The sequence below is a fragment of the Mustelus asterias genome, chromosome 11 (assembly GCF_964213995.1).
Source record: "Mustelus asterias chromosome 11, sMusAst1.hap1.1, whole genome shotgun sequence".
Taxonomy (NCBI): Eukaryota; Metazoa; Chordata; class Chondrichthyes; order Carcharhiniformes; family Triakidae; genus Mustelus; species Mustelus asterias.
Window position 1 is genome coordinate 5,074,910 of NC_135811.1, and position 60,948 is coordinate 5,135,857.

General features: G+C 46.3%; 2 protein-coding genes across 4 annotated transcripts in view; both read left to right on the forward strand.

The window, feature by feature from the left end:
- Positions 1-11,010, forward strand: part of cox15 (cytochrome c oxidase assembly factor COX15) — a 39,554-nt gene extending 28,544 nt beyond the window's left edge. For all 3 annotated transcript variants that reach the window (XM_078223044.1, XM_078223042.1, XM_078223043.1), the window contains exons 7-9: positions 1,943-2,097; positions 6,792-6,905; positions 10,722-11,010. In XM_078223044.1, the coding sequence (XP_078079170.1) occupies positions 1,943-2,097; positions 6,792-6,905; positions 10,722-10,853 (401 nt within the window). In that variant the 3' untranslated portion in view covers positions 10,854-11,010. The remainder of the gene's footprint in view (positions 1-1,942; positions 2,098-6,791; positions 6,906-10,721) is intronic.
- Positions 11,011-28,745: 17,735 nt separating this feature from the next.
- st3gal7 (ST3 beta-galactoside alpha-2,3-sialyltransferase 7) lies at positions 28,746-60,725 on the forward strand. The gene is made up of 7 exons (XM_078224341.1): positions 28,746-29,199; positions 35,927-35,985; positions 40,316-40,439; positions 42,473-42,816; positions 52,396-52,582; positions 54,365-54,523; positions 59,828-60,725. Exons 1-7 carry the CDS (start codon positions 29,146-29,148, stop codon positions 60,068-60,070), a joined length of 1,170 nt encoding a protein of 389 aa, XP_078080467.1. The 5' UTR covers positions 28,746-29,145; the 3' UTR covers positions 60,071-60,725.
- The last annotated feature ends 223 nt before the right edge of the window (positions 60,726-60,948 follow it).

A 60,948-nucleotide genomic window follows, 5' to 3' on the forward strand; every position in this document is an offset into this window, starting at 1 on the left:
TCTCGTAGCAACCATTTCAGCCCTTGGAAATAGCCTCTGAGAGTCTACCCTATCCAGACCTCTCAACATCTTGTAAACCTCTATCAGGTCACCTCTCATCCTGCGTCTCTCCAGGGAGAAAAGACCAAGCTCCCTCAACCTATCCTCATAAGGCATGCCCCCCAATCCAGGCAACATCCTTGTAAATCTCCTCTGCACCCTTTCAATGGCTTCAACATCTTTCCTGTAATGAGGTGACCAGAACTGCGCGCAGTACTCCAAGTGGGGTCTAACCAGGGTCCTATAAAGCTGCAGCATTATCTCCCGACTCCTAAACTCAATCCCTCGATTAATGAAGGCCAGTACGCCGTACGCCTTCTTGACCGCATCCTCCACCTGCGAGGCCGATTTAAGAGTCCTATGGACCCGGACCCCAAGGTCCTTCTGATCCTCTACACTGCTAAGAATGGTACCCTTCATATTATACTGCTGCTTCATCCCATTGGATCTGCCAAAATGGATCACCACACACTTATCCGGGTTGAAGTCCATCTGCCACTTCTCCGCCCAGTCTTGCATTCTATCTATGTCTCGCTGCAACTTCTGACATCCCTCCAAACTATCCACAACACCACCTACCTTGGTGTCGTCAGCAAACTTACCAACCCATCCCTCCACTTCCTCATCCAGGTCATTTATGAAAATGACAAACAGCAAGGGTCCCAGAACAGATCCCTGGGGCACTCCACTGGTCACTGACCTCCATGCAGAGAAAGACCCCTCCACAGCCACTCTCTGCCTTCTGCAGGCAAGCCAGTTCTGGATCCACAAGGCAACAGCCCCTTGGATCCCATGCCCTCTCACTTTCTCAAGAAGTCTTGCATGGGGGACCTTATCGAACGCCTTGCTGAAGTCCATATAGACCACATCCACCGCTCTTCCTTCGTCAATGTGTTTGGTCACATTTTCAAAGAACTCAACCAGGCTCGTAAGGCACGACCTGCCCTTGACAAAGCCGTGCTGACTACTTTTGATCATACTAAACTTCTCTAGATGATCATAAATCCTGTCTCTCAGGATCCTCTCCATCAACTTACCAAGCACTGAGGTTAGACTCACCGGTCGGTAATTTCCCGGGCTGTCCCTGTTCCCTTTCTTGAATATAGGGACCACATCTGCAATCCTCCAATCCTCCGGAACCTCTCCCGTCTCCATCGACGATGCAAAGATCATCGCCAAAGGCTCCGCAATCTCCTCCCTCGCCTCCCACAGTAACCTGGGGTACATCCCATCCGATCCCGGCGACTTACCAACCTTGATGCCATTCAATAGTTTAGGGAAGAAAATCTGCCGCCTCATTTTCATTTATTCATTCATGGGACATGGGCGTCGCTGGCTGGCCAGCATTTATTGCCCATCCCTAGTTACCCTTGGAGGGCAGTTGAGAGTCAACTGCATTGCTGTGGCTCTGGAGTAGTCACGTAGGCCAGACCAGGTAAGGACGGCAGATTTCCTTCCCTAAAGGACATTAGCGAACCAGATGGGTTTTTCCGACAATGGTTTCATGGTCATCAGTAGATTCTTAATTCCAGATTTTTTTTATTGAATTCAAATTCACCATCTGCCGTGGCGGGATTTGAGTTTCTGGATTAATAGTCTAGCGGTAATACCCCGAAGCCATCACCCTCCCATATCCAGTCTGTGATTCCAGACCCACAGCAATCAAAATGGCCTCGCAAGCCATTCTGTTATCAAGGAGGTGTCAGCACCATCACCTTCCCAAATGGCCATGATGGACGGGTGCTAAATGCTGGTCTTCTAACATTGTCAACGCCTTTAGTTCTGAAAATAATGCTGAGGGTGTGAAACACTGAATAAAGTGGGAGCCTTGTGTGAAGCCTTACAGAAAGACTTGATTGATGGTTGGCTGATTAACTGTTTTTTCTCCTCAATCTCTCTGCAGGTGCCTTTGTTGCTGGACTGGATGCTGGGCTTGTCTATAATTCTTTCCCCAAGATGGGAGAGCGCTGGGTGCCTGACGACCTTTTAGCATTTTCTCCAGCTCTCCGAAATTTCTTTGAGAACCCAACCACGGTTCAGTTTGACCACAGAATCCTGGTAATTATTTTAAAGCTTGGCATCAAATTCTTCCATTGCTGATTCACTCGCACTCAGTGGAAATTTGGAATCAATTACATAACAAATTTGGTTCCAGTAGGACAATATGACTCAATGCCTTCTCAAGTTATCCAATCTCCAGCTCTGCAGATGGTTTCTTGGATCTGTTCCTGACCAGCTGACTGTATAAGGCACTACAATTGGCTTTGGTGGCAGGGTGGAGAGAGACTAGCCCACCATGGATCTTGCTCCAGATCTCTGTCCATTGAGCACTTGTGGACAGAATTGGCTCAAATAATACTCTCCAGGGCTTTAACCAAGGGGAGATTTCTTTAAATAAAAATTACATTTCTGATTTGCGTGCTCTCATCAGTATAAAGATTAACCCTTTGTTTCTGATGTTGCTCTGTAATGTGACTTTGTGTCACGGACAGGAGAGGCGTCAATTTAAACTGCCCTGATTTCCCTGCTCATTACTCACCCATAAACAAAAGTTCTTTTTTATTCTGATTTCCCTCTTTATAAACGATGACATATTTTCCCCAATCCTTAACTTTGGGGTGTTCCAATCCTCTATAAATAATTTGCACAGCAAGCTCAAGGTCAGATTTTAAAAAGAAGGATCCGTTAACTTTGACACCACACACATGCACGAGAGGGATTTCACAACGTCCACCCCTTTCGCACTCGCAGCAATGAATGGGGGAAATAAAGGAAAAAGGAAGAGGGTTCAGGGCATAACCACAATAAAAGAATTTTACGTATGTCCACGATCAGAAATCTAATGAAAAGTTTCTTCCAATGGGAGGTTGACTGATTTTCGGGTGATCAGTTTTTCCACAGCAAGACATCAACGATGGGAGAAGGCACGTAGTTTGAGTTAGTCTGAAAGTATAAGTTCCAAGGTTCCTGCAATTGTTGGTGAGACCCGGAGTTCTTTCTGCTGCCATCGGCTCGATGGTAGGCAGCACAGGCTGTTGCCTGGAGTTCTGTTCCCGTGGAGATCAAAACAGTAACTGCCTGAGTTCAGTTTCACCAGAAACAATTGCAGTTAGGAGAGGTCATTTGACATACCACTCCTCAATGTTGGACCGTGGAGGTATATTCCGTTGGCTGGAATCTTGAGGTGTTTACTTGGAGTTAGGATTCATTTTGTTCTTGGAGCCACTGGTTTCAGGTTGTTAAATGAGGCCCCCTGGTTGAAACCATTGTGTAAGAACCGTTAATGCTGTGATGTAACTGGGGGCTGGATGCTGGAGGGGTGGTATTTCTGACACTCGCCCCTCCATTTTCCAGATCATATCCACCCCTCATTCAACATGGTTGCTGAGTACAGCCCCGCCTGCTAAGATGGCCACAGGAAGTCACATGACAGACTGATAAGGAATCAGTGTAAGGATCAGCTGTGCAGCCTAGAGTGCTGAGTCCTGCCACAACAGAGGGCCTGAGGGTGAAAGCTAGAAAGATGTTGGACTTGTGTTCATTACCAGCTTTGTGCAAATTCACCGTGTGCCTTGTGGACAACAAACCTAGTTTGGAATTTGACTAAACTCGATGAGAACCACCTCAGTAACTAGAACCTTTTCTGTTTTCATGACTATGAACTTGGCTACCTGCCCTCATGTGGATTAATTAATAAATTGTTTATTGATTGACTTGGACTTCTGGGCAGCGATGTTATGTCTCGGAGCCCCATCTATATCGTTACCCAACCCCTTGCAACATCACAGTGCTTAGGTGATTAACACCATTATTGGAGAGTAGGATGTGTGAACAGTTGTCTTTGTTCACGATGGACAGAGTACCCTTCGTCGTCCAGTACTTCCCCGGAGCGGAGAAGCTACGGCATCTCCTCCGGAGCCTTCAACATGTCATTGATGAAGACGAACATCTCGCCAAGGCCATCCCCACACCCCCACTTCTTGCCTTCAAACAACCACGCAACCTCAAACAGACCATTGTCCGCAGCAAACTACCCAGCCTTCAGGAGAACAGTGACCATGACACCACACAACCCTGCCACAGCAACCTCTGCAAGACGTGCCGGATCATCGACACGGATGCCATCATCTCACATAAGAACACCATCTACCAGGTACACGGTACATAATCTTGCAACTCGGCCAACGTTGTCTACCTGATACGCTGCAGGAAAGGATGTCCCGAGGCATGGTACATTGGGGGGACCATGCAGACGCTACGACAACGGATGAATGAACACCGCTCGACAATCACCAGGCAAGACTGTTCTCTTCCTGTGGGGGAGCACTTCAGCAGTCACGGGCATTCAGCCTTGGATCTTCAGGTAAGCGTTCTCGAAGGCGGCCTTCACGACACTCGACAGCGCAGAGTCGCTGAGCAGAAACTGATAGCCAAGTTCCGCACACATGAGGACGGCCTAAACCGGGATGTTGGATTTATGTCACATTATCAGTAACCCCCACAGCTTTCCCCCTGATCTTGCAGAATCTTACTAGCTGTTCTGTCTGGAGACAATACACATCTCTTTAACCTGTGTTTAATGTTCCCTCCACCCACATTATCTGTACCTTTAAGACCTGGCTGGCTGTAGAGATTTGCATTCTAATTAGTATTCTGTAACTTGATTTCTGTGTCTCTGTGCACTGTTGGAGAACAGATTTTCACTCCATCTGACGAAGGGGCAGCGCTCCGAAAGCTTATGGTATTTGCTACCAAATAAACCTGTTGGACTTTAACCTGGTATTGTGAGACTTTGTACTGAAATTGGCTGGAACAGACAGACTTGTCTGCTGGGCCATTGTGTTCACCGGGCTGGAATGTAATTGCAATGCAAGAACTGTAACATTCCAAATGTTTGAGGTGTTTCTTAACTATGAAACTGCTGGAAGGCATCTTTGATGTGGAGATGCCGGCATTGGACTGGGGTAAGCACAGTAAGAAGTCTCACAACACCAGGTTAAAGTACAACAGGATAAAGTACCAACAAGTTAAAGCTGATCCAACAGGTTAAAGGATCCAACAGGTTAAAGCTGATCCAACAGGTTAAAGGATCCAACAGGTTAAAGCTGATCCAACAGGTTAAAGGATCCAACAGGTTAAAGCTGATCCAACAGGTTAAATTCCAACAGGATAAAATACGAACAGCTTAAAGCTCAACCAAATAAACCTTGGACTTTAACCTGGAAGGCATCTTGCCAGCACTGCAATTGTCCATTTTGAAAAGCAGAAAAATTGGCTTTATAAAGTAGCATCACATCTTGACCATGACACTTGCAATATGTGCAGACTGGATGGAAATGTTGGGCATCTCCGCTTCATCTAAAAGGTGCATAATTATCAAACACTCCCAAGGAGAATGTTCAAAATCATTAAAGCTGTAACTATTTAAAAAAACAAAATGCCCTAAACAAGTATTTTGCCACTGGCACACATCATGAAAGTGAAATGTGTGATGATATTATGTCTTTAGGAAATGTATTTTAATCATGTTTCTCTGCAGGATATTTTAGCAGTCCCTGGGATGTGTCAGTGCCGTGTTGTCTGCAGCCAGTGTCATTCATTGTTACTGAAGCAGTATAATTTACATCATGTTGGTTTTAATCTGAACTAATGAAGTGTTCTTTATTTTAGTGTTCCCCTGGGATGGCAGAGTAGAGCTTGTCTGAGGGTGATTGACAGGTCAGGTCATGTGATATGTTTTCACAGAGAAATCCCGTTTTAATTTTGTTTTTCAGAAGCTGCTTGGAACTGAGAGGGACAGCAGTGTTTTTTCCCCCCTCTCTGGAGTTGGAGATTTTGCTGTCTAAGTGTTGTTGTTTTAGATGCAGGTTTTGAGTTAAGGGAGAGCAGTCTCTCTCTCTCTTCCCCTCTCTGGAGACTGGGAGCTACCAGAGACTAAGCTTACCTTTCTGAAGTTTTGCTGTTTTGAGGATATATCCTTCTAAGAAACTGCTGTTGGGATTTCAGTCCAGAAATGTTAAAAAGCTGGAAATCCAGCATCACGTGGGCATACTTGTGCTTGTGCTAACTAATTCTGAAGAAGGGTTATTGTCCATGGGATATTTCTTTAAATTGGAACAACAGAGATAGCTAGCTGTTTAAGACTTATACTGTATCATGTTTAAGTCTTACAATTGGTTAAAGTTATGCTAATTCTTCTTGTTATATTTTAACTGTTCTTAAGTAAAATTTGTTTGATAAAAGCTTCCCAGTGGGTCACTTGAATCATACCTGGAGTGAAACATCTTATCCTCACACTAATGCCAAAATCAAATGTAAAACTTTGGGCCTGGGCTAACTTCACAAAATACCTTGGAGTTTCTGGCCTGCGTCTTAATAAATGGTACATATTCATACTTTTTGGTACGAAAGCCTTTTGGAACTTTTACGTTTGCGAAGTGCTGCAGGTTTTTGGGTAAAGCACAAACTATATCACAAGCTGCATCCCATTCTCTCAAGCTCACCCTAATGAGTGCTGAGGAAGCCAGTGATCTTCGGGAACGTTGTATAGAAGTGTGCTTTGTTTTATGTTGGAATATTATAACTGATTTCTACATACTCCTGCACTGTTTAAATTTCAGGTTTTTAACCTGGTCTGAAATAATTTGCTGTGGGATTTTTGGTTCGTTGAGTCACTGGTTTTACTGACGGACAATTCTTCCACTTTTGACTGTCCCTTTCCTAACACTGTATTTACCCATGTGTCTTGCCAGGGTATTGCCTCAGTAACGGCAGTGACCGTCCTCTACGCGCTTTCCCGCAGGATGCCTATGCCCCGGAGAACTAAGATGGCAATATCATCCCTGCTCGCCATGGTTTACATGCAGGTAATGAGGAAAGTGACCTGTTTCAGGGTTAACTTTTTAAAAATAAATTCTTCATCGCTGGCAAGGCTGGCTTTAGTGCCCATCCCTAATTGACTTGCTTGTCACAACTGGGCTTACTCACTGGGCTACTTCAGGGGCCAATTATTGGAGTCACTCATTGGCCAGACTGAGTATAGACGGCAGGTTTACTTTCCTAAAGGGGAGTAGTGAGCTAGTTAATCATTGAACAACGATCTGCTGTCTTCATAGTGAAGACCAGCTTTTTAATCAACCGCATTTTTTAAAAAAATAACTTAAAATTTCCAGTCTCCACAGTGGGATCTGAACTCACAAGGCAGAACTTTCCCGCGCTCCCCCCAAGACTGGAAAATCCCACCCGGGGTCAACAGACCTTCACTTGGTCCGTGTCCACCTGCTACGATTCCCCTGGTGGGCAGGATGGGAAAATTCCACCCACAATTTCTGAATTATTATTACCATTAACAAACTCATTGTTGGAGTGTGGAGAGCAATAGTTGTGGTAGGTCTCCACATTCTAGTATGTGATACTTAAAACAATTCCCTCTGCAGTTTCTAGAACGAACAAAAAACAAAGAAAATTACAGCACAGGAACAGGCCCTTCGGCCCTCCAAGCCTGCACCGACCATGCTGCCCGACTGAAATAAAACCCCCTACCCTTCCCTCCATTCCCATCCTATTCATGTATTTGTCAAGTCGCCCCTTAAAAGTCACTACTGTATCTCCTTCCACTACCTCCCCCGGCAGTGAGTTCCAGGCACCCACCACTCTGTAAAAAAAAACTTGCCTCGTACATCTCCTTTAAACTTTACCCCTCGCACCTTAAACCTATGCCCCCTAGTAATTGACTCTTCCACCTTGGGAAAAAGCTTCTGACTGTCCACTCTGTCCATGCCCCTCATAATCTTGTAGACTTCTATCAGGTCGCCCCTCAACCTCCGTTGTTCCAATGAGAACAAACCAAGTTTCTCCAATCTCTCCTCATAGCTAATGCCCTCCATACCAGGCAGCATCCTGGTAAATCTTTTCTGTACCCTCTCCAAAGCCTCCACATCTTTCTGGTAGTGTGGCGACCAGAATTGAACACTATATTCCAAGTGCGGCCTAACTAAGGTTCTATAAAGCTGCAACATGACTTGCCAATTTTTAAACTCAATGCCCCAGCCAATGAAGGCAAGCATGCCGTATGCCTTCTTGACTACCTTCTCCACCTGCGTTACCACTTTCAGTAACCTGTGAACCTGTACACCCAGATCAATACTCTTAAGGGTTCTGCCATTCACTGTATATTTCCTATCTGTATTAGACCTTCCAAAATGTATTATCTCACATTTAGAACATAGAAAAACTACAGCACAAACAGGCCCTTCGGCCCACAAGTTGCACCGGTCATGTCCCTACCTACCTAGGCCTATATATAGGCTTACCTATAACCCTCTATCCTATTAAGTCCCATGTACTCATCCAGAAGTCTCTTAAAAGACCCTATCGAGTTTGCCTCCACCACCATTGACGGCAGCCGATTCCACTCACCCACCACCCTCTGAGTGAAAAACTTACCCCTGACATCTCCTCTGTACCTACTCCCCAGCACCTTAAACCTGTGTCCTCTCGTAGCAGCCATTTCAGCCCTGGGAAAAAGCCTCCGAGAATCCACCCGATCTATACCTCTCAACATCTTGTATACCTCTTATCAGGTCACCTCTCATCCTTCGTCTCTCCAAGGAGAAAAGACCGAGCTCCCTCAACCTATCCTCATAAGGCATGCCAACCAATCCAGGCAACATCCTTGTAAATCTTCTCTGCACCCTTTCAATAATTTCTACATCCTTCCTGTAATGAGGCGACCAGAACTGAGCACAGTACTCCAAGTGGTCTGACGAGGGTCTTATAAAACTGCATCATTATTTCCCGACTCCTAAACTCAATCCCTCGATTGATGAAGGCCAGCACACCATACGCCTTCTTAACCACCTCCTCTACCTGCGAGGCCGATTTAAGAGTCCTATGGACCCGGACCCCAAGATCCTTCTGATCCTCTACACTGCTAAGAGTCTTACCCTTGATGTTATACTCCTTCATCCCATTTGACCTGCCAAAATGTACCACTACACATTTATCCGGGTTGAAGTCCATCTGCCACTTCTCCGCCCAGTCTTGCATCCTATCTATGTCACGCTGCAGCTTCTGACATCCCTCCAAACTATCCACAACACCACCAACCTTCATGTCATCGGCAAACTTACCAACCCATCCCTCCACTTCCTCATCCAGGTCATTTATGAAAATGACAAACAGCAAGGGTCCCAGAACAGATCCCTGGGGCATTCCACTGGTGACCGACCTCCATTCAGAAAAAGACCCATCTACAACCACTCTCTGCCTTCTGCAGGCAAGCCAGTGGATCCCATGCCCTCTCACTTTCTCGAGAAGTCTTGCATGGGGGACCTTATCGAACGCCTTGCTGAAGTCCATGTAAACCACATCTACCGCTTTTCCTTCGTCAATGATTTTAGTCACATTTTCAAAGAACTCCACCAGGCTTGTAAGGCACGATTTGCCTTTGACAAAGCCGTGCTGACTACTTTTGAGCATACTAAACTTCTCTAAATGTTCATAAATCCTGTCCCTCAGGATCTTCTCCATCAACTTACCAACCACTGAGGTTAGACTCACCGGTCGGTAATTTCCTGGGCTATCCCTATTCCCTTTCTTGAATATAGGAACCACATTCGCAATCCTCCGGAACCTCTCCCGTCTCCATCGACGATGCAAAGATCATCGCCAGAGGCTCTGCAATCTCTTCCCTCGCCTCCCACAGTAACCTGGGGTACATCCCATCCGGTCCCGGCGACTTATCTATCTTGATGCTATTCAAAATTTCCAACACATCCTCTTTCTTAATGTCGACAAACTCAATCTTCTCAGTCCTGTAGTACAACCACCCAGGTCTTTTTCCACCGTGAATACCGAGGTAAAGTATTCATTAAGCACCTCTGCTATTTCTTCCGGTTCCGTGCAGACTTTCTCACCGTCACATTTTATAGGTCCTATTCCTTCACATCTCATCCTTTTACTCTTCACATATTTATAGAACGCCTTAGGGTTCTCCTTAATCTTACCTGCCAAGGCCTTATCGTGACCCCTTCTGGCTCTCCTAATTTCCTTCTTAAGTCCCTTCCTACAAGCCGTATACTCATCTAGATCCCCATCATCGCCTAGCTCCCTGAACCTATTGTACGCTTTCCTTTTCCTTTTGACTAGGTTCAGCACAGCTTTCGTGCACCATGGTTCACGTAACCTACCAAAACCTCCCTGTCTCCCGGATTAAACTCCTTCTGCTATCTCTCTGCCCAAGTCTCCAACCGACCTATATCCTGCTGCATCCTCTGATGGTCCTCATTGCTATCTGCAAATCCACCAACCTTTGTGTCGTCCGCAAACTCACTAATCAAGCCAGTTATATTTTATATGACTATAGATAGTGGCCCGTCTGTTATGGAACCAGGCTATTGGGAGCACAGGTTTCACCCCTGCACTTTGCTCATGACTCTTTTCCACTTGGTCGCAGCTCCTGTAGATTCGAAGAGGCATTGGCAAGAATTTCCACTCCCCTGTTATTCAGTGAACCAGTCGCGACTCTGAGCGGGTGCGAGCTATCATACCCTTTAAGCAGAAGTAATTTGATACAGAAAAAATGGGGATGAAAATCGCGACGACATGTAATTATGTGTGGTTCTGCATCGTGAAATCACATTGCACTGACTGAGGAGTATGTCTTTCTGTTCCTGTTATAGGCTGCTTTGGGAATCAGCACCCTACTGCTCTACGTCCCCACTCCTCTGGCAGTCACACATCAGTCAGGATCCCTCGTGCTGCTCAGCCTGGCACTCTGGTTGATCCACGAACTCCGCAGACTCCCAAAGTGAAGGAAGAGACCAGCTGAACTATTACTTCCAGCATGCAAGATCCCGGGTCAGGATCAGACAGGAATGTCTACTGCAATATTCATGCACTTTCATTTCTACAAAGTTTGTTTGTACTGCCTATAGCAATGATAGATTGAACTAAATGCCTTCATTTGAATATTGGAAATTGAGATCTCTCAATATACACAACTTTGGTCCGATTGCAAGGCTGATCTGGTTTCTCCCTAGTGAATGTCAATGTATGGTTCGACCAAGTGGCCCTGCCTTTTATGTGGGGGTGAGGAGAGAGAGAGCTATAAAGTATTTATATTCTTTACTAGCTCAAACCATTGACTGACACCTATGTGTGAACCATATGGTAAGACCAGAAATGCTGTGGGTCTGTTGCTGATATCAGTAACATTAATTTTGATCCAGGTAATGTTACAGTCACTGCCAGTTGGTCATCACTGGGTTATGTTCAGTTGTACTATACCATACACTACAATCACTACGTTCTTCAATATTGGTTTTCAATCCAACCCTTTAAACTGCCCCTGGTGACCTGCCCCAACCACCCTGATGTTCCACAGCTAGAAAACCTCTCCAGACACAACCCAACTTCAGTATGGGTTTGGTGTTTTGGTGGTGGGTTGTTTTCTATTTGGGTGTTTTGCAAATGGAAGAAAGTTATCACACATCATGTTTTACAGAAATACCATAATTCCAGGATTAATAAACCAGATAGTGACCAGAGATCATCAAGAACACCTTTGCTTCTTTTTGACATTTCATGTTATTGTGAATAATTAACATTTCAAAAGCAAATTTATTTTTAAATTAAATCTTTCTTTCCAGCATGTTCTCAGAGGATCACATTCTTTGCTATAAACTTTTTTTTTCTCCTGACTAGCAACAACAACCTCTCGCTATTTACAAAATCAAAATACAGCAATGCTGGAAAACTGAAGTAAAGACTGAAAATGCTGGAAAAGCTCTGCAGGTCAGGCACCATCTGTGGAAAGAAAAAGAGTTAATGGGTGGAATTTTCCAGCCTCGCTCGCCCTGAAACCGGAAAATCCCGTCCAAGGTCAACGGACCTTTGCATGGTCCGCCCCTCGCCCGCTCCGATTCCCGTGGCAGGTGGGACGGTAAAATTCACCCCAATGTTTCGTGTCAAGGATCTTTTGTCAGAGCTCGTGGTGGTCACTCTGTCCTCACCCTTTTGAAGACCTTTAGTTCCCACTTTTCCCTTTTCGGTTTTAGTGTGGAAACGTTCAAATATCTCTTTTTCAGTAATGTGAGCCCTTATACCTGGTAACATTCCAGCTCCGCAACTTTCTCATTTTGCTTTGAAATCCTTCCTGAAATGGGGGTGCCTCAAAAGCTCCCAACTGCACCCCCAAAATGGTCTTACTCAAGTTCAGCATTGACTCTCTGCTTTTGCTTTTTTGCTTCCAGGTATGAAGTGAAGAATTCTGTTCAGCCTATTTATCCACTGCCATATTTAATACCTTGTGCCTGTGACATCGAGATCCCTTAGCTCATCCACTCAATTGTTAAAAAATCTGACAAAAGATAGTTCCTATCACATTCAGTGCCATCAATTCATTACTGCACTGTATGTCTTGCTCTCCAAGTAGTTACATCCATTATCAGTGGAGTTCCTCTCTTGCCCACATTGAACAAGTGACCAGATTTACGCCACATGCCATATTTCAAGGAACTCCAATTAAGAAGCTGCCACTTTTAAGAATTCAGCATTTCTATTCATTTTGCTGAGATAACAAAAGGGATCAAGATCCTCTCTGCTCACAAAGGGCAAAGACCGCTCTGCTGTGCTCTGCTGTGCCCTGCTCCGCCCCGCCTTGCTGCAAGATTACATAAGCAACAGGAGTAGGCCTTACAGCTCCTCAAATCTGCTCTGTTGTTCATGAGCCGATCTCCCTTAATTCCTTCTGTATCCAAAAAAATCTTATCAGTCTTGGTCTTGAATATACTCAATGACAGCATTCACAGCTCGCCAATATAGATAATTCCAAATTGTCACAATCATCCGTCTAAAGAAATTTCTCCTCATCTGTCTTAAGTTTTTTAAAGTTTATTTATTAGTGTCACAAGTAGGCTTACATTAACACTGCAATGAAGTTACTGTGAAAATCCACCAGTCACCACACTCTGGTGCCTGTTCGGGTACACTGAGGGAGAATTTACCATGGCCAATGAACCTAAGCAGCACGACTTTTGGACTGTGGAAGGAAACCGGAGCACCCGGAGGAAACCCGTGCAGACATGAGGAGAACGTGCAGACTCTGCACAGACAATGACCCAAGCTGGGAATCGAACCCAGGTTCCTGGCACCGAGGCAGCAGTACTAACCACTGTGCCACCAAGCTGTCCATCTTAAATAGGTGACCCCCATAAACCCTAGTTCTTAACTCCAGGCAAAACATCCTCTCAACATCTACCCCATTAAACCCTTTAAGAATTTTATACGGATCAATGAGATCGCTTCTCATTCTTCTAAATGCCAGGGAGCACAGGCCCATTCTACTTGATCTCTCCTTGTGAAACAGCCCACATCCCATGAATCTATCTAGTGAACCTTCACAGAATTCTTACAGTGAAGCAGGAAGCCATTTGGCCCAATGTGTCTGCTGTAAAAATGAGTATTATAGCTTAGTGCCATTCCTCTGCCTTTTACCCTTACCTCTACATATTGTTTCTATTCAAGCAATCATCCACAGACCTCTTGAATGCATCGATTGAAACTGCCTCCACCACACTTGCAGGCAGTGCATTCCAGACCCGAACCACCAGGAGTGTGAAGAAGCTTTTTTCTCACATCTTTGCTTCTTTTGCAAATTGCTTTAAATCTGCGCTCTCGCTCTTGATCCTTTTACAAGGGGGAACAGTCTCGGCCTTTTGGCTAAGATCAAGTGTAGTTATGCGGATGCTGCACTTGGTTGAGGTCATTAGGTTACATTGAAGCTTCATATGTTTCATATGAAGCAATTTTTAAAAGCGGTATCTCGGCCTTTTGGCTAAGATGCAAATGAGCTCAAGTCTTGGAGGAGGAATTGCTTTCCCTCCTCCAATCAGCTTGGTTCATGTAGATCAGGCCCAGGACAGGGTAAATGGTCGCTCGCCCTGTCTTGCCAGCCTGGATCGGAAATGTCTCAACTTGTTGAGACTCTGAATTAGACTTGATTTGATTGAATTGGAAAAGTATTTTTAAAAAACAGTTTCTCCCTATCTTCTGTGTCCAGCCCCCTCATGATTTTGAACATCTCTATCAAATTTCCTATCAACCACATACTCTCCAAGGAAAACAGTCCCAACCTCTCCAGTCTGTCCTCATAATTGAAGCTTCTCATCTTTGGAACCATTCTTGTAAGCCTCTTCTGCACTTCCTGCAATATGTTCACATCCTTCCTATAATGTGGTGCCCAGAATTGTACACTAGGCAATGGCCTCGTGGTACTATCACTAGACTATTTATCCAGAAACTCAGCTAATGTTCTGGGGACCCGGGTTCGGGACCCGGGTTCGAAACCCCCCCACGGCAGATGGTGGAATCGGAATTCAATAAAAAATATCTGGAATTAAGAATTTACTGATGACCATTGTCGATCGTCGGAAAAACCCATCTAGTTCACTAATGTCCTTTAGGGAAAGAAATCTGCCGTCCTTACTTGGTCTGGCCTACATGTTACTCCGGAGCCACAGAAAGTAGTTGACTCTCAACTGCCCTTTGAAATGGCCTAGTAAGCCACTCAGTTGTAACAATCGCTACAAAGAAATGAAACCGGACGGACCATCTGGCATTGACCTAGACACCGGAAAAGACAATGGCAAAACAAACAGCCCTGTCGACCCTGCAAATTCCTCCTTACTAACATCTGGGGGCTAGTGCCAAAATTGGGAGAGCTGTCTCACAGACTAGTCAAGCAACAGCCTGACATAGTCATTCTCACAGAATCATACCTTACAGATAACACCCCAGACACCACCATTACCATCCCTGGATATGTCCTGTCCCACCAGCAGGACAGACCCAGCAGAGGTGGTGGCACAGTGGGCCAGTCAGGAGCGAGTTGCCCTGGGAGTCCTTAACATCGACTCCGGACCCCATAAGGCTCATGGCTTCAGGCTAAACATGGGCAAGGAAACCTCTTACTAATTACCACGTACCGTCCTCCTTCGGCTGATGAATCAGGACTCCTCCATGTTGAACAACACTTGGAGGAAGCACTGAGGGTGGCAAGGGTGCAAAATGTACTCTGGATGGGGGATTTCAATGTCCACCACCAAGAGTGGCTCGACAGAGCACTACTGATCGAGCTGGTCGGGTCCTAAAGGATGTAACTGCTGGACTGGGTCTGCAGCAGGTGGTGAAGGAACCAACAAGAGGAAATAACATACTTGACCTCATCCTTTCCAATCTGCCGGCTGCAGATGCATCTGTCCATGATAGTATTGGTAAGAGTGACCACCACACAGTCCTTGTGGAGACGAAGTCCCGCCTTCATATTGAGAATAACCTCCATCGTGTTGTGTGGCACTATCACCGTGCTAAATGGGACAGACTTCAAACCGATCTAGCAACTCGACTGGGTATCCATGAGACGCTGTGGGCCATCAACAGCAGCGGAACTGTACTCCAGCACAATCTGTAACCTCATGGCCCGGCATATCCCCCACTCAACCATTACCATCGAGCCTGGGGATCAACCCTGGTTCAATGGAGTGTGCAGGAGGGCATGTCAGGAGCAGCACCTAAACATGAGGTGTCAACCTGGTGAAGCTACAAAACAGGACTACTTACATGCCAAGCAGCAAAAATAGAAAGTGATAGAGCTAAGCGATCCCACAACCAACGGATCAGATTTAAGCTTTGCAGTCCTGCCACATCCAGTCGTGAATGGTGGTGGACAAGTAAACAACTCATTGGAGGAAGAGGCTCCACAAATATTTCCATCCTAAATGATGGAAGAGCCCAACACATCTGTTCAAAAGATAAGGCTGAAGCATTCACAGCAATCTTCAGCCAGAAGGGCCAAGAAGATGATCCATCTCGGCCTCCTCCAGTGGTCCCCAGCATCTCAGATGCCAGCCTTCAGCCAATTCGATTCACTCCACATGATATCAAGAAACGGTTGGAGGCACTGGATACTGCAAAGGCAATGGGCCCTGATAACATTCTGGCAATAGTACTGAAGACTTGTGCTCCACAACTTGCTGCCCTCCTAGCCAAGCTCTTCCAGTGCAGTTACAACACTGGCATCTACCCGACAATGTGTAAAATTGCCCAGGTAGGTCCTGTACACAAAAGGCAGGACAAATCCAACCTGACCAATCAGTCTACTCTCGATCATCAGTAAAGTGATGGAAGCGGTTATCGACAGTGCTATCAAGCAGCACCTGCTCAGCAATAACCTGCTCAGTGACACACAGTTTGGGTTTTGCCAGGGTCACTCAGCTCCTGACCTCATTACAGCCTTAGTTCAAACATGGACAAAAGAGCTGAATTCCAGAAGTGAGGTGAGAGTGACAGCCCTTGACATCAAGGCCGCATTTGACTGAGTGTGGCATCAAGGAGCCCTAACGAAACTGGAAACAATGGGTATCAGGGGGCAAACTCTCCGTTGGTTGGAGTCATACCTGGTACATAGGAAGATGGTTGTGGTTGTGGAGGGTCAGTCATCTCAGCTCCAGGACATCTCTGCAGGAGTCCCTCAGGGTAGTGTCCGAGGCCCAACAATCTTCAGCTCCTTCATTAATGACCTTCCCTCTGTCATAAGGCCAGAAGTGGGGATGTTCGCCAATAATTGCACAATGTTCAGCACCATTCGCAACTCCTCAGATACTGAAATAGTCCATGTTCAAATGCAACAAGATCTGGACAATATCCAGGCTTGGGCTGACAAGTGGCAAGTAACATTCATGCCATACAAATGCCAGACAATGACCATCACCAATAAGAGACACTCTAACTACCGCCCCTTGACATTCAATGGTGTTACCATCACTGAATCTCCCACTGTCAACATCCTTGGGGTTACCATTGACCAGAAACTCAACTGGACTCACCACATAAACACAGTGGCTACAAGAGCAGGTCAGAGGCTAGGAATACTGCAGCGAGTAACTCACCGCCTAACTCCCCAAAGCCTATTCACCATCTATAAGGCACAAGTCAGGAGCGTGATGGAATACTCCCCACTTGCCAGGATGGTTGCAGCTCCAACAACACTTAAGAAGCTTGACATCATCCAGGACAAAGCAGTCTGCTTGATTGGCACCACATCTACAAACATCCACTCCCTCCAAGATGCACTACAGCAATTCACCAAAGATCCTTAGACAGCATCTTCCAAACCCACGACCACTTCCATCTGGGAGGACAAGTGCAACACCACCACCACCTGCAAGTTCCCCTCCAAGCCACTCACCATCCTGAGTTGGAAATATCTCGCCGTTCCTTCGCAGTCGGTTGGTCAAAATCCTGGAATTCCCTCCCTAACGGCATTGTGCGTCAACCCACAGCACATGGACTGCAGCGATTCAAGAAGGCAGCTCACCACCACCTTCTCAAGGGGCAACTAGGGATGGACAATAAATGCTGACCAGCCAGTGACGCCCATGTCCCACGATTGAATTTTTTTTAAAAGAGGCCATTCAGCCCGTTGAATCTGCACCATTATCAATCCCACCCAGGCCCTATCCCTGTAACCCCACGTATTTACCCTGCTAATCCCCCTGACACTAAGGGACAATTTAGTATGGCCAAGCCACCTAACCCGCATGTCTTTGGAGTGTAGGAGGAAACCGGAGCACCCGGAGGAAACCCACGTAAACACGGAGAGAATGTGCAAACTCCAAACGGACAGTCACCCAAGGCCAGAATCGAACCCTAAGGCAGCACTGTGCCACCTCTTTGTCAAGTTCTCCATCAGGATGTTGAATGGTGTTGGCAGGAGCGCCACACAGCGATCTTCAACAGACTCTAACAGGCACTCTCAGCCCCACCAGTGTTACAGTACTTTGAAGTTCAAGTACCCATACTCATATCAGCAGATGCCTCCCAGCAGGTACTTGGCACAGTCTACATCCAGAATGGCAGACCAGCCCTTTGCTTCAAGGGCCATCTCTGACACTGAGACTCATTCACTTGCATTTTCCCATCCCGCCCCATGGGAATCATCGCAGGCGGGGGATGCACCACGCGAATGTTGGTTGACCTCGGGCAGGATTCTCTGGTTTTGGGCGAGCGCGGCTGGAAAATCCCTTGTGCTCAGATCGAGAAGTAACTCCTCACTGTAGACTTTACCTGTCAGAAATTCCATGACTTCATGTTCATCCTGCAACTGTTGAAACTCTTCATCAGCCACTCATAACTATCTTAAAGGAGCCTCTCCACACTGTGTCTGCACGGCCACAATGCACAATGCTAAAACTGCAACTCTACAATCTCAGCGTCGCTAGCAAACATGGCTGATGCCCTCTCCAGAGCCTTCCAATCCACCACAGATCAGGCAGATCATGAGGAAGACATAAACATCATGACAATAGAGGTAGAATCCTGGGACAGGCCTTACAGGTGGATACCACATGCAGACAACTGCACAACGTCATCATGTGGGACTGGTCAGAATCCTCAAGGGAGCTTCCCCACGAGCTCCACACATTCTTCACCGTCAGAGGCGAACTAACTGTACAAGACGAATCCGTCATCCCGACCTCTCTCCGGAGGTATTCCACCCAACACTTCACCAGGGACATCCTGGGTTGGAAGCGTCCAGATACAGGGATCACTGTACTGGCCCTCCATGTGTGCCGACGTGAAAATAGAAATCTCCAGCTGTGCACAGTGCAATGCACTCAAGCCGCATCAAGCAAACGTGAGGTCCCGGGCTTCCCATGCTCATTTTCAACAGCTGACATCTTCGACGGAATGGTAAACAAGATTTAATCTTTGTTGATTCAAATTTTGTGTGGTTTGACATTATGAGTAACTTGAAGATCATTTCGCCACACACAGCATCCCACACAGACGCATGACAGACCACGCTTGCCAAATCATCTCTGCTGATTTTCACAACTTTGCACACACGTAGGACATTGAGCCTATCACAAGCAGCCTCCTATAGTCACAAATGGCTTGGCAGAACGGGCGGTTCACTCAGCCAATCACCTCCTACAGAAATGTACATGGGATCACACAGTCTACAATGCTGCACTCCTCAGCCTTTGAGATCTACCACAACCGGGCCTGTGAGATCTACCACAACGGGGCCTGTGAGATCTACCACAACGGGGCCTGTGAGATCGACCACAACGGGGCCTGTGAGATCTACCACAACGGGGCCTGTGAGATCTACCACAACGGGGCCTGTGAGATCGACCACAACGGGGTCTGTGAGATCTACCACAACGGGGCCTGTGAGATCTACCACAACGGGGCCTGTGAGATCGACCACAACGGGGCCTGTGAGATCTACCACAACGGGGCCTGTGAGATCTACCACAACGGGGCCTGTGAGATCTACCACAACGGGGCCTGTGAGATCTACCACAACGGGGCCTGTGAGATCTACCACAACGGGGCCTGTGAGATCTACCACAACGGGGCCTGTGAGATCTACCACAACGGGGCCTGTGAGATCTACCACAACGGGGCCTGTGAGATCTACCACAACGGGGTCTGCCCTTGTTAGCACAGCGACTCTTTTCCAGGTGCACAAGGACCATGATTCCTACTGCTAAAGCTCTGCTGCAGCCTAAATGTGAAAGCAACATCAATGGTGCCCTCATCCAAGCAGATCGAGAAGCAAAACGCACTACCATCGAGATGGTCAGACCCAACCCTCTAACACCAGGTTAGACAGTCAGGATTCAGACTGCACGTGGCCAGTTGGTGGTGGTAAAAACTAATGCCCCAAAACCAAACAGTTGCGTGGTAGCCTCAGACAGTGCCCATTATGTACACAACCGCCTCTCCTCCTGCAAGTATCAGAACCAGCAGCAACAGATAACACAGCACTTCAGTCATCCAGCCTATGGCACCAGCCCCCTGCACCAGTGGACTTGCAGACTCCTACAGAGGACAATGCAGTAAGCCCTGCACGTGACAAACATACAGATGAAACTTCTCGCGTTGTGAACAGTGAGGACAGAAAGACTACAAGACCACCAACCAGTGTAATCACATGCTCAAGGCACCTGAACAGACCAAGCACAAGATTCCAGGACTTTATTACCACTTAACCTAGAACTGACTTTCAATATTTCTCTCCAACAGAAAAAGGAAGAATGAGACCTGAAGGGCTACGCACTAGTTGCTACAGCTTAACCTGTGCCTCAGTATATATAACTGTAAATAATTATTCATTGGCAGTTTCTTCAGTTGTATGCCTGTACATGGTTTCCTATTGCACACACTGTTACATCTCATGAGTGTGGAAGATGTAGAGTGGTCACGTGATGATGTGGCTACAAAAGAGGCCACGTGGCAGGAGCACAGAGTTATCCCCGGGAACGCGGACAGAGCACGAGTGTTGTGTATAGCTGTTGAGCTCAGGAATAAACTACCTGCGTTGGAAGTCCTTGTCAATGATTTAGAGAACTCACAACATTATACATTCAGGAGATCAAAACTGTACACAGTGGTAGTCATTCCATTTAGCATGTTGCTTGAATTTGAAATGATAAGAGCCGTGTCCTGTGGTTAATTGTTTTTACAGCTTTGGAATTTGCACGATAAGCAAAACAAACAGAGTTTCAAATCATTAGAATGCACGCCATTTTTTGTTTGTGTTGTCAATACGTTATTTGTTTAATGAGATAGTGATTCAAGAATAATGCGGGCAAAAGTCCATCAGAGTAAATATTGTGAAAAAACTGGGTGAAGTGGAAATTGATGCACAGTTGGGAGACATCTATATATTCGATCCTTTCAGAAATGGAAATAGGATAATATTACTCAGGTAAGTAGTGCCCTGTTACAAAAAGTAAGAAGTCTAAACCTGTTGAACTTTAACCTGGTGTTGTGAGACTTCTTACTGTGTTTACCCCAGTCCAACACCGGCATCTCCACATCATGTTACATGAAGCCCGGTCCTAATGGCCAGCAAGATATTGTACTTGGAAAGCAAAATACTGGAGAAATAAAAACAAAATGCTTGAAGTACTGAAGTCTCGCAGTATCTTTGAAGAGCCAATATTTCAAGTTGATGAATTTTCAAAACTGAATTTAAGAGATTTTAGTTGTTGAAAGAAAAAAGTTATTACATTCGCAAAACAACAGGACTGTGTTCTCTGGTCTTGAAAGTTACAAACAGAGAATGCTGGAAAATCTCAGCAGGTTTGGCACCTGTAGGGAGAGAGAAAGCAGTTAACCTTTGGAGTCAATTTGGTTCTTAATCGGAACCGACAGAGAGAAGGAAAACCTGTTGGATGTTAAACTGTAGCTGGAAGAGATTGCAACAGAAGCGCAGCTTAAGAACAAGAGATAGATGTCGGGGAAAGGGGATAGGAATGTTTTTATATTGAGACAAAAATATACGGAATGTAATAAAGTAGGGTTAAGATGGAGGAGGAAGATCAAGGACAAAATTGTTGAACTCAATGTTGAGATACGAGTTGTCTAATTTATCCTTGCTCGATTTTAGCACATCAGAGTTTAATTTCAACACACTGTCTCACTCGTACATACTTAACCTGAACGTTCAATAATGTCAAACATGTGGCTAGTTAACCTGTTATCATTACCTTGCACGGTATGAGCAGTGCGAGGATAAAGGTGAGAGAGACATGCAATGTTATATTGCCAGAGGACTCTGATCTTAACATGTTCAGTTACTGGAGTGGAACAGTTGGAGTGTTTCACCTCGTATTCTGGGCAGACTTCACCTTGATTACTGCAGTTGTTTCTGGTCCATTGTGGCATCAGCTTTCAAGGTCCGGAACAGATGCAGAAAGGAGTTGCGATTCAAATCATTGATGTCAGACGATTGAGTTACGGGAAAGACCGAAGAAAGCTGAGTTCTGGAGCCTTGTGGTGTGACAGGGAACCTGAGGAGCAACAACCAGTATTTATATAGCACCTATAATGTCATGTGGTGCTTCACAAAAACGATCAATAGCAAAATTTGACACCAAGACACTTGAGGAAACATCACCAAAGCTAATCAAAGAGGTAGGTTTGAGAATATTAAAAGAGGGTATCAGGAAAAAGGTAGTTTAAAGTAATCTATATTTGTATTTATGGGTATTAGAAATAATGTGGAGATGCCGGCGTTGGACTGGGGTGAACACAGTAAGAAGTCTCACAACACCAGGTTAAAGTCCAACAGGTTTATTTGGTAGTAAATACCATAAGCTTTGTATTTATAAGCTAATGGTATTTGCTACCAAATAAACCTGTTGGACTTTAACCTGGTGTTGTGAGACTTCTTACTGTATTAGAAATAAGGCATAGCTTTAAGTATGTTTAATTTTGCCTTTCTGTGTAAGAAACATTTGAAACTTTAGTTAGCTTCATGTTAAATAAAGGTGCCTGCACGTCTGGATTTGATCACTTTAAACTCCTTGCATTGTAATGAAAGCTTTACGATGTGAAAACAAACAGGGTTTGAAAAAAAGACTAGGCTGTTGCTTAGTAACCAGGGGCCCACACTGAAAAGCATAAGTACTTGTGGTTCAGCTGAAACCAGGTATCTGAGAAGAAAGGAGCTCTCACAGAAACAGCCAGCAGAGAGGCAGGATAATAGAGAAAGGGGCAGAATGCAAGTCCCAGAAGCTAATGAACAGATGGTTCTGGAAACCAGGAGATGAAAAGAGAAGATTGAAGTCAAAGGGACAAAGAACTGGAATCTGAACAAGGTACTGTTCACTGAAGTTAAAGAAAGGGGCAGAGAGAGGTTCCTAGTTAAAGTCAGAGCTGAAAGCTGCAGATTTGCTGAAGTTCATTACTGAGGAGTAATTTCTGAAGTAATCCTAAGAATTGTGACACCTTAATTCAGCCTGTGAAGCAGTGGTGTTCTGTTGGTGTGGTTGGATACCTGAGAGATTGTGTTGTGGGGAAGCTTGAATACACGTGGCAATCCAGGGCAGAGAAATACTGAAAGGAGAGACTGAAATCCTGGAAGTGGATCCTTGCTGAAGGCATCTGAGAGAAAGTGTTGTTTTGGAGATGATTCTAAGGTGTTGTTTTCAATAGTGGAATTTGGAAACACTCATTTGGAAGTCAGAGTTCCATTGAGACCAGTTAGCTCACAGTGTGATAAGCATCTGGAGGGATTTGATGAGAAATCTACAGATGTTGTATTGGCATCTGTCACTTGGTTTCAGAGTGTAGGTTGTCTGACCACATTTTGCCTATTGGTTTACATGGACTGTGTACTTCCACAAACATTAGAATTTAAGATATTTTGTAACTCGGTGCAATCCTTATAAATCTGTGTTTACCTGTAAAGGTGTAGTAGGAGTGAGGGAGTTGTGTAATACAGTCAAACTTTTCATGTTTAATAAATGTTTTATTCTTTTGTTAGAAGTTAATTGACAGTCCTGTGACCGTTCATTCACATCTCTAAGCAAAACCCAAAAGTTATGGTCTATTGAGCCGGGGTTCCACTCTGGGAATTGACAGTCCAGTAGTAACATCAGCTGGGATTGCAACAAAGGTAAAGGATCAAAGAAATTTGAGGGAATTATGGAGCTTAGGGCCTAGGCAGCTGAAGGTGCACTGTCAATGGTGATATGGTTAAAATCAGGAATGTGCAAACAACCAGATGTGGAGGAGCACAGGGGCTGGAGTTGTGAGGCTGGAGGAGATTAGAGAGATCGGAATGGATGAGGTCTGGGGAGGGATTTGAAAACAAGGATGAGATTAATAAAATTGAGGTGTTGTTTAACTGGGAGTCAAGGTAGATCAGTGAACACCAATGAACAGGACCTGGTGTGGGTTAAAATGGGTATGAGAGTTCTCAATGTCACATTTATTGAAGGGAGAACATGGGAGGCCTGCTGGGAGTATGTTGGAAAAGTCATGTCAAGAGATAAGGAAGGTGAGGGTTTCAGCAGCAGATGAGCTGAGTCTGAGGTGCAGCTGGATGATATTTCTGGGAAGAGGTAATTTTAGTGTTGCATGGATTTTGGGTCGGAATCTCACCCTGGGATCAAATACGATATGAAGTTGGAAATATCTGGGTTTAGCCTCAAAACAGGAAAGGGGTGGAGTCAGTAGCTGGGAACGGACTAGGGACAAGGGACAATGTCTCTGGTCTTTCCAGTATCGGAGGAAATTTCTACTCCACAGTACTGGATATCAGATAAGCAGTCTGAAAGTTAGCAACAGTGGGAGGAGTTGAGAGGTAGTAGCAAGTTAGAGCTGGTGGCATCAGCATACGTGTGAAAATTATGTTGTTGAGGGACAGGTGAGGAATAGGAAGTACCTGAGGATAGATCATGGCAGACATGCTCTGTAAGGTGTAGGAACATGAAGAGAAGCCATTGTAAGTGATGCCCTGGCTATGATTAAATAGATAACAATGAAACGAGATAAGTGCCGACCTGCAGATGGATATAAATGTGGAATTCGGAGAGATGGGCACAAATCTGGAAGATGACAAAATATTCAAGTAATTTGGAGTGGAAGGGGAGGTGAGGGATGGGCTGGTAGTTTGCAAAGCAATATATTGATAAATATAGATTCATAGAGGTTTGCAGCATGGCAACAGGCCCTTCGGCCCAACTTGTCCATGCCACCCATTTTTTACCACTAAGCTCGTCCCAATTGCCCGCTTTTGGCCCGTATCCCTCTATAACCATCTTACCCAAAGTGAAAGTTTATTTATTAGTCACAAGTAGGCCTACACTAACAGTGCAATGAAGTCACTGCGAAAATCCCCTCGTCGCCACACTCCTGTTCGGGTACACTGAGGGAGAATTCAGCAATTGGCCAATGCACCCAATCAGCACGTCCTTCAGAATGTGGGAGGAAACCGGAACACCCGGAGGAAACCCACGCAGACACAGGGAGAACGCGCAGACTCCACACGGACGGCGACCCAAGCCGGGAATCGAACCCGGGTCCCCGGCACCAAGAGGGAGCAGTACCAACCACCGTGCCACCGTGCCACTCCTATAACTGTCTAAGTAAAAGCAAATTACTGCGGCTGCTGGAATCTGAAACCAAAGCTGTCTAAATGTCTAAATGCTTTTTAAAAGACAAAATTGGACCCGCCTCTACTACTGCCTCTGGCAGCTTGTTCCAGACACTCACCACCCTCTGTGTGAAAAAATTGCCCCTCTGGACCCTTTTGTATCTCTCCCCTCTCACCTTAAACCTACGCTCTCTAGTTTTAGATTCCCCTACCTTTGGGAAAAGATATTGACTATCTAGCTGACTTATGCCCCTCATTATTTTATAGACCTCTATAAGATCACCCCTAAGCCTCCTACGCTCCAGGGAACAAAGTCCTCATCTATCCAGCCTCTCCCTACAATTCAAGCCATCAAGTCCCATGGATTAAGTTCAATTTGGAACACTGCCAGATTCAGTCCAAAGTAAGGCAAATGTGGAGGCCAATAGAAAGGATCTGCTCAAAGAGTCCTTATGCATGGATGGAGTGTGGTGTCATGGAGAAACTATACTGGGCTGCAATTATGTTTTAATAAATGTGTAGAGTAGCTCAAGACCAAAAGGACCCTTTTTAAAAAAAAATTCATTCATGGGGTGTCACTGGCTAGGCCAGATTTCTCTGAGGGCATTGTTTTTTTAAGGAGTCAACCACATTGCTGAAGCTCTGGAGTCACATATAGGCCAGACCAGGTAAGGATGGCAGATTTCCTTCCCTGGAGGCCATTAGTCATTTTGTGGTTATCATGGGTGGCCCAGTGGTTAGCACAGCACCAGGTTCCATTCCAGCCTTGGCTAACTGTCTCGCCAGAATTCTACCGCCTCGCCCATGGGAATCGGAGCAGGCGAGGGGCGGACAGTGGGAAGGTCCATTGATCTCGGGCGGGATTTTCCAGTCTTGGGTCAAGGGGGGCCGTAAAATCCTGCCCTCTGTGTCTGCGTGGGTTTCCTCCGGGTGCTCCAGTTTCCTCCCACAGTGCAAAGATGCGGAGGTTAGGTGGATTGACAATGCTAAATTGCCTCTTAGTGTACCGGGACGTGTGGGTTCGGAGGATTAGTGGGGTAAATACGTGGGGAATATGGGAATAGGGCCCAGGTAGGATGCTCTGTCGAAGAGTCAGTGCAGACTTGATGGGCCAAATGGCCTCCTTCTGCACTGTAGGGATTCTATGAAATCATCAGACTTCCAATTCCAGATTGTTATTGAATTCAAGTTCCGTCATCTGTCATGGTGGGATTCGAACTCGGGTCCCCAGAGCATTACCCTGGGTCTCTGGATTACTCATCCAGTGACAATACCACTACCCTACTGCCTCCCCTAAGATACTGGGAAATGCTTGAATTCAAAGGGACCTAGGTATCCTTGTAAATGAACCAGAACATTAGTAGGTAAGAGCAGCAAGCTAATAGGCAAATGGTTAGCTTTTGTTGCAAAGGGTTTGGATACAAGTGTAAAAGCCAGAGCGTGGGTAAAGCCACAATTGGAGTAGTGTGTGCAGTTTGTGTCTTCTTACCTAAGGAGACCACTGTGGGCAGCGCAGTGGTTATCACTGCTGCCTCACAGCTCTAGGAACCCAGGTTCAATTCCGGACTCGGGTCACTGTCTGTGTGGAGTTTGCAATTCTCCCCGTATCTGCGTGGGTTTCCTTCGGGTGCTCCAGTTTCCTCCCACAGTCCAAAGATGTGTGGGTTAGATTGATTGGCCATGCTAAATTGCCCCTTAGTGTCAGGGGCACTAGCAGGGTAAATACGTGGGGTTACGGGAATAGGGTGGGACTGGTGTCAGTGCAGGCTCAATGGGCCAAATGGCCTCCTTCTGCACTGTAGGGATTCTATGATTCTAAAGAATAAAACTCTCACCCTACAGGGAGTACAGCTAAGGTTCAGGAGAAAAATTCCTGGAATTGTCCTATGACAGGAAAAGAAGCAGTCTCACAACACCAGGGAGTCCAACAGGTTTATTTGGTAGCACAAGCCATTAGCTTTCAAAGCGCTCGCTGCTCTTTCGTCAGGTGAGTGGGATTTCAGTTCACAAACACAAGCATCTCCACATCAAGAAAAGAAGCAGCAGAGAGCCACATTCCTTGGAATTTAGAAGAATGGGAGGTGATCATAGATCATAGAGTTGAAACATTTACAAGAGGCTTAATAATAAAAATACTGAGAAATGAAGAATGTAAAACTGGGGATCACAGTCTCAGGATAAGGAGTCGGCCATTTAGCACTGGAGGGATTGGCTTAGGAAGAAAGGTTAAACAGGTTGGGACTCATTGGAACTGAGAAGAATGAGAGGTGATTTCATTGAAACATATCGATTCTTAAGGGGCTTGACAGGGTAAATGCTGAGAAGATGTTTCCCCTCATGGGAGAGTCTAGCACCAGAGGGCAGAGTCTCAGAATAAAGGGACACCAATTTAAGATTGAGATGAGGAGGAATTTCTTCTCTCAGAGGGTGGAGAGTCTTTGGAACTCGTTGCCACAGAGAGCTGTGGGGGCAGAGTCCTCGTGTATATTTAAGGCTGAGATAGATTTTTGATCAGTGAGGGAATCGAGGGTTATGGGGAGAGGGCAGGAAAGTGGACGTGAGGAATGTCGGATCAGCCATCATCCTACTGAATGGGAGAACAGGCTCGAAGGGCCGAATGGCCTATTCCTGTTCCTATTTCTAATGGTCTGTTGTACAGAGGTGAGACTTTCCTTCACTGAAAGGGTTGTGACTTGGAATTCTCCACCCCAGAGAGGTTATGGATACTCCATTATGGGATATATTCAGGATACTCCATTACAGGATATGTTCAGGATACTCCATGATGGGATATATTCAAGACAAATAGGGCAGCATGGTGGCACAGTGGTTAGCACTGCTGCCTCACAGCATAAAGGACCCAGGTTCAATTCCTGGCTTGGTTCACTGTCTGTCAGAGTCTGCACGTTCTCCCTCGTGTCTGCGTGGGTTTCCTCCGGGTGCTCCGGTTTCCTCCCACAGTCCGAAAGACATGCTGATTAGATGCATTGGCCATGCTAAATTCTCCCTCAGTGTACCCGAACAGGCGCCGGACTGTGGCGACTAGGGGATTCTCACAGTAACTTCATTGCAGTGTTAATGTAAGCCTACTCGTGACACTAATAAATAAAAAACTGAAAAAAACATTTTTGGGAATTACGGAATATTGGGATAGTGTCGGAAGGGGGTTCAGAAGGTCAGCCATGACTTTGTTGAATGATGGTTCCAAGGGCCAGATTGCCTTCTCCAGCTCCTATTGTGGGATTAAATCATGAGGGGGAAAGGAATCACTCTGAAACTCGTTTCTGAGAAATTAAGGTGAACAAAAACAAGCTGGTGACTTCTGGGTTAATAATAAAAACAGAAACTGCTGGATAAACCCAGCAGGTGTGGCAGCTCCTGTGGAGAGAAACAGAGTTCACGATTTGAGTCTAAATGACCCGTCGACTTGTCCTGAGTGTGTGGACAGGGTGAGATCCGAAACGTTTGCCGGAATTTTACCGGCACGCCCGTCACAGAATCGGGGTGGGCACGGCTCACAGAACACCATTCTCCGTTGGCCTCGGGTGGACGAGGCGGTAAAATTCCGGCAGTTAACTCTGTTCCTTTCCAAGCCTGCTGAGTTTTTCCAGCATTTTCTGTTTTTATTTCAGATTTCCAGCATTCGCAGTATTTTGCTTTAACTTCTGGATTAATATTTGACAGCTGATAGCAAAGTAAGGACAAAACAGCAGATGAATTACTGAAGGGAAGGGGGTGGCACAGTTTGACTCTGAACACAGACTGCCTCAGGTCCAGCCAGGGGAGTGTGGGATAATAACAGTCAGAGTAATGGACTTGGACCCACTACCAGCAAGAACGCAACTCACCCACATCGCTTCAAAACCGACCAAAATGCAACGATTAAATTATTGATGAACAACTAAAGCAAATACATTCAGGACAGCTGGGGCACTGTCAGCATGGAAAGAAGATCGTCTGTGACAGGAAAGGCAAATCAGAAAAGCTTGGATTCTGCATTAAATAACGCAGTTTCAAAAACAAGAATTACATTGATGCATCTGCTGATATTGCCGGTCTAATTCCGTAGAAAATGCAGTCTCTCCAACCTGAAGAAATCTAATCAGCAACGAGCTGTTCCAGCCTTTGTCTGCGTGGCATTTTATATGCCTGACTACATAAACAAGTGGTTGCAGTGTGTGACGCAGTGTGACATGACTGTAAGTCTTTTATAATGGATATTTTAAAAAGTTAAAGCTTATTTTATTCGTCACAAGTAAGGCTTACATTAACATTGCAATGAAGTTACTGTGAAATTCCCCTAGCCACCACACTCCAGCGCCTGTTCGGGTCAATGCACCTAACCCGCGCGTCTTTCGGACTGTGGGAGGAAACCAGAGCACCCGGAGAAAACCCACGCAGACACAGGGAGAATGTGCACAGTGACCCAAGCCGGGAATCGAACCCGGGTCCCTGGTGCTGTGAGGCAGCAGTGCTAACCACTGTGCCACCGTGCCGCCCAATTGCATTTGGTTGGGGGGAGATGGGGGTGCGGGGGGAGGTGAGATTAGTCAATGTGGTGATTGAGATTGGAAGATCTCTTGGCTCCACTTGGCATATTCTGGGTTGACTGTTAGCATACTGAGAGGTGCTTTCCTCATTCACTGTATCTTGCCATGCTGAGTGCTGCCAGATTCTCTCCGAGTTGTGTATCACCCCCGGGCCAAATTTCCTCAGCCAGCCCAACCAAATTCTGTGGCAGGGATAAAGCCTGAGCTGCCCTCAGTAGATACTGAATAAGAATACTTCTCAACTTTGTTGGTGTTAGTCTCTGAATGTACATGTCCTGCTCAAAATTATCAGCTGTCACTTAGCAACCAGCCGTCTCATAGATAAATTAAATAGATAACTCCCGCAACCCTGGGGATAACTCCTCCACCCCCAGTGATAACTCCCGTATCCCCTGGGGATAACTCCCGCACCCCCGGTGATAACTCCCGCACCCTCTGGTGATAACTCCCGCACCCCCGGTGATAGCTCCCGCACCCCCGGTGATAGCTCCCGCACCCCCCGGGGATAAGTCCCGCACCCCCCGGGGATAACTCCCGCACCCCCTGGGGATAACTCCCGCACCCCCAGTGATAACTCCCGCACCCCCCGGGGATAACTCCCGCACCCCCTGGGGATAACTCCCGCACCCCCCGGGGATAACTCCCGCACCCCCCGGGGATAACTCCCGCACCCCCTGGGGATAACTCCCGCACCCCTGGTGATAACTCCCGCACCCCCGGGGATAACTCCCGCACCCCCGGGGATAACTCCCGCACCCCGGGGATAACCCCCGCACCCCAGTGATAACTCCCGCACCCCCCCGGGGATAACTTCCGCACCCCGGGGATAACTCCCGCAGCCACAACGATAATTCCCGCACCCCTGGGATAATTCCCGTACCCCTGGGATAATTCCCGCACTCCTGGCTATAACTCCCGCACCCCTGGGGATAATTCCCGCACTCCTGGCTATAACTCCCACACCCCTGGGGATAAATCCCACACCGCCAGGGATAATTCCCGCACCCCGGGGATAACTCCCGCAGCCCCAACGATAATTCCCGCAACCCCAGGGATAACTCCCACACCCCCAGGGATAACTCCCGCACCCCGGGGATAACTCCAGCAGCCCCGGCGATAATTCCCACACCCCTAGGGATAACCCCCGCACCCCTGGGGATAATTCCTGCATCCCCGGGATAAGTCCCCTGCTCCCATCTGCTTTCAAAGAACAAAGAACAATACAGCACAGGAACAGGCCCTTCGGCCCTCCAAGCCCGCGCCGCTCCCCGGTCCAGGATTGAATCCTGAATCCAGGATCCCCGCCCAATTTTCCAGCCTATCTACATACCAATATCCTATCCACCGAGCTGTCCCTCACAGCTACGATGCTTTGTTCATTACAACCTATTAACTTACCCCCACCCCCCCATTCCAGACCATGTGATCTCCAGGGAAAGGCGAAAACCCAGAGTGAAAAACCCCAGGGCCAATATGGGGAAAAAAAATCTGGGAAATTCCTCTCCGACCCCCTGAGGCGATCGAAACGAGTCCAGGAGATCACAATGGCCCTGATCGGAAAATGCTTCCCAACCCTAGTCATTTCCACTTCCACGAACACCATATGAATTCCCTGCCCCCGAGACAGGTTCCCAACTATCCGCAGTCTCGCTCTGTACTGGCACCAGCAAGATGATCATAGAATGAAGCCTTGAAACGAGAAACAAGGAACAATTAGCCCGCGCCGCTCCCTGGTCCAAACTAGACCACTCTTTTGTATCCCTCCATTCCCACTCCGTTCATATAGCTGTCTAGATAAGTCTTAAACGTTCCCAGTGTGTCCGCCTCCACCACCTTGCCCGGCAACACATTCCAGGCCCCCACGACCCTCTGTGTGAAATATGTCCTTCTGATATCTGTGTTAAACCTCCCCCCCTTCACCTTGAACCTATGACCCCTTGTGAACGTCACCACCGACCCGGGGAAAAGCTTCCCACCGTTCACCCTATCTATGCCTTTCATAATTTTATACACCTCTATTAAGTCTCCCCTCATCCTCCGTCTTTCCAAGGAGAACAACCCCAGTTTCCCCAATCTCTCCTCATAACCAAGCCCCTCCATACCAGGCAACATCCTGGTAAACCTCCTCTGTACTCTCTCCAAAGCCTCCACGTCCTTCTGGTAGTGTGGCGACCAGAACTGGACGCAGTATTCCAAATGCGGCCGAACCAACGTTCTATACATCTGCAACATCAGACCCCAACTCTTATACTCTATGCCCCGTCCTATAAAGGCAAGCATGCCATATGCCTTCTTCACCACCTTCTCCACCTGTGACATCATCTTCAAAGATCTGTGGACTTGCACACCCAGGTCCCTCTGCGTCTCTACACCCTTTATGGTTCTTCCATTTATCGTGTTGCTCCTCCCTACATTATTCCCACCAAAATGCATCACTTCGCATTTATCAGGATTGAACTCCATCTGCCATTTCCTTGCCCAAATTTCCAGCCTATCTATATCCTTCTGTAGCCTCTGACAATGTTCCTCACTATCTGCAAGTCCTGCCAGTTTTGTGTCGTCCGCAAACTTACTGATCACCCCAGTTACTCCTTCTTCCAGATCATTTATATAAATCACAAACAGCAGAGGTCCCAATACAGAGCCCTGCGGTACACCACTAGTCACAGGCCTCCAGCCGGAAAAAGACCCTTCCACTACCACCCTCTGTCTTCTATGACCAAGCCAGTTCTCCACCCATCTAGCCACCTCCCCCTTTATCCCATGGGATCCAACCTTTTTCACTAGCCTACCATGAGGGACTTTGTCAAACGCTTTACTAAAGTCCATATAGACAACATCCACGGCCCTTCCTTCGTCAACCATTTTGGTCACTTCTTCAAAAAACACCACCAGGTTAGTGAGGCATGACCTCCCTCTCACAAAACCATGTTGACTATCGTTAATGAGTTTATTCCTTTCTAAATGCGCATACATCCTATCTTTAAGAATCTTCTCCAACAACTTCCCCACCACGGACGTCAAGCTCACCGGCCTATAATTACCCGGGTTATCCTTCCTACCCTTCTTAAATAACGGGACCACATTAGCTATCCTCCAATCCTCTGGGACCTCACCTGTGTCCAGTTTCGTAGCCATGTCTCTACATTCTTACATGATCACTTGTTCTACACCTACCTTGGTTCCAAATCTCTCAATTCCTTGTCTAGTAAAACCTATCAATCTTGGATTTAAAATCAATTGTACTCCAGCAACAACTCCATTTTGTGGGAGACGGTTTCACATTCCTGCCACCCTTTGCATGAAGAAAGATTACTGAACTTCTCTCCTGAATTACTTGGTTCTACTTCTAAGATTCTTCTTTTTTTAATATTCTTTCTTGTGCTGTGGGTGCCGCTGACAACGCCAGTATTTATTGCCCATCCTTAATTACCCTTGAACTTGAGAGTCTCGCTCAGTCACTTCAGAGGACAGTTAAGAGTCACCCACATTGCTGTGGCTCTGGAGTCAGGCGTAGGGCTTATCTCCTTGTCCTCGACTCCCTGACCAATAGAAAAAGTTTCTATCGACCTGATCAACTCCTTTCAAAACTTCAATTAAATTACCCTTTAACCTTCTATATTCCAGGGAGTACAAGCTTGGTTTACATAGCTGCTCCTCAGTGAATGAATCGGGTAGTTCCAAACTTTTGGCAGCTTTCCAAATGCCAGCCAACAGTATAGATTAATAAAATGCAATTTCACAAGTTTTATTGGTGAAGTTTAGGTATGGCAAGCAATTAGGAAAACAAATATTATGTCAGATTTTATTACAACAGGAATGGACAATAAAAAAAAGGAAGTCTTGCTCTAATTGTCTGGGGCATTGGGCTAAACCTGGTGCACTGCATACAATTTTGGTCTCCTCACCAAAGAATGGATCTAATTTGCCTTGGAGGGAGTACAATAAATATCGATTAGACTGGTTCCTGTGATGAGATGGTTGTCTTCTGAGGATAAAATTAAATTAAATCTACAATCTGTAGAATTTGAAACATGTAGAAGAATAGAATCGAATCCCTATATTTATTTATTTAGTATCACAAGTAGGCTTACATTAACACTGCAATGAAGTTACTGTGAAAATCCCCAAGTCGTCACACTCCGGCGCCTGTTCAGGTACACTGAGGGAGACTTTAGCATGGCCAATGCACCTAACCAGCACGTCTTTTGGATTGTGGGAGGAAACCGGAGCACCCGGAGGAAACCCACGCAGACACAGGGAGAATGTGCAGACTCCACACCGATAGTGATCCAAACCGGGAATCGAACCTGGGTCTCTGGCACTGTGAGGCAGCTGTGCTAGTGCAGATGGAGGACATTCAGCCCATCGAGGTTGCACCGATTATCTGAACAAGCATCCCACCTAGGCCCTCTCCCCGTAACCCCATGTATTTACCCCGCTAATCCCCCTAACCTACACATCTTGGAACACTAAGGGACAACTTGGCATGGACAATATGCCTAATCTGCACATCTTTCAGACTGTGGGAGGAAACCGGAGCACCTGGAGGAAACCCACGCAGACATGGGGAGAATGTGCAAATTCCGCACAATCACCTAAGGGCGGGATTGAACCCAGGCCCTTGGCGCTGTGAACCATTATGTCACCGTGCCGCCCACAATATAAAAAATTGTTGGGCTGTTGGTGAGGGTGGATACTGGAAGGACAGGTCTACTGGTTGGAGGGTCTAATGTTAGAAGTCACAGTCTCAGGATAAGGAATCAACAGTTTAGGATTAAGATGAGGAGGAATTTCTTCACTCAAAGGATTGTGAATATTTGGCAATCTCTATCCCAGAGATTTGTAGATGCTCGGTTATTGAGTGCATTTGGGAGATAAATCAACACATTTTTAGATAGGGGATTAAGAGATATGGGGTTAGTGCAGGAAGGTAGAGATGAGACGGAGGTTCAACCATTTCCTTATTGAATCGGGGAGCAGAGTTGATGGGTTGAATGGCCTCCTCCACCTCAATACAATTAATATGTAAGAGAAACAGAATTAACATTTGATGGCACCCATGCCATGTCAGGGGTGGCATGGTGGCACAGTGGTTAGCACTGCTGCCTCGCAGTGCCAGGAGCCTGGGTTTGATTCCCAGCTTGGGCGATTGTCTGTGTAGAGTTTGTATATTCTCCCCGTGTCTGCGTGGGTTTCCTCCGGGTGCTCCAGTTTCCTCCCACAGTCTGAAATGTGTGGGTTAGGTTGATTGGCCATGTTAAATTGCCCCTTAGTGTTAGGGGGATGTCAGGGGGATTAGTTGGGTAAATATGTGGGGTGATGGGGAAAGGGCCTGGGTGGGATTGTTGTAGGTGCAGGCTCGATGGGCCAAATGGGCCTCCTTCTGCACCGTAGGGATCCTATGATTCTATGTCCCCCTCTGTCCACTGGGCTTGGGAAGGAGTGACATTCCTGAAACCAAGGGGATACAGATTGAGGCAACATCAAACAACTTACATCTTGGCGATACCGTGGCCAGAATTCTCCAGCCGTTCACTCCGAAGGGATTCTCTGATCCCACTGACGGCGCACCCCCTGCTGTGAGTTTTCTGACAGCGTGGGATGGCTTCAGTGGGAATTCCAATTGACAGCGCTGGGATTAAAGGATCCCACCAACGGCACACCGCCTCCTGCTGCTGAGAAAACCGCTGAGGGAAGGCCGGAGAATCTGGCACCATGTTTATGGGATCTTTCTATGCACAATCTGGCTGTTGTGTTTCCTGCTGTGTTTCCTGGTCTGCAAAGTGCTTTGGTGGTTCATTCCAACGTTGTGAAAGGTGCTATATAAATGCAGATCTTTTTTTTAAATGTAAGATTGCCATTCAGGCTTTGACTGCTGCAATACCAACCCCCACCAACCCCCCCCCCCTCCCCGCCCCCATCCCCCGACCCCATCCCATCCTCGTCCCTCTCCCCAACAGTCCTGCTGGCTGGAGAGGGGAAGAGACAAACAGCCAGGGGTCAAACAGTCAACACCCCCCCCACCACCCTGTTTCTACCAATGGTAATGACTGTCTATCAGGTGAGGGAAGGACTGAATTGAATTATGATTCCTCGCGCCCCCCCCCCCTCCCCCCCCCCCACCATCCCACCCCACCACCCCCATGCCCCCAACCCCATGGAGGAACATCCTGGCTCCAAAGGCTCAGGTGAACCAATGGCCAGTTGGATAAATTCTTGATGGGAGCTGGTGCTACTTGGACCAGGGTCACACGATCCACAACCTTTGAGATTAGGAGGGCAGAGAGTACGAGGCAGGAATTGGTTCCTTTCACAAATGGAGAAAGAAATGGATGTGTTAAAGTTCCTCACTCTTTCTAAATGTTTCCTCCAGTTTCCAGCCTTTGGTGACAGGATGAGGTTGGTTCAGGCAAACAGCTGCTTCAGGAACAGGTAAAGACAACTCCGTTTCACATTATCTCTGTGCAAGCTCCTTGCTCACCTTGAGAATAAGAAACTGAAATAGATAGAATAGAATAGAATTAAATGTAAGAATAGAATAGAATAAATGTAAGAAACTGAAATAGATTGAAGAGAAAAAAGGATCTTGAGACACAGATGAACAAATCATTAAAGCAGCATCACAGGTCAACAAAAAACACAAAACAAGAACACACGAAATAGAAGCAGGAGTGGCCATCAGGCCTTTCCAGCCTGCCCGCCATTCAATACCATCATGGTTGATCCATGCCAGCCTCAGCTCATTTTCTGTACCATTTCCCCCTAGCCTTCTATTCCGCGATCTTTCAAATATTTATCCACCTCCACTTTAAATGCTTCTGATATTCCAGCCTCCAGCACCCTTTGGGGCAGAGAATTCCAGAGATTCACCACCCTCTGAGAGAAGAAATTTCTACACACCTCAGTGTGAAATGGCCGGCCCTTTATCTTGTAGCTGTGTCCTCTTGTTCAAAACTCTCCCACTTGTGAGAATATCTCATCATCTACCCTGTCAAGCCCCCTCAGGATCGTATATGTTTGAATAAGGTCACCCCTCATTCTTCTAAACTCCAAGGAATACAGACCCAGACTATTCAGTCTCTCTTGTTAGGACAACCCTCTCATCCCAGGAATTAGCCTGGTGAGTCTCCTTTGTACTACCTCCAATGTTACTATATCCTTTTTTTAGGTAAGGGGACCAAACTGCACACAGTAATCTAGGTGAGGCCTCACCTACACCCTGTACAACTGCAACAAAACTCACTATTTTCCAACTCCAACCCCTTAGGAATAAAGGCCAAAATACAATTTGCCTTCTTAATTACTGTCTGGTAGCTTTTTGTGATTCACTAGAACACTTAGATCTGTACTCACTCACCTGCAGTCTCTCCATTTAGATAATAATCTGCCTTTTGATTCCTCCTCCCAAAGTGCATGACCTCACACTTCCCCACATTAAACTCCATTTGCCAGGTCATCTCCATATACTAAACTCCATCGAGTACAGACCCAAAGACCTCAGACGCTCCTCATACATCAAGCTTTTCATTCCCGGAATCATTCTTGTGAACCTCCTCTGGACCCTCTCCAAGGACAACACATCCTTCCTTAGATACGGGGCCCAAAATTGCTCGCAATATTCTAAATGTGGTCTCACCAGAGCCTTCTAAAGCCTCAGCAGTACATCCCTGCTTTTGTATTCTAGTCCTCGCGAAATGAATGCTAACATTGCATTTGCTTTCCTAACTACCAACTCAACCTGGAGGTTAACCTTAAGAGAATCCTGAATGAAGGCTCCCAAGTCCCTTTATGCTTCCGATTTCTGAATTCTCTCCCCATTTAGAAAATAGTCATTTATGTATATTGTGAAAAGTTGTGGTCCCAACACTGACCCCTGCGGAACTCCGCTAGTCACCGGCTGCCATCCTGAAAAGGACCCCTTTATCCCCACTCTCTGCCTTCTACCAGTCAGCTAATCTTCTATCCATGCTAGTACCTGGTCTCTAACACCCTGGGCTCTTATCTTACTCAGCAGCCTCCTGTATGGCACCTTGTCAAAGGCCTTCCGGAAATCCAAATAAATAACATCCACTGGCTCTCCTTTATCTAACCTGCTTGTTACCTCCTCAAAAATCCTAACAGATTTGACAGGCATGACCTCCCCTTGACGAAACCATGCTGACTTCGCCCTATTTTACCACGCACTTCCAAATATTCCAAAATCTCAACCTTAATAATGGACTCTAAAATCTTATCCATGACCGAGGTCAGGCTAACCGGACTATAATTTCCCATCTTTTGCCTCCTTCCCTTCTTAAACAGGGGTGTTACATTAGCGATTTTCCAGTCCTCTGGGACCCTCCTTGACTCCAGTGATTTTCGAAAGATCACCACTTACACCTCCACTATCCCGTCAGCTATCTCCTTCACAACTCTGGGGTGTAGTCCATCTGGTCCAGGTGATTTATCCACCTTCAGACCTTTCAGCTTCCCTAGCACCTTCTCCTTAGTAGTGGCCACCATCGTCACCTCTGTCCCCTGACTCTCTTGAATTATTGGTATGTTACTGGTGTCTTTCACTGTATAGACTGACGTAAAGTACCTATTCAGTTCCTCCGCCATTTCTTTGTTCCTCATTACCACTTCTCCAGCATCATTCTCCATCCAATGTCCACTCTTGCCTCTCTCTTATCCTTTATATATCTAAACAGAACTCTTGCAATCTTCTTTTATATCACTGGCTAGCTTACCCTCAAATTTCATCTTCTCCCCCCTTAATCCTATTTTGTTGTCTTCTGTTGGTCTTTAAAGGCTTCCCAATCCCTTGGCTTCCCACTAACCTTCACCACATTGTATGCTCTTTCATTTACTTTTATGCTGTCCCTGACTTCCCTCGCTAGCCACGGTTGCCTCATCCTCCCCCTTAGTATGTTTATTCTTCCTTGGGATGAAATTTTGCTGTGTCTCCCAAATTACTCCCAGAAACTCCTGCCATTGCTGTTCCACCATCTTTCCCGCTAGGCTCCTCTTCCAATCAACTCTGACCAGCACCTCCCTCATGCCTCTGTAGTTGCCTTGACTCAACTGTAATACCGTTACATCCAGCTTCTCCCTCTCAAACTGCAGGGTGAATTCTATCATATTGTGGTCACTGCTCCCTCAGGGTTCCTTCACCTTAAGTTCCCTAATCAAGTCTGACTCATTACACGTCACCAAATCCAGAATTGCTTGTTTCCTAATGGGCCCCACCACAAGCTGCTCCAAAAGACATCTTGTGGATATTCCACAAATTTATTTTCTTGGGATTCACTACCAACCTGATTTTCCCAGTCCACCTGCATATTGAGGTCCTCCATGATCACTCTAACATTGCCTTTCTTACACGCCTGTTCTATCCCCTTGTGTATCTTCTGCCCTATATCCTGCCTACTGCTCGGAAGCCTGTACATAACTCCCATTATGGCCTTTTCATCTTTGCAGTTCCTCAACTCTATCCACATACATTCTACATCTTAAGTTTAAATTTATTCATTAGTGTCACAAGTAGGCTTACATTAACACTGCAATGAAGTTACTGTAAAAATCCCCTAGTCGCCACATTCCACCGCCTGTTCAGGTACACTGAGGGTGAATTTAACATGGCCAATGCATCTAACCAGGATGTCTTTCGGACTGTGGGAGGAAACCGGAGCACCCGGAGGAAACTCACGCAGACACGGGGAGAATGTGCAGACTCCACACAGACGGTGACCCAAGCCGAGAATTGAATCCCAGTGCTAACCACTGTGCCACCGTGCTGCCCACCTCTGAACCTACGTTTCTTTAATTTAATTCCTTACTTACAAGGCAAACCTGCCCCTCCTGCCCACCTGCCTGTCTTTTCGATAGGATGTGTATCCTTGGAGATTTAGCTCCCAGCCCTGCTCCCCTTGCAGCCACGTCTCTGTGATGCCCACAACATCGTACCCGCCAATTTCAATCTGTGCTGCAAGCTCATTTACCTTATTCCGTACACTGCACGCATTCACAGCAAACGCAACACCCTCAGTCCTGCATTAACCGACCCCCTTCTCATTGTCACCCCCTTATCTGCTGTGCCTGAAGTTAGATTCCTAACCCTTTCCCAACTCTCTGTCCTAGTACTTGTTCGGGAGACTTTAATAACCTCTCCTGAGCTCTCCTTCCCTTTAACTTTTTAAATCATTTTCCATGGAGTTGAAGCCACCTCCCGACACGTTAACCTGCTGCTTTGCTTCTCATTACCCATTATACTTCTTGTAGTTTTACCCTTCCTGCTAATAAGTAGTTCAGTTACTCCACTGTGTGGGCGCCACTCTTTCCAAGATATTAAAACGATGATATTGTGGTTGCCATGGACTCCCAAAAGAGTTTTGCAAAGTGCCACACGGTCGGTTCATCAGCAAAGCTGCAGCCTCAGGAATCAGAAGGATTCGAAACTGTCTCAATGACAAGAAACTGAGAGTGGTGAAACCAAGAGTTCCTCAGGCTGGGGAAGGTACAGAGTGGAGTGTACACTGTCACTGTACAGGGTGCTTTTCCTGAAATATATTCATTACCTAGACAGGGATGTTCAGGGCAAAATTCCAGACTTTTCAACTGTTTGTTATGTGACGTCACAGATCACATGTTACAGGATGATAAAGTTCTAGAAATCCGTTTTGGGTAGATTTGACTCTAACTTTGCCTTTCGCTGCGGGTACTCGGTCTCACTGATCCTCTCCATCATCTCCGCCTCATTCTATAACCGTTCTCTCCACCCCAGGCAGCGGTCTCTGTTCACGTCGCTGATCCTCCTGTCAATATGTTACCTGGTGCTGCTCTACCCGTCATACCACAAGCAGCAGGATATCTGGGGATATTACAGCATGTCACAGGATTGCATTGCGGTGAGCTGCACACTCAGAATGGCCTGGTGAGGGGGAGAGAGAGGGAAATGATGTGGGTGAGGGGAAGAGAGAGAGAGCGGGAAGGATGTGGGTGAGGGAGAGAGAGAGGGAATGATGTGGGTGGGTGAGGGTTGGCAGGGACGGGGTGGGGGGTGAGGCGAGGCTGGGTGAAGAGGAGGGCACAAGCAAGGGTGAACGATGTTTATGGTATATAGTGAAGGGGAGGGTAAAGAGGGCGAGGGTGCTGGTGAGGGTGGAAAAGATGGGGCAGATACAAGAGAACATTGGAGGGCATGTACACTGAGATGTTGGGTACATCGGCCGGCCTGCCCTGTAGCCTCCCGTCACTGTCAAGGAGCATGGAGAAGTCTGGCTCTAACTTCGCAGAGGGCACCGTGCAGAGCTTCCCCTCTCCACCATCTCTCCCCATCTCCCCATCATCCTACAGACACAAGGACACTGCAACTGTAGCCATCTTTGTGAGGGTGGATGACCAAATCCTCCATCCTCCCTGTGAAGATGCAGTCAGATTCCCCGCCAAATCCTTCCAGAAACTCTCCAGAATAATCTCAGACACTTTCCAAGAGCAGGATGCCCACACGAGTGCCCTCTGACAGCTGGCGTGGCACGTGGACCGTGCTGGAACTGAGTGGTGGTGATGGAATTCCAGTGGCTTCACTAATCTGCACATTATGGCATGTTCCTCCACTCCCCACCCCGTCCCCGTCAACCCTCCCCCACCCACATCCTTCCCTCCCCCACCCACATCCTTCCCTCACCCACCCACAGCATTCCCTCCCTCTCCCTCCCTCACCCACCCACAGCATTCCCTCTCTCTCCCTCACCCACCCACATCCTTCCCTCCCTCTCCCTCACCCACCCACAGCATTCCCTCTCTCTCCCTCCCTCACCCACCCACAGCATTCCCTCTCTCTCCCTCACCCACCCACAGCATTCCCTCCCTCTCCCTCCCTCACCCACCCACAGCATTCCCTCTCTCTCCCTCACCCACCCACATCCTTCCCTCCCTCTCCCTCACCCACCCACAGCATTCCCTCTCTCTCCCTCACCCACCCACAGCATTCCCTCCCTCTCGCTCCCTCCCTCACCCACCCACAGCATTCCCTCTCTCTCCCTCACCCACCCACAGCATTCCCTCTCTCTCCCTCACCCACCCACAGCATTCCCTCCCTCTCGCTCCCTCCCTCACCCACCCACAGCATTCCCTCCCTCTCGCTCCCTCACCCACATCCTTCCCGCTCTCTCTCTCTCTCTCTTCCCCTCACCCACATCATTTCCCTCTCTCTCCCCCTCACCAGACCATTCTGAGTGTGCAGCTCACCGCAATGCAATCCTGTGACATGCTGTAATATCCCCAGATATCCTGCCATTAATTATCCTGGTCGATGCCCGGGAAATCTCAGAATTTCAGACTGCTATCATCCTCCTGCCCTCAGGCCTCCTGCCCTCCTACCCCCCTGTCCTCCTACCCCCCTGTCCTCCTACCCCCCTGTCCTCCTACCCCCCTGTCCTCCTACCCCCCTGTCCTCCTGCCCTCCCGGCCTCCTGCCCTTCTGCCCTCCCGGCCTCCTGCCCTCCCGGCCTCCTGCCCTCCCGGCCTCCTGCCCTCCCGGCCTCCTGCCCTCCCGGCCTCCTGCCCTCCCGGCCTCCTGCCCTCCCGGCCTCCTGCCCTCCAGGTCTCAGGCCTCCTGCCCTCCCGGCCCACACTGGTTCGCTTTCATTCATTTATTGCTGTGTGATTTGTTTGTTGCACTCGGCAGAACATTCTGGATTGTGCAGCCGTGTACCTGCACAGCTTAGAGGAAACATCGATCTAAACCCACCTCTTTCTGTGAAATATGGGAAAGGATAGAAAAGTGAATTTGAGGTAGAGGTTCAGCCATGATTTTATAAATAACAGGATAGGTTCAAGGGGCTGAATGGCTTACCCCCAACTCCGATTTCTGATATTGGAACTGGCACTGGAAAGGCAATGTTGTGACTTCACCAAAATGTCTTCTGTCTTTCTTTAGCGACTCCACAATCAAAGCAAGACGATCATTTCCCAACCTTGCAAAGCAAACTCCAGCCAGTCCAAGTTCTCCGTGCTGTATCCTGGGAAACAGCTCCACAGAATCCCTGTGTTTGTGGAGAAAGGGAAGGTCCCACATCCGGGCACTGCGCTTTACAAACCGCCACTGGGGTTCCGAGGTTGTGAGGAGCAGCTTCAGGGAATCATGGAGATGTTGCCACAAGCAGGGCTTCCAAAGGAGGTGGCATTGCCCAGCTGTAGCAGGTGTATTGTGGTGGGGAACGCAGGCATCCTGCGAGGCAGCAGGCTTGGGGCCTTCATTGACCAACATGACATCATTATCAGGTGACCAAAATTCGAGTTTGTTCACAAACGTATTGTCCAAATGTGCAATTAGAACCCAAATCTCTAAATATCATTTACCATAATTATCTTTCTATTACAGCTCCATTACATAGAAACATCGAAAGTAGAGACAGAAACAGGCCATTCAGGGAGTGCTGCACTGTCAGAGGGACAGTACTGAGGGAGTGCTGCACTGTCAGAGGGTCAGTACTGAGGGAGTGCTGCACTGTCAGAGGGTCAGTACTGAGGGAGTGCCACACTGTCAGAGGGACAGTACTGAGGGAGTGCCGCACTGTCAGAGCGTCAGTACTGAGGGAGTGCCGCACTGTCAGAGGGTCAGTACTGAGGGAGTGCCACACTGTCAGAGGGACAGTACTGAGGGAGTGCCGCACTGTCAGAGCGTCAGTACTGAGGGAGTGCTGCACTGTCAGAGGGTCAGTACTGAGGGAGTGCTGCACTGTCAGAGGGTCAGTACTGAGGGAGTGCTGCACTGTCAGAGGGTCAGTGCTGAGGGAGTGCCGCACTGTCAGAGGGTCAGTGCTGAGGCAGGGCCGCACTGTCAGAGGGTCAGTGCTGAGGGAGTGCCGCACTGTCAGAGGGTCAGTACTGAGGGAGTGCTGCACTGTCAGAGGGTCAGTACTGAGGGAGTGCCGCACTGTCAGAGGGTCAGTACTGAGGGAGTGCTGCACTGTCAGGGGGTCAGTACCGGGGGAATGCCGCACTGTCAGGGGGTCAGTACTGAGGGAATGCCGCACTGTCAGAGGGTCCGTACTGAGTGAGTGCTGCACTGTCGGAGGGTCAGTCCTGAGGGAGCGCTGCACTGTCAGAGGGTCAGTACTGAGGGAGTGCTCCACTGTCAGAGGGTCAGTGCTGAGGGAGTGCTGCACTGTCAGAGGGTCGGTACTGAGGGAGTGCTCCACTGTCAGAGGGTCGGTACTGAGGGAGTGCTCCACTGTCAGAGGGTCAGTGCTGAGGGAGTGCTGCACTGTCAGAGGCACTGTCCTTTGGGTGAAACATCTGCCTTTTCTGGTAGATAGAAAATATCCGATGCAGTATTTCAAAGTGGAACAGGTGAGTTCTTCCCAGTGTCCGAGTCAATATTTGTCCCTCAGTCAACATCATTAGAATAGATATTCTAGCCAGATTATCTAGTCAGGATCACATTGCTGTTTGTGGGATCTTGCTGTGCACATATTGACTGCTATATTTCCTACATTACAACAGTGACTACATTTCAAAAAGTACTTCATTGGTTGTTAAATGCTGCAGACGTCTGCTGGTCTTTTCAATTGGTGTTGGTTTGGTGGGTGTGAGTGTTGGATTAGATGCTGCGTTCGAATGGAGATAGTTGGGGTGCTGCCCGCTCACTTCAGGCGGAGAATCGCAGAGGCTCACTGACAATGCAAGGTCGAGGATCAGAGTGCTACAAAATCAGCAGCAACCCTCACACCAGTGAGGAGGGGAGACTGGGCTGGGAGGCACTGATTGGGTCGGGAGGGAGAGTTGGCCCATCCCCTGGGAGTGGGAGTGGCAGTGATTGGAGCCAGAGACACTGCTGCCCCTCCCCACTCCATGTTCCGTGAAGCACATTTTAATAACTGACCTTGTTGTATTCCTATCAGAGCTGTTTCTAATGAGTGTGTGATTTCTATTTGTGATATTGGAGGTTTAGGAAGCTGTAGCAAGGCTGTGGGTAATTGAATTTCTCAGTCAATGCCCCCATCTTCTGCCCTAAGGGTTTCAGAACTCTAAATCTCATTCCTTCTTTTCAATTTCCCACCCTTGTCAACTACAGTTCAGTTTAGCTGCTAATATGGGCTACACTGCTCATAGAATCCCGACAATACAGAAGGAGGCCATTCGACCCATCAAGTCTGTACCAACCACAATCCCACCCAGGCCCTATCCCTATAACCTCACGCATTTACCCTAGCTAGTCCCCCTGACACTAAGGGCAATTTAGCACGGCCAATCAACCTAACCTGCAAATCTTTGGAGTGTGGGAGGAAACCGGAGCACCCGGAGGAAACCCACGCAGGCACGAGGAGAATGTGCAAACTCCACACCCGAGGCCGGAATTGAACCCGGGTCTCCGGCGCTGTGAGGCGGCAGTGCTAACCACTGTGCCACCGTGCCACCCCGTGCTCTGACTATCCTCACGGGAGATTTGTCTAAATTTGTCTTCCGGGCTTGTTTCATTACTGCTGTTGACAGACGTTTCTCTCAGACAAAAGTTATTCTCTCTCTGAGAGGCTAATTTATCTTATGGTCAGAAATAGCTTTCTCTGTTTTATTTCTAATTTCTGTCTCATTTATTCAGTTGTGAATAAAACAATTGATGTAAAACATTAATCGAGTTATTGAAATGTTTTTATGTTGCTTCAGACCTTAATTTGGACATTAGAACTTTCATTTACTGAATAAGAATTGTTTCATTTTTAGCAATTTGTTTTATTCACAAACTGATTATGAAAGTTTGTACATTGTTTCTGTTATAGAAAAGATATTAGGAAGGTAGAAAGAGTGCAGAAAAAATTTACTAGGATGCTACCGGGACTTGATGGATTGAGTTATAAGGAGAGGCTCGATAGACTGGGACCTTTTTAACTGGAGCGTAGAAGGGGTGACCTTATAGAGGTCTATAAAATAATGAGGGGCACAGATCAGCTAGATAGCCAACATCTTTTCCCAAAGGAAGGGGAGTCTAAAACTGGAGGGCATAGGTTTAAGGTGAGAGGGGAGAGATACAAAAGGGTCCAGAGGATGGTGAGTGTCTGGAACAAGCTGCCAGAGGTAGTAGTAGAGGTGAGTACAATTTTGTCTTTTAAAAAGCATTTAGACAGTTACATGGGTAAGATTGGCATAGAGAGATATGGGCCAAACGCAGACAATTGGGACTAGCATAATGGTAAAAACTGACTGGCATGGACAAGTTGGGCTGAAGGATCTGTTTCCGTGCTGTAAACCTCTATGACTCTATATATAAAAGGTTTGCAGGTTGCTTTAAGAACTAGTCATGTAATTTGATGGTGATATCATTAGGGTGTTTACAGAGCTGGTGTTTTATTTTCAGTTTGTACTCTGAGCAGAGAACATCGTTTCCAATAAATTTGTTGCTGTTACTTTGAATCTACGCGTGCAAACCACGTTTGTTTGTTAAAACCCACAACCGCTAACATAGACAGGAGATTACTGAAAGAAAACTGGCGACAAGTCAGGATTTAATTTCATCTGGAGAAAACATTGAGAAAAGATCCTAGGTAGAAAAAACATCACTGTGGGTCCTCACACTTTGAACATTAGGCTGTGGAGAATCAACAAAGATTGAAATGCTAATACAGAAAGACCGGTAAGATAAACACTCACTGTGTGGTTTCAAAAGAGGGTTTTTTCCCAATTTGAGAAGGGTGAAATTCCAGGCTGTATCGGCGTGTTTAAAAAGAAGGGATGTTTTACTGTATGGATGGGGTCATTTGAAGAAAAACATCAAGTCAACAGTCTCCAGGATGAAAAGGGGATTTGATTTTGATTTGATTTATTATTGTCACATGTATTAGTATACAGTGAAAAGTATTGTTTCTTGTCGTCTAGACAGACAAAGCATACCGTTCATAGAGAAGGAAAGGAGAGAGTGCAGAATGTAGTGTTACAGTCACAGCTAGGATGTAGAGAAAGATCAACTTAGTGCCAGGTAGGTCCATTCAAACGTCTGATAGCAGTAGGGAAGAAGCTGTTCTTGAGTCGGTTGGTACGTGTCCTCAGACTTTTGTGTCTTTTTCCCGACAGACGAAGGTGGAAGAGAGAATGTCCAGTGTGCGTGGGGTCCCTAATTATACTGGCTGCTTTGCCGAGGCAGCGGGAAGTGTAGACAGAGTCAATGGATGGGAGGCTGGTTTGCGTGATGGACTGGGTTACACTCACGACCTTTTGTAGTTCCTTGCGGTCTTGGGGAGTACTGGAAAGATAGTAAAAAAAAACTCACTGAGCATTCTCGAGTTGCTGTTGGCTGCAAGAGAAATAACGCGTCAATTAGGATCCATGAGGCCTTTCAATGAAGAAAATGAATCATGGAGTTCCTGTGCAGAGCGGTTTCAGTACTTTGTACAAGCAAATTAAATTGCAAACGAGTTGCTTGTACCAGCTTTTTTCAGTACAATCAGGAGTAAAGCCTACAATTTGCTCCAGAATGTGGTTCATCCAGCAAAGCCAGGAACCAAAATGACTTGACAAAGATCTTTGAAGAGCATTACTCTCCAAAGCCATTGATCACCGGGAAACAGTTCAGGTTCCACCAAATGAATCAAGTGGAAGGTGAAAGCATTGCTCAGATTGTGGCAACCTCCAAAAGGCTCACGCAGCATTGAGAGTTTCCTGAGTCCTTAAAAGACTCTGTTTGAGATCATCTAGTTTGTGGTCATCAAAATGAGGATTGCTTACTGAACGTGCTTTGACTTTAATGACAGCAGTAGAAATCAGAATGTCAATGGAACGGGCTGCTAAAGAGGCTTCACAATTTGGTGCAGGAATGAAGATCCACAAGTTGGTAAATGCCCATAAGAAGCCAAAACAGCAACAAACATGTCACAGATGTCCCATAATGGGCCATTCAACAAGTGAATACTGGAGCAAGGGTAGTCAATGCAAGAATTTGGGAGATCATGGTTGGAGAAGGTAAAGCTTAACTGGAGTGCTGTCAACAGATTGGTTGATGTCAAAACAGACTGCATCTTCTGAATAAATCCAAAAGTATATTCGAAGAGACACTTAACTCAATGAAGGGAGTTTAAGTAAAACTCAAGATAAAGCCGAAGAGTCAACCAAAATGCCTCAAAGCAAGAGCAGTGCCATATGCAATTCATCCCAAACTCGAAGAGGAATTAGTGTGACTTGTTAACACTGGTGTGTTAGAGCCGGTTACAATGAGTGACTGGGCTACACCCATTGTACCTGTCATGAAACCAGATGGTTCAGTTCGTAACATAGAACATAGAACAGTACAGCACAGAACAGGCCCTTCGGCCCACGATGTTGTGCCGAGCTTTATCTGAAACCAAGATCAAGCTATCCCACTCCCTATCATCCTGGTGTGCTCCATGTGCCTATCCAATAACCGCTTTAAATGTTCCTAAAGTGTCTGACTCCACTATCACTGCAGGCAGTCCATTCCACACCCCAACCACTCTCTGCATAAAGAACCTACCTCTGATATCCTTCCTGTATCTCCCACCACGAACCCTATAGTTATGCCCCCTTGTAATAGCTCCATCCAGCCAAGGAAATAGTCTTTGAACGTTCACTCTATCTATCCCCTTCATCATTTTATAAACCTCTATTAAGTCTCCCCTCAGCCTCCTCCGCTCCAGAGAGAACAGCCCTAGCTCCCTCAACCTTTCCTCATAAGACCTACCCTCCAAACCAGGCAGCATCCTGGTAAATCTCCTCTGCACTCTTTCCAGCGCTTCCACATCCTTCTTATAGTGAGGTGACCAGAACTGCACACAATATTCCAAATGTGGTCTCACCAAGGTCCTGTACAGTTGCAGCATAACCCCACGGCTCTTAAACTCCAACCCCCTGTTAATAAAAGCTAACACACTATAGGCCTTCTTCACAGCTCTATCCACTTGAGTGGCAACCTTTAGAGATCTGTGGATATGAGCCCCAAGATCTCTCTGTTCCTCCACAGTCTTCAGAACCCTATCTTTGACCCTGTAATCCACATTTAAATTAGTCCTACCAAAATGAATCACCTCACATTTATCAGGGTTAAACTCCATTTGCCATTTTTCAGCCCAGCTTTGCATCCTATCTATGTCTCTTTGCAGCCTACAACAGCCCTCCACCTCATCCACTACTCCACCAATCTTGGTGTCATCAGCAAATTTACTGATCCACCCTTCAGCCCCCTCCTCTAAGTAATTAATAAAAATCACAAAGAGCAGAGGACCAAGCACTGATCCCTGCGGCACTCCGCTAGCAACCTGCCTCCAATCCGAAAATTTTCCATCCACCACCACCCTCTGTCTTCGATCAGACAGCCAGTTACCTATCCAATCGGCCAACTTTCCCTCTATCCCACACCTCCTCACTTTCATCATAAGCCGACCATGGGGGACCTTATCAAACGCCTTACTAAAATCCATGTATATGACATCAACTGCCCTACCTTCATCAACACACTTAGTTACCTCCTCAAAAAATTCTATCAAATTTGTGAGGCACGACTTGCCCTTCACGAATCCGTGCTGACTATCCCGGATTAATCCGCATCTTTCTAAATGGTCGTAAATCCCATCCCTAAGGACCTTTTCCATCAATTTACCAACCACCGAAGTAAGACTAACCGGTCTATAATTACCAATCTGTGAAGATTTAAAAACAACCATAAATCTGTTGTTGTGTGTTGATCAATATTCTCTTCCTTTAATTGAAGATTTGTTTGCTGGGTTATCAGGTGATCTTTCATAAGCATATTTACAAATGAATGTAGCTACTGAATCACAACCATTGCTTACCATCGTTACTCATCAAGGTCTTTTTCATTATGAAGATTGCCTTTTGGAATAAAATCAGCACCAACCCTAAAGGTTGATGGATCAGATTTTTGTGGTCTCTTTTGTGTACAATGTTACCTGGATAATATTCTAACTACAGGGTCAACTGGGCACTTGAATAATTTAGAAGCAACATTGGAATGTCTTCAAGCGCATGGTCTGCATATCAAGAAAGATTAGTGACTTTCTCCAGATATTAGTCCAGTATTAGGATCATGTTATTGATAGTAAAGGCCTCCATAAAGCATCTAAAAAGATGGACACTATTTTAGAATATTAAGTTTAAGTTTAAAGTTTAAGTTAATTTATTAGTGTCACAAGTAGGCTTACATTAACACTGCAACGAAGTTACTGTGAAAATCCCTTCTAGGATTAGTAAATAATTATGGCAAATTTGTTCCTGACTTAGCTACATTATTAAAGCCATTACATAATTTATTATTGTGTGTGAAACAGTCTCAGGACTGGACAACAGAATGTATGGAAGTATACAGGAATGTCAAAGATGCTTTGCAGAAGTCTGAAGAATTGGTTCATTTCAAATTGAAGCTACTATTACTGCTTGCTTCACCTTCATAGCGTCATAGCATCATAGAATCTTGAATCCCTACAGTGCAGAAGGAGACCATTTAGCCCATTGAGTCTGCACAGACCACAATCCCACCCAGGCCCTATCCCCGTAACCCCACGTATTCATCTGCTAATCCCCCTGACACTAAGGGACAATTTAGCACGGCCAATCCACCTAACCCACATATTTTTGGAGCCCTTATGGAGTAAGGGCAGTAGTTTCATTTATTACGCCATTGGGAGAAAAATGACCAATAGTTCTTGTTTTGTGTACTCTGAAGAGTGCTGAATCCAACTATGCTCAGCTAGAAAAGGAAACGTTGAGTATAATTTTTGGTGTATGAATGTTTCATCATTATTTATATGGTCACCATTTCACATTGTCTGATCATCGACCCTTAACTGCTATTTTCTGGCTGTATAAAGGCACCCCATCGTTAGCTGCTAGCCTATTGCAAAGATCTTATCTGTACGCTCTTATGATATACAGTATCATCAATCAGTGTGCTGTGCTAATGCTGATTCATTATCGCGCTTACCTTTACCTATTGAGCAGATGCCACCAACTCGCTTTGCGAATATTCTTTATTTCTCAAGAGTAGATCATTTGCCTTAGACAGCTTCTCAAGTGCAGAGACAGACCAGAAATGATCCCGTGATGGGGAAGGTGATGGATTTGGTATTGAAAGGAACAATCGCTGGGATGCATCATCTACGTCCTGATTTGAAACCAGATGTGCCGAGAAAACTTGAGTTGACCATCCAAGGTGTCTATTGTGGGGAATCCGAGTGATCATTCTTCTTAGTCTGCAAGTAAGAGCTCTTGAACAACCACATGAAGGACATCCTGGTATAGTCCAGATGAAGGACTTAGCAGATAATTATTTTTGGTGGCCGGGTCTGGATGCTCAGATTGAAGAAAAAGTGAGAGTGTCAACCCTGTACACGAATAAGAAACACACCACTGTTGTCTCCTTTGCACGGTTGGGAGTGGCCTAAAATGCCATGACAATGATTATCTGCAGATTTTGCAGGTCTGTTTGAAGGTTGTGGTCTTAAACATAATTGATGCGCACTCAAAGTGGCCAGAAATTATCATGAGATCTACTACATTGACAAACTTGATGAAATTTTTGCAAGATTTAGTAAACTGGAACTCATTGATAATGATAATGGTTCACAGCTTACTCCACAGGAGTTTGAGGATTATCTCAAAGTAAATGATATTCAGCATATACAATTCACACATTATCTCCATCAACCAATGGATTGTCCGAAGGATTTGTACAATCCTTGAAACATTCATTAAAAGCTTCAAAAGAGTGAGGTTCAGTATCATGTTGTGTGAATAGCTTTTTGGCATCTTATACAAATGCAAGTCATGTGAGTATCCAAAGTTCATCTGCATTACTCCTCTTAATGAGAAAGTTGAGAACTACATTTGATTTGTTATTACCTCCAGAAACTTCAGAATTAGTGGGGCATCAACAACAATCTTAAGTTGCTAGACACACTCATTTCAACAAGGAGATCGAGTGTTAGTGTGTAATTATGCCAGGGGTGAGAAATGGGTACCTGCCATAGTTTTAGCAAAAACCGGTCCAATTTCTTATGCGGTTCAAACTGAAGATGAACTACTTTGGTGATACCATGCTGACCAATTGTCATCTCAAAATATTTCTCAGAATCCTCTCCAAAAGCACGATTCTTTAGTCCCAAGTGTTGTGAATACTGTTACGAAGACCTAGATGAATCTGAGTTGCCTGATAATTGTCTCTCAGCTACTATACCACACGAGATTGATGCAGAATTAGTTCCAAGAGAAGAAGTGTCTACTGAAGTTCCAAATCATACTCCTAAAATAAAGGACAGCCTAATTCCAGAATACAAACAAAGAGGAATAGACATCCTCCTGATAGACTTTCTTATTGACTGTGTGTAATGATTAATGATGTCTGGAATATTATTGATCCGATGCATATCATAGTCATTTGTTGTCATGACCACAGAAGTAAAGGGGGAGGGATGTTATATGTTTAAAAGGGTTGCAGATTGCTTTGAGAGCTGATCACATGATTTGATGGTGCTGTAATTAGGGTGTTACACAGGCTGTGTTTTACTTTCAGTTTGTACTTTGAACAGAAAAGATCTTTTACAATAAACATGTTGTTGTTACTTTGAATCCACATGTGCAAACCATGTTATTTTCTTTTTGTTAAAACCCACAACCCCTAACATAGTTAGAACATTAGTTTCCACATTCGAAAATGTCGACATAGGGTCTTTCCTTTGGGATATTGGGAGAAATGTTTTCCATTTTGAGAGCGACACAGGAAGTATACAGACAGGAAATATTTGTAGCGATGCATAGGTATATTTAATGTATACACATGTGCTCATAGATGGTGCAAGAGGGGTCCCGTTTCTTTGCATTGATTTCTTTCTACCCACACAGGATGAACAATGGGCCTGTGATAGGTTACGAGATCGATGTGGGATGGAAGACCACACTGAGGATCACATACCCAGAAGGTGCTCCCCATTCTCCCAGAGACTATGATCCCAGCTCATTGTTTGTGATGGCAACGTACAAAAGCATGGACCTTGCCTGGCTAAACGCAGTGGTCAGAAGAAAGCCACTGGTGAATGAACATTTCCTTTTCCATTCTGAAATGTCTCCTTTCACACAATCTTGCACCACTTTCTGAAGAGCTCTATTGCAGTCTCTGACAGAAGGAAATAAAGATTCTCTTGAACGATCTTGCTTCTCACTTCCCATCGCTTCTGGGACTCTTCTTGTTCCCCTTTAGTTTATAGACAGTATGAATCATTGCTCCCCTAGAATCATAGAATCATAGAAACCCTACTGTGCAGAAAGAGGCCATTGGGCCCATCGAGCCTGCACCGACCACAATCCCACTCAGGCCCTACCCCCATATCCCTACATGTTTACCCACTAATCCCTCCAGCCTACGCATCTCAGGGGCAATTTTAGCATGGCCAATCAACCTAACCTGCACATCTTTGGACTGTGGGAGGAAACCGGAGCACCCGGAGGAAACCCACGCAGACACAAGGAGAATGTGCAAACTCCACACAGACAGTGACCCAAGCCGGGAATCGAACCCAGGTCCCTGGAGCTGTGAAGCAGCAGTGCTAACCACTGTGCCACCGTGCTGCCCCTGAACCTTCTTTTCTTATCTCCCCAGAAGACATCGTCCCTCTTTCCTCTCACTTCTTTTAATATGAAGAGTTATAACAAATTCACCCACTCTTACTCGATCTTCTGCAGGAGTTCAAACCTATACACTTCTGCAATTTACAATCCTTCTACAATCCAGAGGGCTTTACAACTCAAGCTTGGTGTTTCCTGATCACCACAATTCACTTCATTTGATCTCTCTTCCATTTATTTAACCCAGGCTGGATGGACCGGGGGTCCGAGGCTATCTCTCTTTGCCTTATTGCCAAGCTTATGTTGGTGTTTTGAACCCTAGGCTGTAACTCGGAATTTAGCGAACTTTTGTTCCATCACCATAGACAAACTTGAAAAGTGCTATTGACTCAAAAGTGCACAGTTGATGTTCATACTGCGTTTCACACTCATAATCATTTATTACATCCTACACAACTGCCAGGCAATTGGCGTGGCCTATTAGCTACATTGAGATGTCTGATTCCTTTAGTAAATGCAGAAACTGCACAGGGACATTTTAAACATTTCCGGCATCTTCTATGGGCTCAATTTCAGGCCTGATTCTTGCATTTCAGCAGAGGGACTAGCTGAAAGTATGCATGTAGTAGTTGTCATGAAGTGTATATGGGCACAATATAGATGTGGATAAATAATATGGGCGGCAGGGTAGCACAGTGGTTAGCACTGCTGCCCCACAGTGCCAGGGATCCAGGTTCCATTCCAGCCTCGGGTCACTGTTTGAGTGGAGTCTGCACATTCTCCCCGTGTCTGCGTGAGTTTCCTCCGGGTGCTCTGTTTCCCTCTCACAGTCCAAAGATGTGCGGGTTAGGTTGATTGAGCATGCAAAATTGCCCCTTAGTTTCATGGAGATTAACAGGGTAAATACATGGGGTTATGGGGATAGGATCTGGGTGGGATTGTGGTCAGTGCAGGTTCAATGGGCCAAATGGCCTCCTTCTGCACTGTAGGGATTCTATGGAGTCTAATATACAGAGTTGCCAGACTAAAACACACAGCAGTTAGGAAGAAAATCATTTGTCTGGAACAAACTGCAAATCTATGGGAGACCAACCAGAGATCCAGTAGCCAATGGGTTGAGGAGTGTGAACAGAGAAAGACTCCAGCTATTCTGTAACAGAGAGGAACACATTCTTAGTGTTCACTCACGCTAACAGCTGCTTTGTAGGAAAACTTCACCACCTTGAGAATATTATTTTCTTTCCTACAGAATCTTTGGCAGAAGATGTGGTTTTGGCAATCTGTGGTTGAGTCCATCCCCTTAGAACCAAAAAGCTATCGAATATTAAACTTAGATATCGTCAGAGAGACGGCACTGAATTTACTGGACTTCCCGGGGCCACATTACGATGGTTGGAGATGGAAGCAGGTATGACCTTTAAACTCCACACACTTGCTGCTAAGGTTCCACATACACTAACAGTGAACCTATTACACAAAGACCCATCCACCACAGGAGGCTATTCAGCCCATCATATCTCTGCTGGCTTTTCAAAAACCCTCCAGTTCTCCTCTCCTGATCTTTTCCCAAAGCTCTTTAAATCTTTCCACTCAGAGTTTATCCAGTTCCCTTTTGAAAGTTACTGTTGAATTCACCCCATCACCCTGAATCCTGATAAATGCGAAGTGATGCATTTTGGTAGAAATAATGTAGGGAGGAGCTATACGATAAATGGCAGAACCATAAAGGGTGTAGATACGCAGAGGGACCTGGGTGTGCAAGTCCACAGATCCTTGAAGGTGATGTCACAGGTGGAGAAGGTGGTGAAGAAGGCATATGGCATGCTTGCCTTTATAGGGCGGGGCATAGAGTATAAAAGTTGGGGTCTGATGTTGCAGATGTATAGAACGTTGGTTCGGCCGCATTTGGAATACTGCGTCCAGTTCTGGTCGCCACACTACCAGAAGGACGTGGAGGCTTTGGAGAGAGTACAGAGGAGGTTTACCAGGATGTTGCCTGGTATGGAGGGGCTTAGTTATGAGGAGAGATTGGGTAAACTGGGGTTGTTCTCCCTGGAAAGACAGAGGATGAGGGGAGACTTAATAGAGGTGTATAAAATTATGAAAGGCATAGATATGGTGAACGGTGGGAAGCTTTACCCCAGGTCGGTGGTGACGTTCACGAGGGGTCATAGGTTCAAGGTGAAGCGGGGGAGGTTTAACACAGATATCAGAAGGACATATTTTACACAGAGGGTGGTGGGGGCCTGGAATGCGCTGCCGGGCAAGGTGGTGGAGGCGGACACACTGGGAACGTTTAAGACTTATCTAGACAGCTATATGAACGGAGTGGGAATGGAGGGATACAAAAGAATGGTCTAGTTTGGACCAGGGAGCGGCACGGGCTTGGAGGGCCGAAGGGCCTGTTCCTGTGCTGTATTGTTCTTTGTTCTATCATGCAGCACTTTCCAGTTCCTCACAATTTGCTGTGGAAAATACATTCTCCTCATCTCCCACTGATCCTTTACTAATTACACCGACCTCTGGTTACCGACTCTCTTGCCAATGGCAGAAGTTTCTTATTCATTCTGATTAAAACCTTTCATGTTCATTAATGCATAGCAGGCACTTCCAAATAGGTTGATTGGCTATGCTGAATTGTCCCTTGGTGTCAGGGGGATAGGGCCTGGGTGGGATTGTGGTCGGTGCTGGTTCAATGGGCCGAATGGCCTCCTTCTGCACTGTAGGGATTCAATGATTCTATTCTATGATTCTATTCCAGTGTTTGTAATTACAAGCGGCAACCGTTGGAGTTTTGGGTACTTCATCAGAAGTACTGTTGAAAAAGAGAAGAGGCGTTGAACCAGACAGTGGTGGTGGACAGGTTGGGATTCTGAGCAAGGTGGAGATTATGCTGGTGAAGCATGGGGTTAGAGAGCATTAGGACATCCTGGAAGAAAGGGATATTTGGTAAATCAGTGTGGTTAGAGCAGCAGAGAATATTGAAAAAGTCACAAATACGGACAGGGTGGCGATAGGCTTTTAAGACACCTTTGTTATTATTCCCATACAAATGTAATCAACACCTGTCATAGTCATAGAGTCATAGAGGTTTATAGCATGGAAACAGGCCCTTCGGCCCAACTTGTCCATGCCGCCCTTTTTGTTTAAAACCCCTAAGCTAATCCCAATTGCCCGCATTTGGCCCATATCCCTCTATTCCCATCGTACCCATGTAACTATCTAAATGCTTTTTAAAAGATAAAATTGTACCCACCTCTACTACTACCTCTGGCAGCTTGTTCCAGACACTCACCACCCTCTGTGTGAAAAAATTGCCCCTCTGGACACTTTTGTATCGCTCCCCTCTCACCTTAAACCTATGCCCTCTAGTTTTAGACTCCCCTACCTTTGGGAAAAGATATTGACTATCTAGCTGATCTGTGCCCCTCATTATTTTATAGACCTCTATAAGGTCACCCCTCAGCCTCCTACGCTCCAGGGGAAAAAGTCCCAGTCTATTCAGCCTCTCCTTACAACTCAATCCATCAAGTCCCGGTAGCATCCTAGTAAATCTTTTCTGCACTCTTTCTAGTTTAATAATATCCTTTCTATAATAGGGTGACCAGAATTGCACACAGTATTCCAAGTGTGGCCTTACCAATATCTTGTACAACTTCAACAAGACGTCCCAACTCCCGTATTCAACTCCTGGGTAAAGGCATAAATGAGGGGGTGGGAATTAAATCCATCTTAGATTGTAAAGCAATAGGAGCGAGAGCCAGTCAGTAGCCTGATTAACATCATACCTAATGTTCTTTCCCATTGACTTAAATGGAAGGTGAATTTCAACGCAAAAGTACATGGCTTCAGCAAGATTGAAAGGAATTGAGAAGATACAGATCCAATAACCTGCACTGTAGTTAGCACTGCTGCTTCACAGCGGCACGGTGGCACAGTGGTTAACACTGCTGCCTCACTGGACCCGGGTTCAATTCTGCCCTTGGATGACTGCCTGTGTGGAGTTTGCACGTTCTCCTCATGTCTGCGTGGGTTTCCTCCCACACTCCAAAGATGTGCAGATTAGGTGGATTGCCCATGCTAAATTGACCCTTTATACACCCAAGATGTGTAGGTTAGGGGGATTAGCAGGGTAAATATGTGGGTTATGGGAATAGGGCCTGGGTAAGATGCTCTGTCAGAGAATCAGTACAGGCTTGATGGGCCAAATAGCCTCCTCCCGCACTGTAGGGATTCTATGATCCTATTCGTTGCTCCTCTGTCTGGGTTCCACCAGCACCACTCAACTCCACACTTCATTAAAACCTAACTCCAAACTCAGACAGAAGAGCCGAATTCTGAGGTGAGGTTACATCTTGAGGCATCCAATTATGACATCAAGAAGGCCTGGTAAAATTTAAGTCAATGGGACGTCTTGTTGAAGTTGTACAAGACATTGGTAAGGCCACACTTGGAATACTGTGTACAGTTCTGGTCACCCTATTTTAGAAAGGATATTATTAAACGAGAAAGAGTGCAGAAAAGATTTATTAAACTTGATGCTTTGAGTTATAAGGAGAGGCTGGATAGACTGGGACTTTTTTCCCTGGAGCGTAGAAGGCTTAGGGGTGATCTTATAGAGGTCTATAAAATAATGAGGGGCATAGATCAGCTAGATAGTCAATATCTTTTCCCAAAGGTAGAGGAGTCTAAAACTAGAGGGCATAGGTTTAAGGTGAGAGGGGAGAGATACAAAAGGGTCCAGAGGGGCAATTTTTTCACACAGAGGGTGGTGAGTGTCTGGAACAAGCTGCCAGAGGTAGTAGTAGAGGCAGGTACAATTTTGTCTTTTAAAAAGCATTTAGACAGTTACATGGGTAAGATGGGTATAGAGGGATATGGGCCAAATGCGGGCAATTGGGACTAACTTAGGGTTAAAAAAAGGGCGACATGGATAAGTTGGGCTAAGGGCCTGTTTCCATGCTGTAAATCTCTATGACTATGAATCAAGAAAAAATCTCCACTGGTTGGAGTCGTACTGGCACAAAGAAAGATGGTTGTGATGGTTGGAGGCCAATCATCTCAGCTCCAGGACATCACTGCAGGAGTTCCTCAGGGTTAGTGTCTGAGGCCCAACCACCTTCAGCTGTTTCACTAGTGACCTTCCTTCCAGCAAAAGGTCAGAAGTGGGGATGTTCGCTGATGACTGCGCAGTGTTCAGCACTATTCGTGACTCCTCAGATAGTGAAGCAGTCCGTGCCCACATGCAGCAAGATTTAAACAACATCCAGGCTTGAGCTGACACGTAGCAATTTGTGCCACACAAGTGTCACTCAATGACTATCTCCAACAAGGGAGAATCTAACCATCTCCCCTTGACGTTCAATGGCATTACCATCGCTGAATCCTCCACTGTCAACATCCATTGAGCAGAAACTGAACTGGACCAGCCATATAAATACTGTGGCTACAAGAGCAGATCAGAATGCACAGGGTTCAGTTCAATTTGCAACAGCTCAGCTAATGAGGCAGTTTTGTATATGCATGCAGAAAGATCCAGACAATATTTACCTTTACTCTCTGGATTAAAATGGGGATAATAATGCAGCATCTGCCAGAAAAGCTCATCCCTACCCATCCTTTCTTTCTGCCTCTTGATGCTGTCTGTCACTTTACCAATGTGGGTTCTCTAACTCCAGTCATTCATTCATCCTGATAAATGCAGCTCCAACAACACTCAAGAGCCTCAACACCATCTGAGACAAAGCAGCTCGCCTGATCGGCACCCTGACTAAACATTCACTCCCTCAACCCCCACACACAGCAGCACTGTGTGTACCAACTACAAGGTGCTCTGCAACAACTCACCCAAGACTCACCTAGAAGGACAAGAGCAGCAGACACATGGGAACACCACCACCTGCATGTTCTCCTCCAAGCCACTCAACATCCTGACCTGGAAATATATCGCTGCTCCTTCACTGTCGCAAACAGCACCTACTCCACATGATCTGCAGCGAGAAGTTCCTCAAGTTCACCCACCACCATCTTCTCAAGGGCAATTAGGGGTGGACATTACCCATAACCCCAGCCCTAGCATAAGCACACAGGGATGGACCCAAAAAACAGACTCCATAAACAAAAGGCGTCGAGTAATTAACTCTGGAAGGAGCTGGATAATATGGGTTTTGGAAGACTGTAGAGATATTGGAATGTAGATATTTGGACCTGTCGCAGAGAGGAACCTTGCCCAACAGCTTATGTTGTGCTCTGTGGGTGAGGAAATCACAGCTGGGTGGGAGACGTGGTAAAGTCCAAAAATATTCAGCACTTTTCCTCCAGTGTAATTTGAGATCCTGGATCTCAGAGCTTTCCCTCACCAGATTAGGTTGGGCAAAATCTATAAATTAGGTGAGACATGGTCTGTGGACAAAGTGGGTTTCTCCAAAGCACTAAATAAACACCTTACATTCCACATTTTTATAGAATTGTACAGGAGGCCATTCAGTCAGTCATTCCTGTGCTGGCTCTTTGGAAGAGCTACCTGATTTAGTCTCACTCCATCCTTTGCTCTTTCCCCATATCTCTGCAGATTTCATCAATTTATCCAATTGCTTTTTGGAAGTTACTACTCAACCTGCTTCCCCCACAGTTTCAGGTCGCACATTCCACATCAGAACTCACTGGGAAATCTTTTTCCCCTCATCATCACTTTTATGTTTTTTTTTCCCAGGTGCTTCCGACACTGGGAATGATTTCCATCAGCACCGCCCTGCACCTGTGCGATGAGGTTAACCTGGCTGGTTTTGGTTACGATATGACGCGCCCTGACTTGCCGTTACACTACTATGAAACTGTGCGGATGAATGCCATGAATACTCAGGCAGTGCACAATGTGAATAGAGAAAAACTCTTTCTGGCTTCCTTGGTGAAAGCAAAAGTTGTCAATGATCTTACAGGTGGGGTCAGCTGGTAGGATAATGGAAATGGGCAGTCTACAGCTGGAATCACTTTCTTTCTTAACGTTGAAAACAAAAGAATTGGATATTTTATCAACATCGCTCTGTTGTGTCAAACACTTACAAGCATAGAAAAATTCCAAACTAAAGGGACAGCATGGTGGCACAGTGGTTAGCACTGCTGCCTCACAGCGCCAGGGACCTGGGTTCGAGTCCCGGCTTGGGTCACTGTCTGTGTGAGTTTGCACATTCTCCCCGTGTCTGCGTGGGTTTCCTCCGGGTGCTCCGGTTTCCTCCCACACTCCAAAGATGTGCAGGTTAGGTTGATTGGCTGTGCTAAATTGCCCATTAGAGTCCCAAGGTATGTAGCAGGTAAATGCATGGAGTTACTGGGATAGGGTCTGTGTGGGATGCTCTGTCGCAGAGTCGGTGCAGACTCGAGGGGCCAAATGACCTCCTTCTGCACTGCAGGGATTCTATATTTTTTACACTTGACAAATGTGTTCTTCCTGCAGCATAAGATTCAGTAAGAGTTTTAACAACACCAGGTTAAAGTCCAACAGGTTTGTTTGGTAGCAAATGCCATTTCACAGCATAAATGGCATCTCCACAGCATAAGATTTAAGCAGAAAATGGATGTACAGCCATCACGGGTGGACAGGTTACCCAGAGTTAGTATCATAGAAATCCTACAGCACAGAAAGAGGCCATTCGGCCCATCGAGTCTGCACCAACCACAATCCCACCCAGGCCCCACCCCCATATCTACCCACTAATCCCTCCAACCTACGCATCTCAGGACACTAAGGGCAATTTTTAGCATGGCCAATCAACCTAACCCGCACATCTTTGGACTGTGGGAGGAAACCGGAGAACCCGGAGGAAACCCACGCAG

What these genes read in the sequence shown, in the direction of transcription:
- st3gal7 (XM_078224341.1), top strand. Translation starts at nt 29,146, where the DNA reads ATGCCTGACTACATAAACAAGTGGTTGCAGTGTGTGACGCAGTGTGAC. An exon ending in TGACGCAGTGTGACATGACT is followed by an intron (nt 29,200 to 35,926) that starts GTAAGTCTTTTA and finishes TGTTTCCTCCAG; the next exon opens with TTTCCAGCCTTTGGTGACAG. An exon ending in AACAGCTGCTTCAGGAACAG is followed by an intron (nt 35,986 to 40,315) that starts GTAAAGACAACT and finishes TCTCCACCCCAG; the next exon opens with GCAGCGGTCTCTGTTCACGT.